At 40.4% G+C, this 72,089-nt stretch overlaps 3 pseudogenes; 1 reads left to right on the top strand and 2 right to left on the bottom strand.

The window, feature by feature from the left end:
- Positions 1–41,676: 41,676 nt before the first annotated feature.
- On the bottom strand, positions 41,677–43,017 carry LOC118708110 (annotated as a pseudogene).
- An 11,355-nt stretch (positions 43,018–54,372) lies between these two features.
- Positions 54,373–56,917, top strand: LOC118708441 (annotated as a pseudogene).
- A 3,358-nt stretch (positions 56,918–60,275) lies between these two features.
- Positions 60,276–60,798, bottom strand: LOC118707941 (annotated as a pseudogene).
- Between the last annotated feature and the right edge of the window lie 11,291 nt (positions 60,799–72,089).

Genomic DNA, 72,089 nt, shown 5'->3' with positions numbered 1-72,089 from the left:
TACAAAGACCTACTGATTAGTCTCTCTGCTTCCACTTTGTTCTTTAATAATTCATTCCTCACAAAGAAGTTACCATAGAATGATCTTCTAAATCTATATGTAAGTTTATTTTACTTCCCTGTGTAAACTCACCAATGGCTTTCCTTGAAATTTATAGTGAAATTAAAATTTCTTAGAACACCTTACTGTGACTCTGAAAGTTCCAGCCTGTGTCTACCTTCCAACTTTATCTTCTGGGCTCATAGTCTTATCATCAGTATCCCTGTTTTCTGCGCTTTCAGCACAATGGCCTTTTCTGTGCTCTGAATTGCTAACTTTCTTCTTGCCTTAGGACAGTGATCAGCAAACTCATTAGTCAAGAGAGCCAAATATCAACAGTTCAACAATTGAAATTTCTTTAGAGAGCCAAATTTTTTAAACTTAAACTTCTTCTAACACCACTTCTTCAAAATAGACTCGCTCAGGCCGTGGTATTTTGTGAAAGGCCACACTCAAGGAGCTCGAGAGCTGCAGTTTGCCAACCAGGGCCTTAGGACATTTGCATTAGCTGATTTCTCTGCCTGAAACAGTCTTCTCCTGTAACTCTGAATGGTCAATTCATTCTTGACCTTCAAGCTAATGGCATTTTAGAGAGGACTTTTCCTACTACTGAATTATTTAAATATATATTTTATTGATTTCAAAAAGGAAGGGGAAGTGAAAGAAACATAGAAACATCTATGATAAGAGAGAACCATCGATTATCTGCCTCTTGCACTCCTTAAACCCTACTGGGGATTGAGCCTGCAACCCAGGCATGTGCCTGACCAGTAATCAAACCTTAACCTCCTGGTTCATAGGTCGATGCTCAGCCTCTGAGCAACATGGGCCAAGCCCTACTAACCAATTTAATGTAGCCCTTCAGTCATTTTGGATTTCATCTCCTAACATATATCCTTAGAGTTCTTATCATAGATAATATTTGCTAGTTTCTTTGCTTATTGTCAGTTTCTCTATAGTAGAAAGTTAGTCAAAGTAGACTAGAGCAAGGATCTTGTCTGATTTCCAACTATATTCCCAACACTTAGACCTGTGACTAGCACACAGTAGGTGCTAAATAAATATTTTTGAGGGAAAAGTGAACAACCCACCCCAAATATTTTCTTCTACTATAAGGGAATGGACAGGAAATAGCTGATTCCTTTGAGAAAATATTCTTCACTGCAACCAGAGAGGTGAAGGAAGAGACGCATTAACTGATTTAGTGCTTACTTTGTGCCTGGCACTGTGTTTAAGCCTCTGAATGCATCATATCATTTAATACTTATAATACCAGCTTTGAATTGGCACTAATATAGAACACTTCATTTTTCATGTTTTTTTTTTCATCACCATTTATCCCCCCTATATACTCTTCCACCTCCACCCACCCCTTTCTCCAACACAATCACTGTACTGTAGTCCGTGTCCACCTGTTCTTTCTTTTTTGTTCTTAATTGCTCAATCTCTCCACCCCCAAGACCCCACCCCCTAAGAGCTGTCAGCCTACTCTCTATTTTGCTTGTTAGTTCCGTTTGTTTATTAGATTCCACTTATGAGTGAAATAATATGGTACTTGCCTTTCTCTGACTGACTTACTTCACTTCACATAATGTTCTCCAGGTCCATCCATGCTGTCACAAAGAATAAAATGTTCTTCTTTTTTACAGCCAAGTAGTATTTCATTGTATAAATGTATTATGGCTGCCTTTACCCACTCATCTATTGATGGACACTCAAGCTGCTTCCAAATCTTGGCTATTGTAAATAATGCTGCAATGAACATAGAAGTACATACATTCTTTCAAATTAGTGTTTCAGATTTCTTCAGAAAAAGCCTCAGAAATTAAATTACTGCGTCAATAAAGAAGTTGCACTTTTAATTTTTTTTTGATGTATCTACATATTGCTTTTCACAGTGGCTGCACCAATCTGCATTCCCACCAAGAATGCATGAGGGTTCATTTTCTCCATATCCTCTCCCACTCTTGTTATTTGTTGATTTATTGGTAATAACCATTCTAACAGTTGTGAGATGATACCTCATTGTGGTTTTAATTTGCACTTGCTCAGTGACGCTGAGCAAGTTTACATATGTCTATTGGCCATCTTTATGTCCTCTTTGGAGAAATGTCTATTCAGGTCCTTTGCCCATTTTTTTAATTGGATTGTTTGTCTTCCTGATATTGAGTTTTGTAAGTTATTTATAAAATTTGAATATTAATCTCTTATTGAATGTATTATTGGTGAATAAGTTTTCCCATTCAGTGTGTTATGTTTTCATTTTGTTGATGGTTTCCTTTGCTATGCAACAGCTTTTTAGTTTGATGTAATCCCATTTGTTAATTTTTTCCTTTGTTCCCTTTGCCAAAGGTGATATGTCAGAAAAAAAGTGTTGCTACAAGAAATGTCTGAGAATTTACTGCCTGTGTTTTCTTCTAGGATCTTTTATGGTTTAATCTAACATTTAAGTTTTTAATCCATTTTGAGTTTATGCTTATGTGTGGTATACGAAGGTGGTCTACTTTCATTTTTTTACACATGTCTGTCCATTTATTGAATAGACTATCTTTAGCCCATTGTATGTTTTTGCCTCTTTTGTTAAATATTAATTGACTATAAAGGTGTGGTTTTTATTGCTGGCTCTCTTTTCTGTTCCTTTGATCTATATGTCTGTTTTTATGACAGTACCATGCTGTTTTGATTGCTATGCCCTTGTAGTATAGTTTAGGTAGTATGATTCCTCCAGCTTTGTTCTGCTTTTGCTATTGCTATTCAGGGTTTTTGTGGTTTCATACAAGTTTTTGAAATATTTATTTTGGTATTTTGATAGGGATTGAATTGAATCTGTAGATTTCTTTGAGTAGCATGGGTATTTTAATTATGTAAATTCTTCATATCCAATGAATAGGTTATATGCTTCCATTTATTTGTACTTAGTCCATTTCTTTCTTCTGTGTCTTATAATTTTCTGAGTACAGGTTTGTTTGTTTTTTACATCTTGGTTAAATTTATTCACAGGTATTTTATTCCTTTGAAAGCAATTGTGAAGGGAATTGTTTTCTTAATTCCACTTTCTGATAATTCATTATTGGTGTATAAAAATGCAACTGATTTCTGGATATTATTTTGTATCTAGCTACTTTACTGAATTCATTTATCAGTTCTAGTAGTTTTTTTGTGGAATCATTAGAGTTCTCTGTATACAATATCACATCATCTTGAAATAATGACAGTTTTACTTCTTCCTTTCCAATTTGGTTACCTTTTATTTCTTCTTATCTGATAACTGAGTCTAGAACTTAAATAATTTAACTTTACACTTAGAAGAACTTGAAAAAATAAAAATAAACAAAACCCAAAGTGAGTAGAAGGAAATAATAAAGATCAGAGCAGAAATAAACAGAATAGATTCTAAAACAGTATTACAAACAATCAATGAAACTAAGAGCTGCTTCTTTGAAAAGATAAACAAGATTGACAAACTTTTAACCATACTCATCCAATAATGGAAGATAAATAAATAGAATCAGTAATGGAAGAGGATAAGTAACAACTGACACCACAGAAATACAAAGGATTGTAAGAAGATATTATGAACAACTATATGCCAACAAATTTGACAATCTGGAAAAAATGGATAAATTTCTTGAAACATAGAATCTTCCAAAACTAAAGCAGGAACAATCAGAGAATCTGAATTTTAAAAAGTTACAACTAGTGAAATTGAAGCAGTAATCAAAAAAAAAAAAAAATCCCATCAAAGAAAAGCCCTGGACCAGATGGCTCCATAAATGAGTTTTACCAAATATTGAGAGAACTAACATCTATCCTTCTCAAACTAAAATTTAAAAGGAGGGAAAACTCCCATGCTCTTTTTATGAGGCCAGCATTATCCTAATTCTAAACCCAGATAAAAATACTACAAAGAAAGAAAAGTATAGACTAATATCTCTGATGAACATAGATGCTAAAATTCTCAACAAATTTTGAGCAAACTTAACCCAGCGATGAATTAACAAGATGATACATTATGATCGAGTGGACTGTATCCCAAGGATACATTTTCTATGTTTAAAAAAGCTGAGAGTGTTTATACCAGTAGTAGGAGCTGTGCTCTCCTACCCAAATCCCGTTGAGACCTAACTACTGTGAATAATGGCAGCTAATGCTCAGAGCTGGCCCTCCTCCTGAGAATTGTCCTCTCATGACAGAAACACATCACAGGAAGATTGTATCCCTCCATGGAAGCCCCCAGACAAAAACTAACTGGAAGAGTGGTCTAAAAACTGACTCCCTTGTGACCAACTCTATGGTACAATTCACACTCCAGAGTTCCCTGTGGGATCAGGCTGAACGAGATTCTACATTCTTGCTCAGCATCTTCCCCTTCCCTCTCCTGCTTCCCACTCATTCTATTTCAGATTTTTCCTCTCCCAGATGATGACAGCACTCCTTTAATAAAACATTTGTCAAAAAAAAACCCATCTCGGGTGCTGCCTCTGAGGAATTTGACCTAAGACCCTTGGAATAAATCATATACTCAAGGTCAGAGAGTTAATGAGTTGGAGAGCAAGAATTCGACCACAGGTCTGTGAGACCCATGCTTTTACCATTGCACTGAACTAACTTTTTGGAAGTTCATCTTCATGCCTTCAGAGAAGCCTACCATAGACCATTCTAGTATAAGTCTTTCTGAAATATGTCTATGTAAGGGGGAAGGGGATGGGAAGCCTACAAGAAGGTTTAGTGGCCCTTCTATTCCTATATCAGTGACAGGCCTGAGGCATAAATGAAAATAATGCATAAAGGAAAATAAGATAATGGTAGTTAAAGGAATGGCTCTGTGTCTTTCTTGAATCCAAGAAGCTAACCATCTATTCTGTGACCTTGAACATAGTACTTGAGCTCTCCATTCACCTATAAAATAGAGATAACACCTGGTAGGTAGTATGTGCTCAATAAGTGAAGCTAACATTTTTCCAAAACCACAAGTGTTGCTATCCAACTCTGAAGCTTTCCTGAGATTCAAATCCTTGGTCTCCAAACATATTTTTCTAATTTTTCACTATTTATTATCTTCTTTTCATGTAAGCTTGTTTGGAGTACATGTCTAATAAGTTGGTTCAATCAGTTAAGCAAAGCCTGAGAGCTACCAAGGAGTTGAGCATCGGAGGGTAAATCATTTTTCTGACCTTAGTGTGAGGCATTTTATGCTATACAAGCATGTTGCTAAGAAACAGTGCTGGTATTCACCTCTCCCAGATGATGCAATGAAAATTGAGATTATTATACATGGTCCACCGTACATAAAGCTATGGATATTATTCTTGGTATATGCCCCTTTGAAAAAGAATTGCGGACACCGCAAACTCATTTAATGCCTTTTAAATGCTTAATTGAGTCTAGAAAATACCTCTTCTGTGCTATTACATTATAATCAGTATTCTGTATAATTGTAAGTATAGACCTGTCTGTATTTTTTTCATACACCTGACCATTTCTAGAGAAAGCAGAGGCTTGGAGCTATGTTCTCAAATTTCAGCATGCACCAGAATCACCTGGAGGGCTTTTTAAAATCTAAAGTGCTATGGCCCATCCCGAGTTTCTGATTCAGTACCTTTGGGTTAGAGCCCCACAATTTGCATGGACCACACTTTGAGAGCCACTGACTTAGAACTACATAACATTTCTAACACTCCGCCCTTCAAAGAGTCATTTATACTCTAAAGTAGGAGTGGGGAATGTCCAGCCCTCGGGCCATATAAAGCCCACTAAATCATTTGGTCTGGCCCTGCCAAGGCTACCACAGGCTGGATCTCGAAATTCAATAAATCTAGGAGCTTTTTTCATAGCAACATAAATTTATATTAAGTGAATGATGTTATAAATATACAAATAACCCTTGGCAGAAAAAAAGGTTCCCCACCCTTGCTAAAGCCTTAACTGCTCAACTACAGAAGGGAAATTCTTTCTTATTCATATCAGTGATGTGCTGGACCTGGCTTTTATTGGGTCACAAGAGCCAACTGTTATCATCTCTTCCTAACTTCACACTCAGAGATTCCACATTGGTAGCCTGAAATCAACTATGGTTGGGAGTATTTACACCATGGAAATTGGCAAATACTACAAGTCAGGGTTTGTTTGTTTCCAAGAATCAAGTTATTAAACTTTTAGCAGTAAGGCACTGATCAAGACCATGTCTACAGATTCCTCTGTTCACTCTCCATCATCTCAGAAGGAATTTATCAGTGACCAATGACCACTGACCACAACTTAGACTAAACTCTTTCAATATAGTCACACCAGTTTTTATAGCATATTCTCAAGTAAGTCCATTTCTTTTCTTCAATTTTTCTTTAAGAAGGCAAGTGATCAATTTCAATGTAAAATTACTCCCCTGGAAATCATAGTATGTACAAACTAGCCCCACTGTGGGTTCTTGGGGGCTGCAAACCTCTGTGTAGTTATCTTAAACATATTAAGCCTTTATTTAGATTTACAACAAGAATATTTGAGCCACTACTCTATGCTAGGAACTAGATTAGGCAAAGGGGAGAAGAAAGAGATAGGCTCTGACCTTGGGAAGCAAATAGTCTCACAGGTAGGCTTGAAGAAGAACAATTCCAAATTTCCAAATGGAAGAAAATCTAAAAGAAACTTTTATCTGAGAATTCAGATTAGGGCTCAGATTTTTTATGAGTAATACAATGATAGGCATGGTATAAAAATCTAAAGATACAAAAGGATACACAATAAAATATGTCTCTCTCACACCTCTGACTTCTAACCCCCTCTGGAAGAAAATGGTGTTTCCACTTTATTGTATATCCAAAGACATTTTATGCACATACAAACAAATGCATTTTTTTTCTTTTTTTATACAAATGGTAGCTCGCAAAAGAAATTATTCTTCACCCTGCATTTTTTCCATAAAAAAATATTGGATGTTATTACATAGCTGTACATAATGAAAGATCTGCCTCATTCCTTTTAACCACTGCATAATATAATACATTGCAGCATAATATGTTATCCAAACCCATATTTACGGGCATTTTGAATTGTTTCCATCTTTTTGTATTTACAAATAGTGCCACAATGAATAACTTTATGCATTCATTATTTCACCCATGTGTGGGTATTTCCTTAGGACAAATTCCTAAAAGTAGATTTTTAAGTCAAAGGACACTTGCCATTTTTGTAGCTGGTACCAGATGATCCTCCAAATTGTTTGTATCAATTTAAATGGTCACTAATAATGTATGAGAGTTTCAGTTTCTTCACATCTCTTAAATCAGATATATTATTAAACATTTAGGTGCTTGCTAATCTGGACAATAAAAACTATCTTATTATAGTTTGAATATGTGTATTTATTATTATAGATGAGGTTGAAAAGGTTTTTTTTAATATTAGTTTCATTAATTTGTTTTATGTTGTTGTTAATCCTCACTGGAGGATATTTTTTCCATTGATATTTCAGAGAAACTGGGAGGGATGTAGGGAGGTGAGAGAGAGAGAAAAAGAGAGAAAGAGAGAGAGAGAGAGAGAGAGAGAGAGAGAGAGAGATTGATGTCAGAGCACATCAACTAGTTGCCTCCCATAAGAGCCCCAACAGGGGGTGGGGAGCAAACCCACAACCCATCCTGTCTATGACCCTCTCATATATGGGCCAAAGCTCTAAAGAACTGAACCACAGCATCCAGGGCTCATTAATTTTCTTTTCAGAGAACTACCTAATCATACCTTTTATCTATTTTTTCTATTGAGTTATTGTCTATTCTTATTGATATGTAGATACTCTTTATATATTATAGAAATGTCCTCTTTGTTTCATATAAATTGTAATTTTTTTCTATATGGTTATTAGAAACTGATTTTAAAAAACAGTCACGGGGACTTTCTCCTTTAGCCCATGACTACTCCCTATACTTAAATACATTTGAAATGAGTTAAGAGGGCCCAGAAGCCACAAATAATATTAAAAGTATGTATCTCCATTTAAACAATATTTCTCTGAAACTGTGGCAAAAGGCAAAAGCTCTGACCGGAGCACTTGACAGTAACGTGTAGAACCTCACTCCTGAACTAACAAGGAAAATAATCTCAGAGTGCTAGACCAGAGAAGTGATGGACAGGAACCAGCTTTGGCCCATCATCTCAGCAAGTGTCAGAGTAGATTACTAGGATGGTCTTGGGAAACTTTCTCACTTGTTTATTTTGAAATGCCTTTGAGAGCCCATGAGAGAAGCCTAGATAAGACCAGACAGGGTAGGAGATGGCAACTCCACTAGCCATAGGGGACTCTTGTGAGCCTTCAAAAAGAGTCCCTGCCCCCACCCAGTCATTCCAAACACATTTGTGAACTCAAAAGAGGGACAGCATGAATTAACTCCACACATGTCCCTGGATGTCTGGTTTTAGTTTTGCTGCCAGCATTCTTTTATTATTCAACAAATATGTTTCTCACAAATAAGCAATTTTCTGCTTCAGAATAGGTTTGTCAGCTCTTAGCTAATTCCAGAACTCTGTGCAGACCCTCACTCTAAATTAAGGTTTTCTGAAGCACTGTTTGCAGAAGCTGGGAGGTTCTCTTGTTTATTTCTGATAAGTTTTACAAAGACTTCTGGCTAAGAAAATACCATATAAGCTTCTAAACCCCAAGGAGGTTCAGTAAAAACCTTCAAGAGGGAAGATAAAGCTCTCAACAGATGCCAATGTCCCAGGACTCCAAACTTCACTCAGCATGAAATCCACTCTTCAGGGGGCTGAGAAATGGAACTCCTTAATCTCTAAAAAATGGTCAAGAGACAGCCTCTTCTGAAAAACTGGCAACCAAACCCCCTGCTATTATGGAAACATCTGAATGTATACTCATTGATCTATAATTTCATAGCTCCCCTGCACCTTCTACAAAGCAACATCCCCAAAAATACAAATGGAAAGGAATGATAGCTGAGCTTATATCATGCAAAAGCCATGATTCAACCTGAAAGGAGCTTGTCCTCCCAAGGTAAGCATAACCCTCAATTTCATGAAGACAAATTAATGTTCCCTACTTCTTTTTCTTGTCCCATAGTTCCTTCGACGGGGCTTATCACACATTAGGGGTTCAGTGGGCAGGAATGACCATGTAGATCCTTAATGTCTTCCATTAAGAAGGTTCCTCTGAGACTCCATATTTATTTCCACTACTGTATGGTGAATGCTGCCATATCTATTGAACTAACTCTGTGTCAGAGAGCAATGGCTGCACACAAATACTCCCCAAAACTTAGTGGTTTCAAACATGAGTCAATGGACTATGCCTAGCCATAATTGCTCATGCATCTGTGGTTATCTGTGTGGATCCTCCTGGTCTAGCATCATTAACTGAACTGATTTGGCTGTGGTCCATGTATGTCTGGTGAATAGGGAGGGACAGAGTCACTTTTACCACATTTTATTGGTCAAATCAAGCCACAGGGCTAGCCAGATTTAAAAGTGAGGAAATGGACCCCTCTTGATAAGAGCTACTGCAAAGTGATATAACAGGGTGTGATACTGAGAGGGATGAAGAAGTGGGGCCATATTTACATTCAAACTTTAATAGTCTCCCTCCCCTTGATTATAAATTCCTTCGAATAAGTACAATTATTCTGTTCACTGTTATATGTCCAGTCACTGAATTCAAGAAATTAAGGGATGGCTGAGACTCGGGAGGAGGGGAGGGGGGAGAGGGGAGGGGGAACAAAGAAATGAAAGATCACCAATAGCAAAAGTATGTCACTAGAGACTAAGGCTAAGACCATCCATTCCTTTGTATTCTCAATTACTATTGGGATGTGGAAGTTGGACAGTGAAGAAGGCCCATAGGAAAGAATATTGATTTGTTTGAAATATTATATTGAAGGAGAGGCTCTACAAATATCCTGGCCCACCAGAAAGACTAACAAGTGGGTCGTGAAATATCACTGGATGCAAAAATGATAAATGATAAAATTGAAGCTGTCCTACTTTGGGCACATCATGAGAAGGAAGGGTTCTTTGCAAATGACTATGATGCTTGGAAAAATAGAAAACAACAGGAATAGAAGACCAGATATGAGGTAGATTGACCCCATAAAAGAAGTCATACACATGGGTGTATAAAAGCTGAGCAGGGCAGTTAAGGATAGGACATTATGGACAGACTCATTCACTCATTCATTCACAGAGTTGCCAGATTTGACTCAATGGCAAGTAATAACAATAGGACAACACCAGAATAGATCAGTCTTATGTGTTAGATGAATATATGAATTAATTAATAGTATGAAAAAGAAAGGAGAGAAGTGAAAGCTCTCATGATTGAGCACCTATGAATAGTTAAGTGTTTTCTTCAATCCTCCTAATTTATTTCATTAGTTTCTGGAGTGGAGTCTCAGGACTCTTGTCATTGGTATTGTCAACTTATAAATCTGGCTTTCTATATGCTAGGCACTATTCTATGTGTTTTCTTTGATTTAGCCAATAAATTGTTACACAAATACATGAGGCAGGTATTGTTATGTTTTATCTCCCAATAAATATAGAAATTAACCACCACAACTTCATATTTCAATAAAGCAGAGGTGGGATTTTTAACCCATCCAGTCTGGCTTCAGTTGCCTTTCTCAACCACTGTATTATATTGTAATATCAAAATATGTGGTTCATAGCATCTTTCTCCATCCTGGCTACTAGAAAAATTCCCTGCTCTACTAGAATTGTTCAGCATGAGGATACTTAGATTTTAATTAAATTTAACAGATTTAAGGATTTGGTCCTTCAGTCACTCTACCCACATTTCAAGGGCTCAATAGTCCCAGGTGACTAATGTCTATTGAACAGGTTAATACAGAAAATATCTCCTTCATCACAGAAAATTCTGCTGGATGACACTGCTCTAGCATATTCTACTCTCAGAGAATTTTCTATTTTCTGTAGAATCTCATAAAGCTACCTTGGGTGTATGCTCATGAGGAACCTCAACCCCAAGATTCAAGTGATGAAAGAGAAAAAGACAGATACTGATCATAGAGATTAAGTAATAACCAACAATGCTTTCACATCAAAGAATTTTTATAGTTACTCCAGTAGAAACACCATAACACATTTGCCCTCTATTCATCCCCATTTTGCCTGCAGCACAGGTTTTCTTACATGTAGATACTCAATAAAGACCCATAAAATTGACTTGAATGTGGAAAAAAAGGAGAAAGAAAGAAAGAACCGTGAGAAACCTTCTCTAGATGAAGAGTGGGAGGAGAAAGATCAAAGAGACTTTTAGAACATCTGACTTGCAGATCTACATAGCTGGCCAAGCACTCTTGCTTCTCTGAATTTCACTGTGAATGTAATGTTTAAATAATGCCAAACAGCTGAGAAAATTTCAGCTATGCTATCTAAATATTGCTAGCTTTTATTCACTCATCTGCTTCATATCCCTTTATTTAAATCTTAGAGTCTGTTCTGCAAATTTGATTAGGGTTCTCCTGAAAGCCTACATGGTATTGAAAGTTGATAACAACAGCTGGTACTCAGAAGGCAGCCTTCCTTTTCACCTCTATTTGCAACTTACCATCAACATTCAGAGAGCAAGGGCCACCTTAGACAATAGATGACTCCTCTTTCTGCATCTGGGCATTTCCAAAATTCTTCATCTACTGAGGAATTACAGTGGAAGCCCTTGAGGTCACCCTTGAACAGGATCCTTTCAGTATCTCAAAAATCAATTTTTTATGTTATAGAAAAAAGAAAAACCAGTACAAAAGATTTCAATGTCACCCTTTCTTAATTATAAAGTCTACTCAAAAGTACTCTATGTTTTATGGTTTGAAAACAAGATGAGTTTCCAAAACCTAAATATACTAATGGCGGATAGTTTAATAACCTGATATGTTTCTTTAGTGCAATTCACCCTCTTGCCTTTCCTCTTCCCCTTAGGAGAATATAATTAGACCTGACCTCAGATGGCAAGAACGTAAAATAAAGAGTTGGAATCTGTGGAAGAAGATGTACTACTAATTTTAGAGCACTGATCAAATGCGCTTGAACAGGTTTACAAAGTCTTTGTGGTTAGATTTCCCCACCTTTCTCATCAGGATGGTCATTTAATGCCTGTCATATTTTCACCTAATACTATAAGCCCCATACACCCAGACACATCTACAACCTCAGCTTTATCAAAAAAGCTTGAGAGGAATATGATCAGTGACAAAGATTAAGGGGGATTTGCAAACAGAGGAAGGCATGTTCCATGTTAATTGCTAATCGGTTTCAGCCAATATGGTACCGTGACAAGGCAGCAGGCCTTATCTAACAAGAAGGGAATAGTCATGCTTTTCTTGGGTACAATATGTCTAAACAGAAGAATCACCCAACGACCCCAGGTGACTAATTTCTCTATAAATATATTATTGACATAATAGAGGCCTTTTTAATGGGATTATAACTACCCAGACAGCTGCTCTGCTAGTAGAGGAGAACATGGTTGACAAAAGGATTTAAAGGAAAGAATAGAGAAAAATAGCAAGCCTCCAGCCAGGCACACGTAAATGACCTCATTGTTTCAAAATAATAGGATCACGTTGCAGATGTGAAAGGAAAGGCCAATATGCTTAAAGCAATCGCTTTCTGCACGCTCTTCACCATTTCTCTCCCACTGCTCAACTGAGAAGCCTCCCTTGCCTGTGCCAGAAGCGGATCTTCCAAAGCAAAGGCCACACTGTCAGCTACTGTGTTCTTTAAAGGAATCATGTTTAGAATTAATAGGTCTCTAAAGTGGATATGTTCCTTGCTTTTAGACTAGGGTAACTTTTATAATTTATATGAAACATTTCAAGTTTTTTTTTAAAAAAAAAAGCGATTTTCTCAGATGTTCACTCTTCAGGAGAAAGAAAGAAAGAAAGAAAGAGAGAGAGAGAGAGAGAGAGAGAGAGAGAGAGAGAGAGAGAGAGAGACGGAGGGAGGAAGGGAGGGAGGGAGGAAGGAAGGAAGGAAGGAAGGAAGGAAGGAAGGAAGGAAGGAAGGAAGGAAGGAAGAAAAGCATACAAAAATACTAATCAAGGAAAAGAAAATTGTTGCTTTATTATTGTCCATTCTGGGGGAGGGGGGGGGCAAAAAAAAATGAAAAATAAAGGCATAATATTGTCTACATTCTTTTAAAGTTCATAAAAAATGAATATCTTTAGATAAGACTTGAGAAAAACAGAGTCAAACCCATGACTTATACTTTCTTATATTTATCCAAAGTGTCTGTTGACTTATACTTATAAGGCACTTACACATTTGTTCATTGAATAACTAGAAATTCAGTGGAGAATGAAATAAAGTACATTTCTGCCCTAACGAGCTCACATTCTAGTAGGGCAATGCCTTAGATTGGGATTCCAGAGTTAGGGATGAGGATTGTTGTGACTTGTAAGAGGGGGCTCTCAGATTAACCCTCTGTCTGAGAGAGACACAATACAGTGCAGGTGAAGGAGCTAAGGAATGTCAGAGTTTCAGCAGATCCCACAGAGAACTCCAGATATGAGAGGCATCACTCCACCAAACTACCAATCCTCTTTCTATTCCTCCAAAGTTAAAGTAATAATTCAAGCAAATTTTTTAAAATCTCAAAGGTGTGACACAATAGCATAGTTTGGGTATGTTTTCTCCATTTTTGTGTATTTTTTGTTTTCTTGCTCAGATAATTATTCAAGACAGGTTTTCTTGATCACGTAGTTCTTTTTCAAGCCCTCATCCAGGAAGCTAGGCTCCTTGTATCTTATTGCTTCACTGCCTTCAAATATATAGCTTCCATGGTGCAAAGAACAGACATGGAAACCCCACCAAGGAAACCCTGGGAGTTTTCCAGAGCCTGGAAGAGCACACCCACATTATATTGGCAAGAACTCTATTGGTATTCAAATGTAATTGCAAAGGAAGCTGGGAAATATAGTTTAGTTATATGCCAGGAAGAAGTGAAAGCATATTTGAGGAACACACTAGGCATCTCTACCATTTCTCTCTGATTCAGCTGAAAGAAGACTACAAGAACTCATGCAAGTGCCAACAGAATAGAGAAGACTTTGCCTGGGCTTTCATGACTGCTCAACTGCACCTGTGAAAGGGAATCTATTCATCTGGCATCTCCACTGGCCTACAAGGGAGTGAGAAGGCAGAAAAATTGGAGTGGAGAGAAGGAAAGATCAGTTATATCTTCACAGAACTGGTCCTCTAATTCCCATTTCTTTTAGCTGAAACCACACACCTCCCAACTCTTTGGATAATTTGCCAGTGTAGAGTATTAGCACCTATCTTTTCCACTCTATGCAAATGTTTCCATATCTCTCAAGAGGGGCAAAGACCCAGTGTTATCTACGCTACAAATTACACTGGAATTCTTTACAGAGTACAAGTAATGAAACAAAGTCTCAAAAAAGTTAAGAGCTATGGCCAAAGTCACAGTAACTGATTAGTGATCTAACTAAAATTCCAACTCAGATACTCAGATTTTTCAAGTTCTAATATGGGACCCTTCACTGTATTGCAATACCTTTCATATCAAACTTGAAAGCTTATGGAAAAGTATAATCACTACCTAAGTTTAAGGAAGAATTGTTCTTGTTGAACATCTATTGTGACAATGAACATCTCTTCCAAAAGGAATGTTTCCAGACTACAGCAATCAAATGACAAGAAGTAAGATCATAATAAAAATAGAATGAACTAGAAATCTTGCATAGAAGCCCTGAGATAGGTTGGCCCGGTGGTTCTCACCCTACCTGCAGAGGACCATCACATGGGGAATATTTTTAAAATACTGATGCCTAAGCCCCACTCCAGATGAGGTAACTCAGAATTTTTGGAGTAGGGCCCAGGCATATGTATTTTTTAATGTTTCCTAAGCAATTCTGTCATGCTATCAAATTTGAGAACCACTGGTTCTCACATTTGGATCTTTACAACAACTTGTTGGAGAGTGAGGGGCCCCTGAAAGGTGATGGAGCCTGAAACAGACAAATTGAAGGTTTAAAATAAGAGAAGAGCAGCTAGACAATGATGGGAGTAGACACATAAAACCCCACAAAAGCAGGACAAGGCTGTGCTTTCATGTGCTCTCTCCTGTTATGTCCCACCTGCTGAAGTCATTCCTAGAACCATCCTAGACCTGGGTCTCCTTAAGAGTGTGTTATGTACATTGTTTCTGAGCTGCCATCAACAGACTGAGTGGAGTTCTTCAGGACAGAAAGCTGGTGCTCAAGAATATTGTTAATTGCAATGAATAGAAGATCAGTTCACAAGGTAAGCTAAAAATCTCCCCTGTTAATATCTAGGAAGCATAAGATAAAGGGCTTCCCATATATTAGCTTGTTTAGCCCCAAGACAACACTGTGAAAGTAGGTACTATGACACCATTTTACAGAAGGGAAAACTGAGACTAAAAATAATTAGATAACCTGCCTCAAGCCATCCAACTAATAAGCAGTAGAGCTGGTTTCATTTCTAGACTGCCCAAAGTCCCTGTAATTAACAAAAAAAAAAAATGGTAGCTAGATGTAAGGACCTACTCAGTGTTTTCCATCTGATCCACCCTTCAGAGTTAGAATCCTGTAGAAGACAGAGAGGGAAAAAAAGAAAAGTGAGATTAAAAAACAAAACAAAATAAATAACTTCCAGGGATTACAAAGTTTAAATACTACAGAAATCTATAACATCAGAAAATCAAAGGTAAAGTTATGATAGAGTCTCTAAAAAGCCAATTACAATAATTCTTCTGCTTCACTTATATCCAAAGCAATGAGGCCTTTAAAATCTACATAAAATGTGGAAGAAGGACATATTATAGTGCCCTAAAAATTTTGTTGGTTGCTTTTTCTTTTTTTTTTCTTTCAAGTAGACATTGGAAATCATAGGCACTGAGCCGACCTTGACAAAAAAAGACATGCATAGTTTCCAGCTTAGGAAATTTAAGCTCCATAAAGAAAGGCAAGATATTCTCTAAGTCCAAGAGGCATTTTTCTCTTCTATAAAAAAAAGGACTCAAAATATTGGGTTCTTTCTATAGAGAAAAGGGAAAATCTTATGTGTATGGAGAAAAGTTGACTTGACCAAGACTCAGTATGAAGAGCTTTGTTATTCAAAGATCTATAGTCTACATTCCAATAAAACAAACCAATTATATGTATATTTATTTTAATGAATTATATGTAAATCAACCAAGGATGGTAGACATGTTGTAAAAATGGCCTCAATTCTTCGCCTTCCCTAGATCTCTGCCCTTGGCTTTATAGTGGTGTAGTGCCCGTCTCTTGTCTCTGGACTCAGCCTTGTAGCTTGTTTTGGTCAATTAAAAACTAGCAGAGATGATATGAACAGAGGCTTGCATGTTTTCACTTAGTCTCTTGTGCTTCTGTTTTACATGAGAATGTGTTCATTAGATTGCTCAAAGCACAGATATGTGAAGCAGACCCCACTTTTCCCAGTCAAGATCTTGGACAAGTGAGGAGGTCCAGCCAAGATCAGCAAAGCTACCAAATGAACCAGAACTGATAACAGGTACAGGTGTAAGCTTTACTTAGCCCAGCTCAGATCAGCAGAACCTCTCAAGAAAACCACAGATGTGTGAACAAAAACTGTTCATTTTCATATGCATCTCAGGTTCTGAGGCTGCTTGGTGTGCTGCATTATTGTGGCAAGAGGTAACTGATTCATCAAGTAATAAAAAATTTCAGATACTCTACTAATATTACCATCATCATAAATTTTCAATAAAAGGTATCACTCCAGCAAAGACAATTTCCCTTAGGCCTAATTCTTTCCCACTTCTTGGATTGTTTTAAGAATCAAAAAAAAAAAATTGCTCCCTTAGTTCTGGCAATTCAGCTATAAATAGCCATACTTACCTGAAAGTAGTATATTCTGTATTACAGGGATTACAGAAGACTTGAGCTTTAATGTACATATCTTTCTTCTCCATACAACTGGAAGCCGAACTTTTTCAAAGTACCAGGCTCAGAGAAGGCACTCAATAAATGTTACTTGAATTAATAAATTGACTAGAAATGAAGTTGAAAAGTAAGATTGACTTTAAATGGGGGTAAATTCAAAGCTATGTTGGGTTGTAAAAGACAGAAACCCCTGGGCTGACACCTGAAATATAGAAGGCATCACTTGTATCAGAGCTGGGAGACATATCTATCTTCCTGGAAAGTAGAGATAATGTCATCTCATGACACTACCATTACCCTTCCAGAATACCAAGAGTGGCCATAAAATAAGTAGGAATGGTATCTACATTCTCATTGCCTAACTCACAAAGCAAACTAAAACACTACTCTTTCAAAAAGTATGGAAAATGTAAATAATCAAACATCAAGACATATTTAATATCTGTAGTAAATATAACACAGATCAATATTTATTAAAGCACAGAGGCAGATCCAAGATGGTGGTGGACTAGGTGGATGTTATATTCACCTCCTCTGAGAACCAAACTGGAATTACAATGAAAATAAAGAACAAGCAGCCTGAATAACCAAATGAATACTGGCTGAAGAGAAGTATTATAACCAAGGATTTACAAAAGAAGCTATATCAAGACTGGTAAGAAGGACTGAGATGCGAAAAGGTCTGGTCCACTCCCATGGGCAGTAGCTAAGATTCTGGAGGAAAATCTCAACTGCAGGCTCTCCCAAACCCAGAACACCAGAACTGGGAAGAGGCACTCACATAACATCTGGCTGTAAAAATCAGTGTGGATCTCTCTGCCAAGGAGAAACAGGAATCTGCTAAGAGATACAAGCAAACTCTTAAAGAGCCAACACACAATCTTGTTCGCAGCCACTCATCATGGGTTCTGGTGGAGGGAGGGTGGAGCAGTCTATGAGGAGAGTCTGGGGTTTGTGGCTCTGAGGGGAGAGCTGAAGAGATAGTCACCAGGATCCCCAGGCTGAGTCACTCTCCCACACCGCAGACACCATCTTTCTTGGATGGAGCACTCTCCTATATACATCATCAGCCTGGGGGATAGCGAGAGCCCCATCCTCTGGACTCCCTTCCATCCCATCCTACTCCATGTAAAGAAGTCAGCTGCCTAGGCCAGGGTGTAGTGGGCAGAGCTGATTCAGGAAGTGTCAATGAGTTGTGCAGCTTTTGTAGGACCATTCCCCCCACTTTCCTGTGAACTTGACTGGTGCTTCCCCTCCTGGAAGAGCCACTAGCCCCATTCTCCTGGCTCCTGGCAGCTACACAAACTTTGGTGGCTCTGCCCTGCCAAGGTCTGGGCAGAAGCTGGGACAGACTGAGTTGTGTGGCTCTGGGGCAGGGTCCACTTCCCTGATCTTTCACTAAGCCTTACCAGTACTTCCTGCTCATAGGAAATCACTAGCTACATTCTTCAGAGTTTGGGTGCCCTTGCCTTGCTGAGTTCAGGCTCCTGTCAGCAGAATCTGGCAGAGAATAAGTTGTGAGTTAAAGATGATGTCCATCTTTCCCCCACATACCAATGTAGAGTCCTCCCTTCACATGGCTGAATCTTAGTCTGTTTGGGTCTGATTAACTCTTTTGGCCTCACCCTGATGTCTCCTTGAGGCCCTGCTCCTCCACAAAAGTGTGCAGGCACAAAAGTGGTGGCAGCTAGACATTTTCTGATTAACCTCATACCCAACACTGGCACTGAGTTTGAACCTGTATCAATCTGGTGGCCACCACTCTTCCAGATCTGATGGCTTGCTGAGAGCCTACTTCATGTAAGTTGAGTACTGCCAGAGGCTCTTTCAGTGACTGAGTCTAACAGACACCTAGCAGGTAGAGGTGGAGGTGGGTCATGGAGTACCTTGGGACTTTTGCTGACCTTCCCCTGAGGCTGGTGCTGGTAAAAGCTAGCCCTGGTGCACAGCTGTGTCCCTGTCACACACTCAAGCCTAGCAGAGGCAGCCCCAAACTATGGACTCAATGCTGTGTAGTTTCAAAGAGGTTGCCCATGGCCAATAAGAGGCAGTGTCTGACATTGGTCTGCACCAGAGTCCCTCCCAAGAGGCCCCAGAATCAATGCATCCAGTATCCAGCTTCAGACATCAGAGCAGGATCCAATAAGCTTCACAAGTTTCATAAACAAAGGGATAACTTGGCAGGCACCATACCATACTGAGGCAAATTCTGCTCCATGTGGTCTGCACCTAAATAGCAGTTTGCACACTGTGGTCCAGTTTGATCCTGAAAGTCAGCCAGCCTGGAGGTTGATCCCATGAATGAATGAGCCAATACCAATCAAGACTCATTTACAATAGGAGAGTCCACATAATCCACAAGGGGACATTCCCAGAGTATCCAGCTCAGGTGGTCAAGGATCCCATATGACACCTACTATGTAAGGCCACCCTATGAAGACTAGAATACATAGAAGATCTACTTGATACATAGTAACAAATACAAAGAAGCAGGATAAATTGGAAGATAAAGAAACAGGCCCATATAAAAGCACTGGAGAAATCTCCAGAAAAATATCTAAATAAAATAGAGACAAGCAATTTATCAAATATAGAGTTCTAAAAAATGGTATAAGGATGCTCAAGGAACTTAGTGAGAACTACAATAGCATGAAAAAGTACATAGAAACAATTTAAAAAAACAGTTGGAAATGAAAAATACAATATCTAAAATGAAGAAAACACTGAAATGAATAAACAATAGGTTAGATGAAGCAAAGGACTGAATCAGAAATTTGGAAGACAAGGTAGAAAAAAATTACCAACCAGAGAGCAAAAAGGAAAAATAATTTCTTTTAATAATTAATAAAGGCCCTGGTCAATATTGCTCAGCAATTAAAGTGTTGGTTCATGCACTTAAGAGTCATGTATCCAACTCCCAGTCAAAGACACATACCTGGGTTGCATGTTCAACCCCTGACCCCCATTAGGGCTCATGTGGGAGGCAACCAATTGATATGTCTCTCATGTTGATGTTTCTCTATCTCTCTTTCTCTTCTCCCTCTCTCTTTCTCTAAAAATCAGTGGGAAGCCGGGACTGGTTTGGCTCAATGGATAGAGCGTCCGCTTGGGGACTAAAGGGCCCCGGGTTCGATTCCGGTCAAGGGCATGTACCTTGGTTGCGGGCATATCCCCAGTAGGGGGTGTGCAAGAGGCAGCTGATCGATGACTCTCTCTCATTGATGTTTCTAACTCTCTTATCTCTCTCCCTTCCTCTCTGTACAAAAATCAATAAAATATTTTTTTAAATAATAATAATAATAAAAATCAGTGGGGAAAAAATATCCTTTCATTAAAAATAAATACATATATGAATTTATTAATTTAAATTAAAAATTAAGATAGTTTAAGAGACATTTGAGATAACATGAAGCATAGCAACATCATAGAGCTACCAGAGGAGAAGAGAGAGCTCAGGGAATCAAGAACCTATTTGAAGAAATAATGACAGAAAACTTCTCCAACTTGTTGAAGAAAAATGACACGCAAATACAGGTAGTAAGGGAGTCCCAAACAAGATGAATCAAAAAAGGTCCACATCAGAAAATAGCATAATTAAAATGCAAATGGTTAAAGACAAAATGAGAATCCTAAACGCAGCAAGAGAAAGACAGTTACCTACAAGGCAGTTCTCATAAGACTGTCAACTGATTTCTCAACAGAAACATTTCAGGACACAGGGATCATCATGAAATATTCACAATGATAAGAAGCATGGATTTCCATGCTTGTGTGACTCAGTTGGAGTGTCATCCTGTACACCAAAAGGTGGCAGTTCGATTCCCAGGAAGAGCAATACCCAGGATGTAGATTCAATTCCCAGACAGGGCATATATGGGAAAGCACTGATCAATATCTCTCTTTCTCTCTCTCCTTCCTCAAAAAATTAATTAAATAAATTTAAAAAAAAAAAACAGCATGGACCTACAACCAAGACTAATTTACCAAGAAAAGCTATCATTTAAAATAGGATGAAAAATAGAGCTTCCCAGACAAGAAAAAGGAGTCAATCACCACCAAAACAGTATTACAACAAATGTTAAAGGGTCTTCTTTAGTCTTTAGGCAGAAGAAGGGGAGAGAGGAAAAAAACAAGACAGAAAAACATAGTTAAATGAATAAAATGGCAATTAATACATACCTATCAATAACACTGTAAATTAAGTGACTTAAGTGCTCCAATCAAAAGACAATGGATACCTTAATGGATAAGAAAATATGAACCATATATATGCTGTCTATAAGAGATCCATGTCAGAATAAAAGATATACACAGACTAAAAGTAAAAGGATGGAAAAAGAGCTTTCATAAAAATGGAAATTTTTTAAAGCTGGGTTAGCAATACTTACACCTGACAAAATAGATATTATACAAATATTATAGTAAGAGACTAATAACACTACATAATGATAAAAGAAGTAATCTAATAAGAGGATATAAACCTTGGGGGGAGAGAGAGAGAGAGAGAAAGACAGAGAGAGAGAGAGAGAGAGAGAGAGAGAGAGAGAGGAGTTAAGTATGTTGGGTTGATCTGGATATGGCTGGCTGCTCTCTCTGCCATGTAGAGATGTAGAGATGGGCCCTAAGGCAAGAAGCAAACCATGGCCCTGGAAATCATAAACGGTAAGTGCTCAGGAATGTAAAATCAAGCAGTTCTTCTCCCCAAGTCTGAATTAAGGTTGGTTCAGGCAATTGGAAACTTCATTCCTGATCACTCTCCAAAACTTTTAAAGCATAGGCTTTTTCACTATCAGAAACTATTAGTCCACTGACAGGACCCTCAAGAAGCCAAACCCAGAGAGAAAGGTCCCAACACATATAAACACATTCCTGTGCATAAACACATGCATTCTCAGATAATAGGGTCAAATGGGTTTGGCCGCAGCCAGGACATGACCATCTTAGAAAGTGTTGGCTTTCTACCTTTGGATCCAGCTGAACAGTAAGTAGTAGCTACTTTCAATTTCTGGGTAGTGAAGGGGACCGAAGTCTTGCCAACCTAAAGCTGTCTTTGATTTCTAGCCAGTGATTTAGAAACAGAAGCTTCAGAAAGAACTTTTGACTCCTTCTTTCCTGCCTGAGATTCAGATGGGGGAAAAACCTTTCCAGGAAGGAAACCTTAACAGAATCACCTTAGCATTGGACAGGAAAACCCCAAACAGGGGCATGCTTACTAGATCCCCACTGAGGCCCTCTATTCTAAGTCCCCTAGCAAGAATCTGCCTGCCTGGGTTCTGCTCTTCCTCAATACCTGCACATTGTTTGTTCTCACTTATTTAATATAAGACCCCACTTCCACCACCACCACCGCTTTTTCTCCTTTGTCCAAAGTGTCATATATACCTAGTGTTGCCTCACTGTTTTCAGATTGTTCATGCTTATGAAATTCCCCATGCACAAGTACCGTATTTTCCGGCGTATAAGACAACCCCCCTAATTTTACAGTTAAACCATAGGTTTAGGCCTATATTCGCTGTATAAGACTACCCCCCACTTCTGAGGCAACACCGGTTCTTTGTTTAATAGACTGCCTCTCTGACTCTGGCCAGTCTGAGCAGGCTTTTTTTCATTTCAAAATTCATCTTATATGCCAGAAAATACGGTATTAAAACTTTGATTTTTCTCCTGGTAATCTATTTCTGCTCATTTGATTATTGGCCCCGCTGAAGAATTGAAAAGATGGGAGGAAAAGCATTATATTTTTTAGCCCCCACAATAACAGACAAAGTTCAAGCACCAGACTCCAAAGTGAAAGGCTTGGGGGAAAGAAGGAGTTGGGTTAAGCCAAACTGCCGTTCAATTTACTGAAAGCTTCAAAATATTACCAACTCTCTGTTTGAAATGCGTCAGCAACGGTTCATTTTTTTTTCTTTTTATCAAAACACATTTAGACTGTGGTGAATGACAGCATAAATCTTAAATAGAAAAGATACAGGGGGGAAAAAAGACCACCCGGGTAGAACATAACTGTAAATGTGTCCATATATTTGAATTCTGATCTTATACACAGAAATGCATTTAACCTTCCCAGCAAGACGCTTTCACCAACTTCCAAAGAAAGTGTTACCAATTAAGCTAAAGAAACTTTAAGAGTCAATTTTAATTACACCAAGAGATGCTCCAATCACTTCCCAGCTCCAGTTGAAGTTTTTACTAGAGATGGCTGGAACCAATTTACATGCTTTTATGTTGCGTCTAGACTTTAATAAGCGGTTTAAGCATGAAGCAAGCCAATGCCAGCATCCAGCAGGCTGCAGAGTACCCTGCATGAGAAATACAATAGCCTTCAGGTTCCTTCCCAAGCCCTTTTTGCTGCTATCAGAGAATCTCTCTCTGCTATGTGGTTTCAAAAGCTACAGGACCCAAGCTTTGTGATAAGATTCAAGGCTCTTTGGCCTACTTCAGGTTGTCCTCTGCCTCTCAGTACCAAGTGCCTCATAAGATCCTTCACTCTAGGCTTTCTCTTATTCTTGAGAAGAATTCAGGAAACAGAGATAAATGATTTGGAGGCAGGTGTACCTCCCAGGATGGAGCAACTGGAGGCAGGAGTCCAGGAGCTGTTACCTACTAGCTGAGTGAACTTTGGGAAGTCAGGTGATCCTCCTGAGACTCCATTCCCACATCTGTATAATGGGATCCCTACCTCAAAGACTTTGTGTGGACGAAACACAATACTCGCCTAAGTCAGTCAACTTCTGTGAGGACACTTGAGGTGAGGATTTATACACCAGTGATCTACTCAGGGGAAAACTGTCAGGAAACACCAGGTTAGTGGGCAAAAAAAGGGGAAGGAGCTGAACAAGAGTTGAAATTTCCTGCAAATATTCAGCTTCCACCTGATCCCATGGGGAGCTGCAGAGCAAAATTATACCTCAAGTGACTTCCTGAACTGAGGCAAAGACACGGGGCTTTCACAGTCTCATTCCTGACCATCTTTGGCTACAGATATCAGGTTGGGGCTGGCTGGGAATTTTGAGTCCCAGGCCCTCATGGCTCTCGCTATGGGTGAGGAAGCTTCATGTGCTCAGAAGTGACCTTCTGAAGGTCACAAGTTAAGCTGTTGGCAGAAGCTAGCATAGGTAAATCTGACAAGTAAAAATGATCTGGACTGAGTATCATGCGCACCCTACTTTGCGAACTGGATTGGTAGAACTATCATACCAATAACAACTAGAGCAGGTGCTCCATTAATGTCATTTTGTTTGATGTCCTTTCATTATACCTACATTAAAGTTGCAGAACCTATCTACAATGTTGTGGAGACTCACTGTACTAAAGTTTTTTAGTATTACATATCTCTCACAAGACACGTTACAGGCATTGGCTAATAACTTGATAAGTATATTCCATTGTTATCACTATTGTACAGTTGGTAAAACTCAAACTAAGACAAAGTAAATTGCTTATACATAACCCGAGGAATGAAGCTGGGTCAAAAACCTTGTTCCTGTTAACTCCAGAGGCCCAAGTTCCTAACTACAGTATCATTGCTATCTCTGAAATCCATACATTTAGAGTCAAATGGCAACCACCTTCACAGGTCTAAGCACATACTGGAATGCACACAACTGACACCTGGGTGAAACAAAACTCCAAACAAACCCCTTTGGCAAGGCTCATGTAGCCACAGGTAGAGTTTGAGACTTGAATCCTCCTCATATCTGTCTTATTTTTCTTGTTAATATCAGAAGCTCCATAAAGGATCTTGCCAACATCAATGTAAGTTAACTGTTTAAGTCTGTGGGGCCCACATTTCCAATATTTATTTAGAGGTTAATAACTTATAAGAGGAAGAAGATTATCTCCTGGTTCAATGACCATCACACACATTAACTGGAATGTGAAAAGTGACCCCTGGAGTTGTCCAGCATATCTGTTCTGCATGGGTCTTATGACCTATGAGCAGCATGAGCAGACTGCTGGGCTTGGTGGGTTGCCCTCTCTTGATCTGGCACCGAACTAATGACAACCGATATCTTTGGTCATTACTGTACGTCACATAATTGCTCTCAGACAAAAGCAATCTTGCTAACTACTGAATTACCATTTGTGGACTTGTGTTTTCATGGATTTTTTATACAAGAGTACAAAGGTGTGAAGGATAAGTTTTTCAAGGTATCATATGAAACTGCCATTTTTTATAGTTTAAAAAACAGTTAAATATGAGGAAGTTTACATGGTCCAACCTCATAGATCTCTAAATGGAAAATAAATTTTTTAAAAACACTTCTTTAGCCCTAGCTGGTTTGGCTCACTGGATAGAGTAGGGGTGTCGAACTCAATCAGAGAAGAGGCCAAAATCTAAAATCCAGCCTAAATCGCGGGCCGAATGGTTTACTGAACAGTCATAAACTGTCATTGTGATGGAAACGCAGCGGAGTGCAGTGATGACAGCGCAGTGCGGGCCACATTGCAAGGCCTGGCGGGACGGATTTGGCCCGCGGGCCTTGTGTTTGACACATGTGGGATAGAGCGTTGGTCTGAAGACTGAAGGGTCCCAGGTTTGATTCTGGTCAAGGGCATGTATCTTGGTTGCGGGCATATCCCCAGTGTGGAGTGTGCAGGAGGCAACTGATCGATATTTCTCTCTCATCAATGTTTCTAGTTCTCTATCCCTCTCCCTTCCTCTCTGTAAAAAATCAATAAAAATATTAAAAATAATAAATAAATAAATAAATAAATAAATAATAACACCTCTTTAGTTTTACTTATAAATCTTTATGGTTTTTTTTTTTTTTTTTTTAATGGTTGAAAGATTTGCAACATGAGTAAATGGACACAGTTGTTTGTTAAAACCAATGCTGTCTTTCACCAGAGTGGTGGATAAATGACAATGAATAAAACTAGAAGCAAATAGTCTAGAAACTTGAGGTCACTCAAACATTTTAGCTAAACAAGGGACAAGAGGAGATTGATTTGAGTTCCCTCAAATTGGCCTTATGGAGGTGGTCTTAATGGTGGGTAAATAGATCAAAGGAAGGTGGCAAAAGAAGAAAAAGAAAGAAACCATAAGCCTGGGTAACTTTCAAACTAGATGACAAATGTTGAATGTATTTGTAAGTACCCAACCCCCTTTCCTCTCATGTCTGCTACTGCAGCTAACAATGGATTACATGTATCATTAACAAGCTATACTTCAGATAATCTGTGTAATTATGAAACTTAAAAACCTGAGAATTCAAAGGCAAAATCCCAACTGTTCTGCTCTTTCACTAACAAGAGTTATAATCTCTAAACCTTAAGGCTCAGAGTAACATGTGGAGGAATCTGAAGTCTTCTTTGGCCAACATATGAACTAGCACCATGACTGATTGTTTATGTCAATCAAGAACATGGGAGAACAATTAGTGGTCATACATGTTCCACACATTTGTTATCCATTACCTGGGCATTGAGCCTTCTAGACCTCAGTTTACTTATCTGTACAAGCAGACACTTGTAATATGCTACATATGAGAATCACTCCATATCTAACATTTTGTGTTTTTTTTCCAATTATCTATACATGTGATATTTGTTTTAATATTCTGTCACAGACTCTTGGTTACTCCAAACTTTTTATTGCAAAAGAAAAGCAGCAGCAACCCAATATAGGTTTCTCACTTCTTATTTCTTCACAATTTGAGTTACCAACTTTATTATGTTGCTTTAATTATGTAATAGCAACAGGTTCCCCATATCATGACCTTCAATAATATCCCAGAGACCCTTGTCACATTTCTATTTCTCTGAAGCTGCTACCAAAAAAAATTAACATTATGCCACCAGTGAGTCTAATATCATCATTCCTGTTATCTGGGAAGTGATCACTTCTAGGTTATTGAAGAAACTAAATGGGACAAGTGAGGAGACTTCATAGCCACACGATGTTGATTAGCTTCTTCACCACAAACATAACAAAAATAATAATGATAGGAGCTTCAAGTTATTGGGTCTCAGGAAGCAGTAGGCCCTTAGGGAAATAAACTCATTAAGTCAATGGTTTGTCCGAGGACAGCATGTGATATATTTGGATCCATCATACCTATAAGCCCTGTATCAGTCAAGGTTCCAACAAATAAGACTTGGCCCACTCAAAGAGTTTATTGATGGGAGTTGAAAAAAGGGATTATTTACCAACCTAGGATCAGAGCTCAGGGAATCGATTATGGAAGGTGAAGCCCACAGGGATGGTAATGACAAAAGTGCCATTGCCTTGCAGGCTGAAGAAGAGCATTGTTACTAAAATGCTAGAGAAAGTTGTAGCTATAGTAGAGGGGTAAAGAGGCTGAGCACTGTCAAAACAATCACCAGGTGATGAGAAGTAAGGGAGAGATGATGAATAAATCTCCCAGTTTCCCTCTCTTCTATCATCTTATCTCCTTTCAATGCTTACTACCGTGTTTCCCCGAAAATAAGATCTACTTACAGGTTTCCTTCTGAGTGAAATATAAGACATCCCCCGAAAATAAGCTCCCCCCCCCCCAGGCTAAACATGAGAGATTTGGTCCACTGATTCTGAAAGAAATGGAGTCACAAGAAATTCGCCAGGAAATTCAGGAATTGTTTTGTTATGATGATGTCCCAGAAGATGATGACATTATTGTCATTGAATAAATGAGTAAATTCTTGATACTGTAGGATTCACAGTTTGTCTGGTTTGTGTTGATAAAGGTAATAAATTTCCTTTATTTTCATTTAACAATAAATGTGTACCATATTCTTCTTCATGGAAAAATAAGACATCCCCTGAAAATAAGACCTAGTGCATCTTTGGGAGCAAAAATTAATATAAAACACTGTCTTAATTTCGGGGAAACAGGGTATTAGCTAAACCCAACAGGTAATAAAACAGCAATGGAACACAGGCAATATAGTTTATAGAAGTCAGTCCCCAGGACACAAAGCAGAGCAAAGAATAATGGAGAATTAAGCCAGAAAGTGTTGTTTAGTGCTTGAGCATTGACCTATGAAACAGGAGGTCTTCATTCAATTCCCAGTCAGAGTACATGCCAGGGTTGTGGGCTCTATCCCCAGTAGAAGGCGTGCAGGAAGGGGATGGTCAATGATTCTCATCATTGATGTTTCTATCTCCCTCCCCCTTCCTCTCTAAAATCAATCAAAATATATTTTAAAAAATAAAAAAGAATGGATCTGGAGGGACAAATGTAGCTTATCAAGCACAGTCCCCTATTGAACAAAGTAACCATGGTGTGATGTCATGAGACCCTGTTGGCCTGGCTACTAAAGATTGTTTCAGGAATTGGATGCTGGATTGGAGCCAGCTCTGAGGAAGCCTGACATGGGAACTCTAACCAACAGGGGGCTCTCTGTTGTATGGTATCCTTGTGAATCAATGGAAACCTCTCTGTTGGTGAGGTTTGAATGCAAGACAAGGACAGGAAGAGAGATAAAAGGGTAGAAGAGGAGAAAAAGCCATGAAGGCAGAGTGGAGATGGCACATAGAGAGATGAGGAGACAAAAAGAAACCGTGCAGCAAATATGGCAGTTGTCTTATGAACGTGCTGCTGTACTCTGCATCGTGATTATTTGCCACACTTCCTTAAGTGCCTGTGTCTCTCATACTAATCCCTGATCACCAGTGTAACCTGAGTTTGCCTTTGATCCTTACAACCTGAATAGCTCCAGCCAGCAAAATGCAATTACCCTGATTTTACAATTGAGCTAATTGAGCAAAAAGAATTAAGAATATACCTGAAGTGGCATAGAAAATAAATATCTGCAAAAGAATGCAAATCTGATTCCACCTGTCACAGGCCCATGGCTTTCCATGGAGCCACATTGCCAGTTGCAACTCAAGACAGAGCTGTCTCAATATCAGAATTAAAAGATGGCAGTTTTCTAATTTTCCCAAGAAAATCCCTAGATGATTGGAGATTTTTGCCACTTCCAGTTAATAAATGTCCATGGTTGTTTGTTTTGTTGTTGTTGTTGTTTTGTTTTGTTTTTTGGGGGGGGCAGGGGTTGTGGGGTTTTGTTTTGTTTTTTGAGGTGGGGGGGAATCATCTGGAGCTCACTGCCTTTTAAGAGCCATTCATAATGGTCTGCAAAACTCAAGGATGTTAAGAGCACCATATGTTCTTGGCTAAAAAGGCTTTCTGGAATATAAAAAAATATATATTTCACCAGTTTCCATTTTCTCCTCTAGATCCCTCGAGATCTGAATGTGATCATTAGTCAGAACAGTGTGGTACTTCTTCCAAACAAGCAACATTTCAACTTAGGAAGGACAGGAACTGTTCCCATGCTACACATAATAAAAGCAAGGTGCACCTTTCATTGCTTCAGCTGGTAGAAATAATGCAACCATAACAAAGCCATCAGAAGACTGATAGGCAGCCAGCCGGTGTTGCTCAGTGGTTGATCATCGACCTATGAACCAGAAGGTCATGGTTCAATTCCTGGTCAAGGCACTTGCCTGGGCTATGGGCTCGATCTTCAGTGTGGGGCTTGAAGGAGGCAGCTGATTAACGATTCTCTCTTATCATTAATATTTCTCTCTCTCTCTCCCTCTCCCTTTCTCTCTGAAATCAATTAAAATGTGTTTTGTTTTGTTTTGTTTGTTTTTAAAGAAGAGTTGTGGGCAGCTAAGGAGTGAAATATCTATGGAGAAGATATCAAGATCTGCAGGTTTCTAAGACAGCCTTGCCTCATGGGGACTTACATTCTAAGACAGTATAAGCATGTGTTCTGTAAAATGGTCCCTTCACAGTCTTTTTATTACTTTGAAGGGAAAGTTCATTTCCACAAGTCAAACTTCGTAATGAATGTTGAGAACCCAGTTCAACAGTGGAAAAACCTCTAGAATGTTTTTCCACATTCAAACCAGGGGCTTCCTTATCAAGTTCATCAAAGCATTTTTTTAAATATAAATGTTTCACCAATTTGCCCAGGAAGAATAAATCTTCACAGCCACCTCAAAGGCTTGACAACTTTCTTTTCATTGTGTGGAGCTGGGTGGGTCCCCCTGAACTGGGCTTCCTAAAGAGACCCAGCCCTTCTCCGAACAGTCTCCAGGCCTGCCACTCCAGCAAATGTGATCAAAGGGGGAATAACGCTAAAATAACAGATTTGTTTCTTGGCTTCTCTCTTAAATGCGTTCTGCGTGTTTAAAGCCCTGTAAGGAAATGCTCTGGGGCCCTGATGTGAGAGAGGCACATCTAAACTCTCTCCCAGGAGGAAATCTCTCACCTCGGTGGGGTAAATTAGCTCATTAAGAACATCCAGAAGCAGGCAGGAAACCTGGGAAGTAGGAGCTTTAATTCAAAGCTCAGAAAATTATAGATTTCTTTACACATTAAGAAAGTATTTATCTTGGCTAAAAATGAAACGACTTTTCAATGATCAACACATGGTTTAAATCTGCTTTGCTAATTTATATCTATCCACCAGTCTGTCTACTTACTCAGCTACTAGGAAACTCAATTATATTCAATAAATCTTTGTTGAAACCCTACTATGTGCCTATGGCACATTTGTGAACCGCATAAACACAACAAAAATAGAAGGCAGGAGTCTGTCTACCTTCTTGTTTAGAACATTTGCACTTCACTTCTCAACAACAGTTGAGAGTCCTTTTTATATAGCAGGCATTGGGTTCAAATGGGAATAATGCAAAATGGAATGTTAGAAACTGCTGCATTTGGTGGAATCAAATGCTAAGGTGTATAGAGGGAGTCATGGTTCAAGGGGAGGCTGGGGTTGAAAAAAAGAGGACAACGTTTCTCTGGAGGGTTTTCTGAAAGAGGACCTGAACTAACTCCAAAAAAAGGTCAACATGTAACAGTAACAAGAGTGGCCCCTAGAAGATCTAGTGTCGGTCTCTGCTCCTAGGACCGCAGACTACCCCATGTTTCTGCACCTTAATTCCCCCCTTTAAAATAGGTGCATTGGACTCAAATTATTCACCTGTTCACTCATTCATTCACTATTTATTCAGACCCAACTATCCACCCAGGTGATGTTGACTTTTTAGGAGGGAGCCTCGGGGCTTGCTTTGACCCAAGCATGAAAGGAGCCTCTGCTCTCCAGGAAATACTCAGACATGCACAATGCCCTGACAACCCCTGCTGTTATCTCCTGTTCACTTATCAAGCCATAAGGCTGGCTCTGGGGAAACAGGACACAGGCTGGGTAAACCTTGTTAGGAGAAGGGGCCAAGAAAAGTGTAAAATATGGCAATGGGTTGGCATCTACTGGGGTTACGGGTGGTGACAGGATGAGGTGGGGTGGAAATAAGCCTAAATGGTTGGTGACAAGATTCAAAGGCAGAGGAGAGCTGCAATATGCAAAAAGGCTCTCACCATTCCCTTGAGGCTGGCTCAGTGCCCTCAATACTGCAGCCAATTGACCAAAGGCCAGCAACAGGAACCGGAGCTTAGGATCAGTCGCGTTCTATTACTGGGTGAGTTTACCTATACTGCATGAATCTCTTGAACTTCAGATTCTACATTAGTAAAATACAGTTGATCAGATGTATGTACATCTTTCCCCCTCACATCTCAAGAAGAATTTAGAGAAATGAATAATAATACTAATAGCCAGCATACCCAGTATGCTAATTTTCTATTAGTTTTCATTTATTAACTCTGGGCAGAGTCTGTGCCACTAATTTTATTTCAACATAATACAATCCTCTTTGAAAATGGTGCCATATACAATTAGGTGTTCAAAATTATTTTGCTTGAGGAAATTCAAGAAAATTTCTCTATTTGAGCAATTTCACAACACCCCTTGGGTGCAAAACTAGTACATCTAATGCTACTTATAAGAATACAATAGTATGGGTACATTTGCATAGAACATGTTTTGCTGGAGTGATTTAAACCATAATTAAACATCTCAAATCATCTGCCATGGTTTTGATTAAACAAAATAAGGGGTGTGAACATCTGATGAGTTTTTGGCACACGCCCGTCCTGTTTGACACTTCTATCCAGTGTGTTGACATCATTCTTGGATATAAAAGGAATTCTAATCAAATACATGCCCATTCCAATTGGAGACCAAAAAAAAAAAATCATGGTGGTTTATAGAATACTTCCTTTCTGTGCTGACCCACAACCTAAACAAAAGTTCAAAATCATTTAAGTTGCTTCAAAACAGCCCACTGTGACATAAGCCAGCAATGCCGTATGGATGGAGCCCAGGCAACCCCTTTGTAAGTTGCAGAGCTAAGCAAACACTACAAAAGCCTGCTATTGTTTACTCTGATATCATAGTCAACACTTTGGAATCATTAGCCTCGGGCCCTTGGGTAAAGCTGCTTTTTTAAACTCTGTAGTTTACAGTCAAGGTCGACTTCTATAGCCCACAGATCCATATCCTCCCCTCAGGTCCACATGTTCAGCTCTCACAGGCATCAACAGGAGGGTCTCCTGGGACCCTGAATCAGGATGAGGGTTACCTCCCTCTCTCCTCTTTTACCTGAAGATTAAATGCTGAGAAGTCAGAGTTTGAGGTTATCAAATACTGAAGGCCACAAGCAGGAAATGATCCATGCAAACTGAGCTACAGGTGATTTCTAAATTTCTTGATCATAGAAATTTTATTGATGCCAAATAATATAACTAAATTGTGTGTATATGTATATATATATATATATATATATATATATATATGCATATATGCTTATATATAATTGTTTTGACATTTTATATTACCTTCTCTCCAAGTCACCCAACTGAAATACAAAATCCTCTGCTTTAAACATCATCCATTTCTAAAGAATGTAGTGGCCACCTATTATTAGTGGAACTTATACCAATTACTGTAATACATGGCTCTCCTGGCTTTCATTTTACACAGAGATTATTATATATAAATTCTTATATATAAATGTTGCTATAGCAAACAGAAAGCTTCTACCTCAGCCATCCAGCCAGTGATGCTAAATAGTGGGGTGAGTTCCATGTGTCAGTGAAATTCTCTGACATACCTTCTCATTTCTTTTTTACTTTAAAAAGTGATCCCAACAAGGACTCAATGCTCTAAAATTCAGTGATGTCTAAGAACCAAATGAGAGAATCTAACTGCACAAGTCAATAAGCATTGCTAAAGGACAGAAGTAACTTAAAATAAAACGTCTGGGGCAGCATGATTATCTTCAATTTTGAAGGACAGGACATTAATCATTAACAGTGCGCCACTGGGAAAGATAAATTAAGTAAGTACTATGGTGACTTCTGGCCTGTGCCTAAGGTGCAGCCTCGAGCAGCTAGACTGGTACAACGCCCCCTCTATAAATTAACTGAATATGTGACCAAGGCCAGTCAAACCTAAGCTGCCTGGGATTAGTGATGGGAGAGAGCATACAGACACAGCGTGTCTAGAAAATTCTCCAAGGCCAGGACCTGCACACCAGGCACTGTGATAAGACCACAGTTAAGGCATCTCTTCATGCTCAACAGACTGGGTTCATTTGCAAGTCATACAGGAGGTATATTCTGCACAAAGGATTGGAATCTTTGCCAGCCCACAGAAGTCTCCTCAACAAAGAACAACCCCCTGAAGTAAAATAGTTATAAAATTCTTTTAATGAGCCTGCAGGGTAAATATAAAAATGCTTCCAAGGAAAAGTACCTTCCAAGTATTAGAAAGAAAACATGGCACCCCACTGCCACATACACCTAGTTAGGTAGTTTCTTTTATTCTCAGACATATTTTTTAAATGGGCACTAATTGTTTAGCTATCTCAGCTATCGAAGATGGACCCTAGTGGCAATGACCCTTTCCCTGGGAGTAAAATTTCTGTGGATTGGTCAAGGTCATCTGCCCAACCACGGTAGTCATCAATCAATGGATCAATCTCAAAATATGGAGTAAAGAAAGTCAGACACAAAAGAATACATATTGCATAATTCCAATTGTATGAAGTTCTGAAACCGGCTAGATGAATCTACAGTGATGGAAATCAAAGTAGTTGGTTTTGGCAAAGGGAAGAGGACTATCTGATAAGGAGCCCAAAGGAACTTTTTGGAGTAATGGAAATGTTCTGTGGGTTACATATGTGTATGAATTTGTCAAAAATGATTAAACTCACCCTAAATATTTGTGCATTTTACTGTAAGTAATTTATACATCAATAGAAATATACGGGAAAAAGTAAATGCATAAGCCCGGGGAGGGAGATGATGGCATAAAGATGAAAATGACAATACTCTAATCCTCAAGGACCTTGCAATGATGGGGAGAAACTATCTGGGAGGGTCAAAGAGCATGGGGAAGGCAAGACAGAGTTGCTGAACACATTTTATACCCTGATGACTAAAATATATTTTTCTAAAACCCATTTGAATGGGTAATTTTCAATCTAAATGAACTGTCGGGGTGTTCACCAAACAATGAACACCAAGATAACAAACTTCAACATCACTACTTTGGTATAGACTACTTCACACATCATGTCACAAGGGCTTCCAGTTTTAAGATTATCCATTGCACTGAGGTCACAAAGCCCCATTAATCTTTTCCGTGAGGCACAATCAGAATGGGGCCTGAGAACCATGAAAATACCTCCCTCACTGCCCTGGTCCTATACCCAATATGCTCACATCACAAATTCCTTTTGTGTTAAAGCAGAATTGAGACAATAGGACTCAACACTCCACATCTTACCCACATTCTGTCTCTGACCCATCCTATTTGAAAACATGGTCTTCACTTTGAAGAGACTCTTTCTCAAAAGACACTCTTCCTAACCTTCCCCGAGCTTTTCAGCTTTATGTCCTACATCCTTAAAAACATACCTCAGCTGATAAATTCATCCCTCTTCTCAGAGACTGAATGTAGACTGTGAGAGGACCTAAACTCCCAGAGCTTAAGGCAGGAGACTGGAGCACACTTCCAGCTGGAGATTGGGCAGGAGAAATCAACAGGCTGACCAGAGGCCTAAATGAACTCCAGTTCCTAAACATTTAGATTACTCTTCTGCAGCCATTGTCTGCTGACCATAAACACATTATGGCGGTGCCCTGTTTGAACTGTTCAGAGTCACTGAGCACCCAGTCAAACCACCCCCTTCATTATCCCTGCAGGTCACCCTGTCTGGATGCATACATAGCAACAAACCAGCCTGACTCGTACAAACAAAGGCACAACAGCCCAACAGAAGATCTACAACTTTTTAAAAATCAGAAATCACAAGCACGAAGAGGCAGAGTAGTATATTTACCCTTTTCATGAAAAAAAAAAAATCAAACCTGAGAATAAATCCACCTGTGAGTTCCTATCTCTGTTGAGGTCACCAGAAAGCCCTCCTCTTTATTTGCAAATAGTTCAGAAGCTACTGAAGGAAGTCAGCCAATAAATGTTTTTCAAACCAAGATTAATGGCTGATTTGTCATCTGGGAAGGGAAAGGTGAGCCTGCAGCCTCCGAGAGGAAGCCAGCCTGGAGGAGTGGGGGCAGCTGATTTATGGGGTTGTGAGGAGGCTAATTAGAGCCTCATGGAGGGAGATAAGAGGGACCAAAGGCATTTGGGAACAGCAAAGTGAAAGGTGAGGGCACAGCAGAGGACAGAGAGCAAACAATGAGCTGGAGAGGAGATGGGGGAGGCAGAAATAAGCTCCAAAAGCAAAGCAGAGAGACTGTAGGCAGGGAAGGGACCCAAAGTCTGCCACCCTGAAGCTGCCCTGGGGGACATTGATTTTAAGCTGTTTATTAAGAAACAAAAGTCTCAGAAAGAACCTTGGACCCTCCCCCTCTCCTGCCCAACAGATTCAGAGAAACCTGCTTCAGGAAGGAGATCTTAGGATGCTGCCTTAGCCTACCGTAATTTGAATTCCATATGGTAAACTAGGGGGCTTCAGGCAGGTGCCTGTTAACTAGATGTCCCCGGGTCACATTGCTCCTGAGTCACCTAGTAAGGATGTTTCTGCCTTGTGTGTTCCTCAACTACCTGTAAATCACTTATTCTCTCTTCTGAAATCTAACGTCCCATTCCTCCTTCTCACTTTTGTCCAAATGTCTTATACACCCAATGTTACCTCACTGTCTTTGGGATTGTCATGGATTTATCATTTCTATGCAAAATCCCCCTGATATTAGTAAATATTTTCTCCTGATAATCTGTCAATGTTCATCTGCTGATTAGCCCAGCCAGAAGAACTTAGAAGATGGGGGGGGAAAGTATTAATAGTTTTTTAGCCCCGTAATGGGTTCCAAGAAAATTGCATATCTAGGAACTTCCTAGAAGCCACAAAGAAAAGGCCCCTGTTCCTGAACCTCAAACAAGATCTAAAAACAAAGTCCTTGTGGCTGGATTTTGAGCAGCTCCCCAACCCCCCATGGTTACCTACAAGTGGCCAGCATGCCCAGGGGTGTCCAGCGCACACCCCCCTTTCCTTCCTATCTCAGTGAGCCTGTGAAACAGCTTGTTCAGTGGTCCAGGAGGTTAGTTTGTGGTCACTCAAGATATGCTGTCATTTGGGAGGTTTGCTCTCACACCAGCCATGTTTGTGTCAGAGACTCAATGGGGCTGAATCCAGGCCCGAGAAGAACCACAACAAGGAGGGGAAACTCTCCAGGCTTCAAGTTCTTAAGAGAAGCCCAGGCCGGAAGGTGGCCTCTGCCGAAGACAGGCACTGTGTCAGGGCAGGTCTCAGGAGGTTGGGGCCACTGGAAGGGAGGGGTGGTGATGCTAAGGAGAGGACAACGGACAACCTGCCCTACTTTCCCCATAAGGTTTCCTCTTTCCAGGACAACTGAGCACCAAGTGTGTGTGTGTGTGTGTGTGTGTGTGTGTGTGTGTGTGTGTGTATACATGTATGCCTCTGCCTCCAAGCATTCAATCTCCTCTCATAGCCTTCAAATGATAAACCTAGAGACCTCTCCTTTTATTAGGGTGTTGCATTTAGGTGTAAAGTGTTGCCTAAAATATTGCATTCTTTTTCCCTCAGTTTAACAATAAGAACAAAGAAGACAGAGAAAGAAAAAGGGAAAGGCAAGGAGGAAGGAGGAAAGGATAGGCAGAGAGGAAGAGAGAGAAAGAAGAAAGAGAGGAAGGAAGAAAGCGGAGGCAGGAAACAAGAAAGAGAGGAAGCAGAGACAGAGAGCGGGGGATAGACAGAGAATGAAAGAAAGAGAGCAGGCAGCTGGTGCAAGAAATAAGTAAGGGTCTTTTCTCCCATTTCCCTGTCTTTTAATAAATCACTGTAGCAGCCTGTGACAGCTCTCTGTTATCCCTAAATGCTCGAGCAAACAGCTTTTCTTTGAGACTATTCAAGTGGCTGCCAGGGCGGCTGGAGCTGGGCAAGCTGTGCGGGCCTCAGACTGCCCGCCTGTAATTCAGTTAGAAAAGCAAGCACGAAGTCAATATTCATTGCACAGGGGAAGAATTACCACACCACAATGAAATAGTAATGAGCTGGCTCACAAAGCAGACAAGCCAGATAATCAGTTTTTAAGGAGTTGCTGGGCTCACCAGGCTGCCTGCGACTGAGCGGACAGCCCAGGCATATGGGCCCCCACCGGAGCGGCCTGCCCTCAGCCCCCACCATCTGGGGGCATTGGCAAGAGGTCGGCTCAGAACCAAGGGAATCTCCCCGGGCCCCCTTTCTCCAGCCACCGCCTTCCATTTTGCCATTTTAGGACCCGAAGTACCTAAAATGTGATGAGAACAAAAAGCCATTTCACAGCCACAGCCCCTGTGCCAGCTTTCAGATCCTGGAGATGAAGGCCGGCAAATGGGAAAACTGAAGATCCTGAAGCTGTGACAGACATATGTGCTCAGTGCACTCAGGGACTAGATCAGGATACCTGAGCAGGAAGTCACCAAAGTAACAAGAATTGAGGGATAGACTTAGACACTGGGTATTTATATATGTCAATAGCTACAATATAAATATATAAGAAATTTGTTTGTTTTATAAGATTTTATTAAATACACCTTTCTTAGTAGGCCGACTTTTTAAATCCCCTCAATAAAGCCAGAATCCAAGAAAGGTCCAACAAAATGAAGCCATCAGATGTATGGCTACGTGTGAACTGAATTTAAACGCCGAGGGCTATGGAATTGTTCTAAGCGATTGGGGTACCTGAATTTGAAGATAAATTTGTCTTCAGGGCTTCCAATTGATTTCACCTTTTGTGTTCTACCTATGTCTGTTTTGAGATTATTGCAAAATTATTTTAGGTGACCTACAAAAATGCATGCCAAAATGGAGGTGATGTACAATGTACAATAAGGAATGAAGGGAAAATCAGAATAAGAGACAAAATAAAGCCCAAGGCCCTACCTCCTTGCAGAGCTGAGCTAGGACTTGGTTCTTGGCTTTCTAGTAACTAGCTCAAAGAGAGAAACATAATATTTTCAATCAGCAAATCTCAACCCAACCCCAAACATTCTGATGAATGTGGCCTAGGGGAGGGGGCTCAGGCGGCTGTATATTTAAGGCTCCCCTGTGAGATAAAAACAGAGCAGTTGCTCAGGAGATAATCATTCATGAGGCTCATAGGAAGGGCATTGTGTTGTAGGGGTGGGGAAGTCACGCTCAGCAATCCCTTTAGAGTAAAAGCAGTGAGAGTAATATATGAAAACATGAATGAAGCCCAAGGAACACACAGGAGACTGAGGAGGAAGGGAGAGTGCTACAGGGAAAAGAAGCAGTATGAGGAGAGAAAAAGAAACAGCAAGTCATGAAATGTTTAGAGGTTGGCAAGAACATAGACACATGTGGAGGAAATTCAGCATGTGAGGGAATCCTGAAAGCCCTGCTCAAGACATGAGGTTAAGAGTCTAGGTTTGAATCCCAGCTTCACTATTTATAACATGTGAGGACTCAGGCAGGTTCCTTACCTTCTTTGGCCTCAACTTCCCCACTTGTAAAGTGGGAGCAAGAAGAGTACCTACCTTATAGGAATAAATGAGACATTCTACATAAAGTGTTGAACATAGCAACATAGCATCTGATATAGTAGCTATTATTATTATTGTCATTATTATTGCTGGTAATACTTTCTATATAATGAGAACAAGGGAATAAATTTTTCAAGAAATACCCTCTAGAGCACATGTGTCAAACACAAGGCCAGCGGGCCAAATCCGTCCCGCCAGGCCTTGCAATGTGGCCCGCACCGCGCTGTCATCACTGCACTCCACTGCGTTTCCATCACAATGACAGTTTATGACTGTTCAGTAAACCATTTGGCCCGCGATTTAGGCTGGATTTTAGATTTTGGCCCCTTCTCTGATTGAGTTCGACACCCCTACTCTAGAGTCTAGATGTATTGGGCTTTTCATATATTATCTTTTTTTAAGTATAGTTGGCATACAATCTTATATTGGTTACATTCGTTTTATGTGTACAAAACAGTGATTCGAAATTTGTACACCTTACAATATGATCACCCCACTAACTTTATATCATCTGCCAATGCGCAAACTTATCACAATATTATTGACTATATTTCCCCTTCCCCTAACACCCCCCTTTCTGGTAAACATTACTTTTTATCTCTTTTTCTATGAGCCTGTTTCTGACTCTTTGTTTATTTTTATATTTCACATATAAGTGAAACCATACAGTATTTGTCTTTCTCTGCCTGACTTATTTCACTTAGTATAATACCATCTATATCCATCCATATTGTCAAAAATGGCAGGATTTCATTTTTTTTTTACTGCTGCATAATATTCCACTTTATACATATTACAACTTTTTTATCCATTCATCTATCAATGGACACATTTAATTTTTTAACAACTCAGTTTAATAATAATTAAAAGATAATCATTATATTTATCTTTAATAACCAATTGACTCTCAGCATAGTTAAGTACCCTGTTTGTACAGCAAAAAAAGTGACCAAACTGAAATTCCAACCCTGAAACTGGAAAACATTCTAAAATAAACTGAGGCCAATTTACACTAAAGGGAATAAAACTTAAACTTCAGACACTCCCTCCCTCATTTACTCAGACCCCTCCAAAGTTCTGAATGTATTTTGCATTTACACTTTATTACTATTTTTTCTTAAGGAGAGTCCCTAAATCTGTGTAAGTTTAGGATCCACCTCAGTGATAATATATGCATGGCAAGATATGATCAGAACTATGTTCTAAAACATGAACAAGGGTGGCCAAGGATAAATTGATAGGAGGAAGGCCAGGAGAAAATGTGTTTTGTGGGTAAAGATAAAGAGTTAAACATTAACCGCATTGATCTGAGGGGACCACAGAGCAGCCAGGTGGACATGTCGTAGATATTTATAAATGTGGGTCAGGAGAGCAGGCAGGGCAGGATGCAGACCAGGAGCAATGAGGTAGATGGTGGCACTAAGGAGGAAACTGACCAAAGAGGAACTATGCTCTCGAACTATGCTATCTGTCCTTAGGGCAGCCACCGCCACATGTGGCTAATGAACTTAATTAAATGTAAAAATTCAGTTCCTTGGGCACGTGTGTGCAGTATTGTCTAGCTCAGACATGGAACATTTTTACCATTGAAGAAAATTCTATTGGATGGTGCTGGTCCAGGAAGGCAGCAGATAATGAAGGACAGACTCTCAGGGAAACATCAGAGGGACAAATGGAGGAAGAGGACAGTGAATAAGATGGGGAAAGTAGAACAAGGAGGAGAACCATGAGATAGAAGTCCCAGCAAAGGGAATGTCAAAGGAAGAGTTTATTCACCAGGTCAGAAGTTAGCAAAAGTAACAACAACAAATTCCCAACACAGAAGTAATATGTGCAACTAAACCAGCTGCCTCTAAACTCTCTGGAGTGGTCAGATGAGGGCCCTCTTAGGGGTCACATATTTCTTCTGTCCTCATATGGTAGAAGGGGCTAGAGAGTTCTTCTATAAGAAGGATCTCTCCTATAAGAGCACTGATCCCATATCATGAGGGCTTTACTATTATGCCCTAAGCACCTCCCACCTAATACCATCACATTGGGCCTTAGGAACCCAACACTGTGAATTTTGGGGAATGCAAACTTTCAGAGAAGAGCCCCCTGCATCTATGCTTCCAAGAAGACCTTCAAAGGGCATTTTCTTACAGACACAAGCAGCACACTCTGAACTCGGCTCTGCCCAGAAAGGAAACCTTGAGAAGGACAAACGACAGCTGCAGTTAGAGAAGCAGACGCCCAGAGGCCTGCTTTCCCTCCCTGCCCTCTGCAGAAACCTTTAAAAGCATACTCAAAGGGCAAGGCACACGCCGGCCCATGCCAGCACACACCTCTCCAACAGGTGGCTGCCTGCATACCTACGCAACTTCCTGCTTGCTTGTGCAATTACCTACAGTTCACATAAGAATGCATGTTCTGAGCACAGCCTTTTCTGGCCCACACATGTATGTGCATATTTTGAAGGTGCAAATGAGACACAGAGCAGTGTTTTTTAATGTAGCCCTAAGGGGTACATTATTCTGATCAGCACTAACATAGGCCTCCTACATTAAGGCGTCAACTTTAGGCCCCACTGGAGACAACAATGTTAAACAAGCAAACAAATCCAGGTTCCCCTGCGGCTCAAAGCTTTCCCTTTGCCCTTCACTCCCCTCTCCTCCTATTAAAGTTCCACTGCCTCCAAAGTAGCCACTGCATCCGAAAACTCCTCGAAAACCTCCCCAGACTCCACTTTCATCCCAGGTATTTACTTAGGTAATTGGCTCTGTCTTGCCTTCCTAATTATGAACTTGCATTTCAAATCTTTGTCTACCCCAGGGTTTCATGCAACATTTTTTTTTTCATGTTCAATGACCTCTCAACTTTTTATTGGCCAGGTGCCCAGCCAGGGGTGCGCCACTGCTGCTGCCTTAATGCCTCATAACTTTACTGCCATTGACCTCAGATACCACTTTGCTGCAGGTGGTGGTTTTTTGGATGGATTGCATGGAGTTGCTGTTATCCAGGGCATCGCCAAGATCAAAATTCTCCCCTTTTTCCAGCAGGTGGCGGTAGGTGGCGATTTCAATCTCCAGCTTGACCTTGATGTTCACCATACTCCTGGGCCTGGTGCTATCCCTCTCTCTGGGTCTGGTTGGCTCTGACACCACCTGCAGCAGGATCCCATTGAGGTGTTCCATCTGTATGGCTTAATGCATTTACACCTCTCTCAGGACGTTCTCCAAAATACCCTTCTAATTTCTCACGAAATCCAGGTCAATTTCCAAAGACTGGATTGTACATCTCAGCTCCAAGAGTGACATCTCAACTGCTCCTATCTCATCAGTCTACAAGATGACCACTGGGGTGCTCTGCTGGGACCAGTACTTATCTAGCTCCTCTCAGTTCTTCTGAGCCAGCTCACCATACTGTGCCTGGATGTCTGACATGATCTTATTAAAGTCCTGAGATTTGGAAGCATTCAACTCCATCGTCAACCCAGAGTTGGCAATCTGGTTTTATATACCATTTACTTCCTTCTCGTGGCTCTTCTTAATGGAGAGCATCTCCTCCTTGCGAGCCTTGATCTCTGTCTCCAGCTGCAGCCGAGTGACATTGGTGTCATCAGTGACCATTCAGAGCCCATTGATGTCACCCTCCACAGACCAGTGCATGGCCAACTCCATCTCATACTTGACTCTGAAGTCATCAGCAGCAAAACAGGCATTGTCAATCTGCAGAACCATGTGGGCATTGTCTATAAAACTTACAAAGATCTGAGGCCTCAGATCCTCAATGATCTTGAGATAGTGCCCCAAATATCTTGCTTGGGGTCCCTTCTTCTTCAGGTTTTCCAGATTTTGTTGTCCAATCTCTAATTATCAGCCTCCAGGCTTCTCACCCTCTCTAGGTAGGAGGTCAGGTGGTCATTCAGGCATTGCATAGTCTCCTTTTCACTTTGGATGCCCCCAAGGCCCTTCAAAACCCCAGCCATCACTGCAGCCAGGCCCCCAGACACCCAGACCCCCTACCTGCTTGTGGAGTGGGACATGGAGATCTGGGAGCCAGAGCTCCTGCCACCTGCATAGATGCTGGTCATGCTACTAACTAGCCAGGCCAGTGGCTGGGTGACTGCACGGAGCCTGGGATCTGGTAGTTTGTGGACAAATGAGTGGGTGCTAAAGCTCATGTTGTTTAAGGAGGAGAGTGAGAGGTCAAGATTCAGGTCATTAACATTTTATGAGCCTCAGTCATTAACATTTTAAAATACCTCAGGTGCACTTTTTCCTGGAATAACTATAACTAGAGCCCAAGTAGGTATTCAGCACACCATTTTCCCTTTCTGCTCCTAACACAACTAGACCAGGCTTCCCAACTTCCCTTGTTGTTCAATTGGGCCATGTCCCATGTAAACCCTACTATCAGAAAGAAGGCAGGAGCGGGGGGGGGGGGGGGGGGGGGGGGGGGGGGGTAGAGGTAAGGATAGAAGGTGGAAGGGAGCCGGGAAGAAGGGAGCTATGGGGTGGGGGAGGAAAAACAATTGTAATAATCTGAGCAGTAAAGATTTATTTAAAAAAAAAAAAAAAGGAGAAGAAGAAAGAAAGAAAAAGAAAGAAAGAAAGAAAGAAAGAAAGAAAGAAAGAAAGAAAGAAAGAAAGAAAGAAAGAAAGCAGGAAAGCAAGAAAGCAAGAAAGAAAGCAAGAAAGAAAACAAGAAAGCAAGCAAGCAAGAAAGAAAGCAAGAAAGAAAACAAGAAAGCAAGCAAGAAAGAAAGCAAGAAAGAAAACAAGAAAGCAAGCAAGCAAGCAAGCAAGCAAGCAAGAAAACAAGAAAGCAAGAAAGCAAGAAAGCAAGAAAGCAAGAAAGCAAGAAAGAAAGAAAGAAAGAAAGAAAAGAAAAGAAAAGAAAGGGCAATAAGTATGATACCTCCAGGTGGGGACAATTAGGAGTAGATACTCCTGCTACATATTGCTCTTTTCTCATCTACTGGCTGGGAACAGAGGACATGATAGACTTCATGGCCTTGGAGGGCACAGTAACTAGAAGGAAGGAGCCTAGCATTCCTGAATGACTGGGTGCAGCAAAGCCCCTATCCACTCCCCTGACCACCTTTATTGGACTGTAATAAAGTCAAGAAATAAAACATTATTATGTTAAAATCTTGATATTTTGTTTTACTATAGCAATCAGCCTATTCTGACATGGTAAGTGGATTACAAAATTTCTCCCAATGATTTACCTCCCCTGCAATGTGATTTAGTAGCTTTTCCCATCAAATGTTGTAGTCTATTTCATCTCTTGAATCCAGGATTGGCCATGGGATTTTCCTTGGCAAATGAAACGGGAGAAATGCCATTTCCAAGCCTAGCTCTCAAGAAACATGCATTGTATGAATATTAAAAAGTGGTTTGTAATTATTCTGTTGAACCCTATCAGTGAAAATATATTTCTCAAACCTTTAGTTCTCTTTAACATTTTAAACACTTCTCACAACAAAATGTATTTAGTTAAGCTGTGTCTTGTAAATGATCTTTTCAATGGTCTTTAAAAAAGAAAAAGCCAACTTTAACTCCCATATTTTTCAAATATCTTATATTCTTTGGAATAAATGCTGATGATATTATAAACTAAGACTGAGAATTATCTGTGTGGACTTGAAGACAAGGAAGGAATTGGGTGGTTTTGAGATCTATTTCATGTACAGTCTGAAGACACTGATTGGAAATTACAACAGCTCTTGAACAGTGTCTGGTGTTTTTCTCTGCAACCATAGCTGTTATGCCTAGTAGACACATATCTTTATCCTTTGTGGAAAGAACTAAGGTATAACTATAAATAACTTCTTTTCATATGTACACACCTGAAAAAAATAACTGAAGCAGGTTTTTCTTAAGTTATGTGTTTGATTTAACAGTGTTTCAATATTAGCTCACAACAGTACTAAGCGTGACATCATTGTGTTAATTATTTGAATTACATTCAGTTTTTCCACTTGTTTGCAAGGTCTCCTTGAGCAGCCTATTTTTGGCTGAGAGTTTTTTCAGTGATTCCACTCAAGGAAGTACCCACTTCTTTTGAGTAGCACTTGCCAGCAACAGTGCTTCTTAAACTTTAACATGCATACATATCCCTAGGCGATCTTGTTTAAGCACAGATTCTAATGCAGTAGGTCTGGGGTCAGGATTGATATTCTGCATTTCTAACAAGCTCTCAAGTGACATTGATGGTGCTGGTCCATGGACCACACAAGACTCTAAAGCAGACTTTTACTTTGCAGGATTTCCAAACACTTAAAATTTTACTCAGATGGAACATGATACAGCACATGAAGATCAGCCAGATAATAGGCAGTGGTTTGCATAATTCCTATAATTCACCCTGTGATCACCTGCCTGAACTCAATCCTGTGTAATGCCAAACATATCATCACCTAACTGGTCATTTATTTAATGAAATCAACACACTTATTTATGTTGACACAGGAAGAGCCGTTCTGGGACATCTTCACATTCTCAATTCACATCTAAATTACTTTCACATTCTAAAGAGGCTGGACTCCCCCACTTTTTTCTGCAGTTCTGTTTCCTTTTTTGCCTATTCCTGTCACCAACCTGCCATTTTGAATCTATTTCAACCAAGGCTAAATAAATAACACAGGTGGTAACTACTGACGCAAGCACTCATGGTAAGGTCTAAAAAGAAATTGGGTGTTTTTTATTCAGTTGTTTGGTTCACCTTTTCCACTTGAATCCAATCCCTATGTATGGATTGGGGATTCTAATGGGAAAAACATAAAACCAATTTAGCAAGAGAATGTTTTTAATGAACTATATAGCCTCTGAGATTTGGTTTAAGCCAATGTGAATGCGTTTCAATTTCATGATTTCTCTGGATCAAGTGGGTCCTTTAGCCTTTAGTCTACCATCTCAAAAGCCCTCGTTCTTATAGCTTGTTACAAAAAGCGTGATTCATGGATTAATAGAAAGATCCATCAATTAAGCAATAGAAAACTAGGCTCTGGCTCCAATTCTTCCCCCTAATTAGCTGGGTGAGCTCGCACAAGACATGTTGCTTCCCTAAGCCCTGTTGCTCTTAATTATAAAAATATGTTTTCAGTTCTAACTTCTCCCAGCTTGGACATCACTTGACCTGAAATGCCTCCAGACCAGAGGCTGCTCCCAGCAAGTGACCCACACAACACACACAGCCCTGTCCCACACCCACTTCAGCACAAGGAGTCTTGGCCACCGCATTTCAGGCAGGAAGGTCCCCCGAGTATCATACGCCAGCTCCTTCATTTAGCACGAGAGTAAATCAAGGTCCTGGGAGGCAAGATAACGTGGTCACATGGCTAGTTAAGGGCAGAGCCAAAACCAGAACATAAGTCTTCTAACTCTCAGACCAATGGTCTGCATGAAACCACGTACTCAGAAAACCAGGCTTGGAGAGTCACATTAGGATTCACAGCTGTCTCTCCATGCTGGAGCTCTGACAAGAGGGAAGTGTCCACACAAAAGCAACACAAACACAATCTTTTCCATCTTTTTCTGCAGCACTGGAACATAGGAAGGGCTTTATATACTGCTTCGAATGAGAGAACCATTCCTTTGCATTTCCCCTTATTTCAGAGTCATATTTGTAGGTTTTTAGTCTCACCCAGCATGTATAGCAGGGGCCTTTTTGATGCCCTCCCAAATTTCCTCAGCACTTACTAGTATCTCTGTCTCCAAAGGCTGCTCACTGCAAATTGGGATGCTCCTTCAGAGGACTTCTTTTCTGGCCACATGGTCATGGTCAGCCTGAGCACAGTTATCTCAGAAGTGCTGAGAAGTATCCCCACAGCATCCCTCAGTCCATGCCAGATGTAGAATTGCTGGTTCAATACTCAGGCTGCCTCGCCCCTTGGGCAGGACACCTCTGAGGCCTGTTCTACAATGTTCCAGATGCCTCCTCAGGATTGGGCTCTAGCTGCCCACAGTAGTAACTGGTTTGATAATATGTCCTTCATTTCTTCCAGCTCTTCCCTGCTCCCTTCCCTACTCTAACAGCATTTTCTGGAATTACTTCCCAAATAAACAATTTGCAGTGAAATCCTTGTGTTAGGATTTACTTCTGGGGAATCCAAACCAAGGCATGGGGGTACCAACTTGTGGAAAACAGAGCTTTTGAGGGGGTCGTTTAAATTCTTTTTTATAATACATCTGCATTGTTGTCTGTCCCTTGTGGTAGTTTGGGTTTCTCCCAAAGCAGGCCCTGACAAAAGGACTTGGGTGCCAGGCATATATTTGAGAAATGTCCCAGGAAGTAAAAGGGAGAGACTGGAACAGGGAGAAAGTACAAGAAAGAATAAAGTGTATCCATGAGTTAGTTGTTGTGGGAGCCTGTGGGCCCAACCCCGCTGAGACCACCCTGAGAGGCTGTATGGAACACATCTCAGAACTGTGCACTGAGGAGCAAGAAGGGGTATTAATCCAACTAACACCCCTCTGGGGGCATTAGCTCCAGAGTTTCCCGGCATGCCCTGCAAGCAGGCCAAGCACACCTCGGGGTAACAGAACACTCTCAGATAATTACACTAGAAGTTCTCAGTGTCTGGCAGAATTGCCAGCAAGGGACCTCCATGAAACAAACAGTGTCTGCCATGAACAATCTGCAGGACATCGAAATGCTGCTCTGCTCAACAGATGACCATCCTGCCATCCTCTGAAACTACATTGTGCCTCCCTAGCTCTGAGCTGGCCTTGTTTTGGCTTCCTCAAAAGGCATCTTTGAATTCCAGAAGTGCCCAGTGCAAAGCGTCTCGGTAAACTGCAACACAGGTGGGATGAGAAATGGAACCAGTTGAAGAAAAAGGAGCCAGAAATCTGCCTCCCCCTGTCATGCTACAAGCCAAACTAAAATGCTGTGTCCACATCAGTTCCATGCCTGTCCTGTCTTCAACACCCTCTCCCGGGGGCTGGGCAGCTGTCAGGCTCACAGGACCGCACAGGCCTTTGCTTTGATGCCTCCCTGCTCAGTGTCACCCAGACAGCCTGATCAGGGGGCCCTGAGGTCAAGGCACTATCAGGAGTAAGGTTTCTTAAGTGCCATGTGTGAGACACCATCTGACACTGTTTATAGATCGATTTAGCCCCTTATTGACCATGGGACAGAAGTTAAAAGCATTGCTTTTGGAACGCAAATGTGTTAACTTCTGAAGTGATGTTTGAATTAAGGTTAAGAAGGGCCCAAAGTTTTGATCTGCTGATTGGAGAAGAAAAAAAAAAAGAAAGGAAATGGCCTAAGAATTTTTTTTTTTTTTCAGAAAAGAAATCAGATTATTTTGACTAAAATCAAGAGACAAATTTGCAATGAATCTACCAACTTTGGGGCTGATATAAAATGACCACAGAAGTGTCTGAATTCTGCAGCTGCTAAATGTAGATGATCTGTTTTAAATACAACCACTGGTTCTTGAAGTTGCTCACAGAAAGAAGTCACTTTCCTCTTCAGTAGATTAAGGCCAAAAAGGGGAGCATCCACTGGATTCAGGCCCAAAACAATCACATAAAAGTCAAATAAAACAGCATTCCATGCCTAAACCATACCATTCGTGATGGAATAATTGCACAGTAAAAAAATACAGGCACCCCACAACTCAAGTTGCTGAAATTCAGCAACTCATTCCCTGAAATGTCTTTGGATTCAGAACACAAAAGATCTAGTAAAGAAACCCCCCATTCTTTAGTAAACTAGATTATAAACACCTGTAATCTATGGTTAGATAGTGAGGTTGAAAATTTTTAATTGATGTATTTCTTATCTCCTGATGTGGCATAATAGGAAGCAGTGGCAATTAAGATAATTAGATAGGAATAGGAAACAGTTCTTCTGATTAGAACCAAAGACTGGGCATGCTGGATATTCAACAAGAGGAAACTGACGTGTGTGGTGTGTAATGAGCTGGCAAAGCCATATTTCTTCAATGCAGTAATAGTTATCATATTAATGATTATCATGAAGCGTGACAAGGTGCTGCGGTCCCCTCTGTACCATTCAGAAAAGAACAGATAATGTTCAATAGGGTTTGTAAATTTTAATAAACTCTATTATGTCCTAATTCTTTTAAAATTAACAAAGTGAATTAAATATGGGTTAATCCTCTATTAAGCTATAGGTTTTATAAAGAGTTTGCTGTGTAAATTATCAGCCCAATAATAAATAGTCCAGAATCCTAATAAAATTAATGAAATGATATCTGTAGCTAAAATATCCAGAAGGCAATAATACTGTGTTGATATGAAATGAGAGGTGTTTATAGGCAACTCAAAGGACATTTCAAAACCATTTTGGACTCTATTCAGAATATTAAGAAGCCATAAAGATCTAAGTCTTTTAACAGCCTCTAAGTTAAATATAATGTGGGCACATATATTTCATAGGATCAAGATGTTTGCCAAAGATGGCTTTGTTCAATCTCTTGTGTCTCTTATAAATCATGTCATATAAAACTTTTAGTTCATGTTGAGCTCTGAAAATAAAAATTGAAACTTTCATCATTCACTTAATTGTTCAATAAATATTTGTTGGCCATCAACACTGGTGTCCTACCAAAATACCCATCTGGAAAAGTCCAAATGGCTCTACTTTATCGAGTAGGCAGGGACCCTATCCTAATGATCAGATAAGGAGCATGCCCAGATGGTCTAAGCATGCCTAAGGGTGCATATAAGCTTGTGTGAGTGAGTGTGTGTGTGTGTGTATGTGTATGTGTGTGTGTGTGTGTGTGTGTGTAGGGTGAGGATGAGGTGTGACATGTATACATATCAAAATAGAAGAGGCTAGAACTGATAATCTTTCAGGCCCTAGAACAATATTTATGTTTCAGTAAAATGAAAATTGATAATGTAAACTTTGATTCAAAAGTCTACATTCTCTGATAGCCACCAAAAAAAACATTTTATTTTTAATTGTTTAGCCAAGAATTATTTATTGAGCATTTATTAAGTGCCAGAAACTATGCTAAATGCTAGGGTTACATTAGGGAACAAAGATGAAATTCCCACTACCTAGTGTTGCAATCAATGTAAGTCCAAAAAATTTTAGAAACAAGTAGATTTTCTGATCCCAGTGGATTTTCTGGTCCATGTTTTTCCCTTGTAACTTAATAATATACAAAAACTTTATATTGAATAAAATGCTTATCTGGCAATCCCATTTTAACTAGGCTGAATTCTATTTCTGGAATACAGAAGAAAGTGAATTATCTCACATGTAGTGAGAAAAAGTATCATATGAGTAAAGCTTTGGTAACTTCTGTGGTACCTTTAGCCTTAAGACTGAATTAAAATAAACCAGCATGAAGAGAAGAAAAAGTAGTTTGGACTGAGCCTCCACCTGCAAATTACTGCAATTCCAAAGGCCGCATAACTATTCTTCTGTCTTAGGTGCATGTCTTTTTCTTCTATCTTAGGAAACCTGGAGAATATCAGCAATGATGTCACAGCCTGGGTGACAGGAGCATTGGTAGTTCCCAGTTCCAGTTCCTTCAATTACATCTGAAATGCTTGTACAACACCTAGCTCTGGGGTGCTTTGAAGAGCTGCAAAGAGAGGCAAAACCAGAGCAGAGTCCACCTCAACATTTAGTTAGTATGTTTCTAATCAAGCTACAGCACCAAGTCCTATTTTTAAAAAATATACAGGGATGTGCAAAAATAGATTTATAGTTGTGAGTACACAAAACACAGAGTTTATTCTTATATTATTATTTATTAACTAGAGGCCTGGTGCATGACATTTGTGCACTAAGCCAGCAGTCAGACATCCCTTTTGCAGTACAGAGTTCTTGCAGCCCAGGACCCCTTGCTCCTTACCACCCACCTTTCTGCACTCCCTCATTGAACATCTACCCCCTGATTGTCAGTGCACATCATAGCAACCAATTATTAAGACAATTTGCATATTAGGGCTTCATTATATAGGATTATTGTATTTTCCACCCGAACAACTGCAAACCTACTTTTGCCAACCCCTGATGGTATTTTATGCCAAATTGCCTCTATGGAAGCCACCATCAATTTAGATTCATGCAATTTTAGCTGGCATTTGCCAAATTAAAAATGTCAGAAAAAAATCCTAAATTATCATTTTGCTGGCATCAGATGATGTAACTAAAGAGTTTTTCCATCTTGACCTATTTTGTGGTTGGCTACTAATGGTATTAATCCACTTTTCATTTACTTAACTAATCACTTCTAAGACAGCTGTTAGTAATTCTGATTACCTGCCTTCTCCAAAAGAGACCAAAGAAAGTAGCCAGAATGGGCATAAATTTATAACCATGCACAGAAAAAAGAGAAGGAGAAGAAGAAGGAGAAGGGGAATGGAAAAAAACTAGACTATACTTATATTGTTTTACTCTTTAGGGAAGAAGGAATGTCCATAGAGTGACTGGATATGTGATGAGTAAGGCATCAGTGGTGATAGCTGGAAAGTTTTAAAGGAAGGAATGTATTCAAACTACACATTTAGCCCAATCAGAATAACTCAGTTGGTTGAGTATCATCCCATGAACCAAAGAGTTGCTAGTTCCATTCCCACTCAGGGCACATCCAGGTTTGATCCCAATCAGGGAGCATACAGAAGGCAACAGATCTCTCCCTCTCTCTCTCTCTCTCTCTCTCCCTCTCAGTCTTTCTCTCTCTGTGTGTCTCCTTGGAAAGGATCTTTATTAAATAATAGAGGCCCAGTGCACAAATTCATGCACCATTGGGGGTCTCTCAGCCTGGCCTGCGGGATAAGGCTGAAACTGGCACTCCGACATCCCCTGAGAGATCCCAGATTATAAGAGGGTGCAGGCCAGGCCAAGGGACTCCACCAATGCATGATCAGGGCCAGGGAAAGACGCAGGAATTTGGCCAGCCAGGGAGGGACTGCAGGAGGGCTCAGGGTGTGTCCAGCCCATCTCACTCAATCCTGATCAGCTGTACCCCAGCAGCAAGCTAATCATACCAGTCGGAGTGTCTGCCCCATGGTGATCAATGCACATCATAGTGAGTGATCCACCGGTCCACTGTCTAATCCCTGGTGGTCAGTGCATGTCATAGTGAGTGGTTCAGTGGTCGTAGGATATTGTTAACATATTATGTTTGATTGGTTGAACAGGTGACCAGTCGACCAGATACTTAGCATATTAGGCTTTTACTATATAGGATGCATTTATACTGCATAGTTTGATATAAGCAAAAAGCTACAAGCCCTTTAACTTAACAAGAAAAAAATAGAGGCCTCCAGAGTCCAGTTCTCCCATTCACACCTCACTCCCCCATCTTTCTACAAATACATACAACTTCACAGTAAGGAAGGCGAGGCTTTCCAATTCATTGCTCATGCATAGTACCATATAGCTGTCATTGTTCGACTCTCAATTTACAAATAAGACACAGAACATTTTACAAGCACAGGGCAAGCCATTTTATTGATAGGAATGTTGGATTACTTTCCTTTGTTTACTTCCAAGCATAGAATGTCTCCATAAACAAAACTGGCTGGGAACACATGTGTATTTCCAGTCAACACCTGCCTTTGAAAATTCACAGGGTCTCTTGTCAACAATCCAACTTGCAGGAGTATCAGGTTTCCACTCACCTTTTTGAACATCTAGTAATTAACCAGAAAGACAATCCATCAGGACTCTCACCCTGTGTAGTAAAGGAAGCACCAAGTGCAGGTAGCTCTTAACCTTGCTCTTAAAGACCATTGAGAATACTCCTGTTACACCCTCCAAAACATCTCTGGGGTAATGATGGTTCTACTGTAAAACAAAGCCCCCCAAAATTTTTTTTCTTGCCTCATTCTGCTTTTGAACTTCAATGGAAGGTAAGTTTTCCTGGTGTCATGACTTTGCCAAAGAAAAATGATGGTTTTTATGTAATATAATAACACCTTGTAAATCTCTGCCTTCTTAAAGCTCAAAGCACGTTCATAAAGCACTCGTTCCATCTCTTTCATTTTCACTGAAGGAGATTGAGGCATGTGTACAAGTCGTGTGTCCAGGCCAGGAAAACAGAGACACTCAGAGGTTAAGCCAATCCTCTGAGATTGCACAATCTGGTTAGTGATGAGGCCGGAACTCTCTGCATTCATTTACTGAGCTGCTTTCTCTTCTCTAAGATTCCAAAACAACATAAATAAATTAATCTGACATTTCTCTGAAATGAAGAAGAATAATGGTTACTTAAGACAGAAGAATATTTCACTCTCTTGCCATCTCATAACCACACATAATGTGCAAGGGCCTTTAAAAACATGTCCAGACCCCTCACTTCTAAATCAGTAACAATTACAACTGGACACTGACCATCAGTAGATATGTAGAACAGAGAAGAGGCAGAGACGTGAGTTTTAGGAATATTACCTCAAAAAAAAAAAAAAAAAGAATAGTACTTCCAGCCTCACTGAAATAGAACACTAATGTATCTGATACCAGTTAGAAGTAAGGCACCACACCAGACACTGTAGGCAGCTTTCTCATTTAATCCCATATCAACCTATAAGGAGGGTGACAGCATCCCCATTTTACAGAAAAGGGAAGTAAGACTTGGAGGTTAACTTACTTTTACAAAAACCCTGCAGTAAGTGGCAAGCTCTCGGTGGTCTCATAAAGGAGATTATCTGCTGGGCCTAGAAGTCCTTAAAAGCAATCTGCCTTCAGTTAAGAGGAAGGCAGAATGGTGGGTCCCAGTAAATGACCCGAGTGCATATATTAAGTTGAATCATATGACATTACTGATACTTACCTGCTTTCCACCTACAAACATGGATATTTCATATGATTCAAACTATTACTCATAGAGAGGCTGTAATGACTTGGGGGAGAGGGGGAATCTCAAAAGTATTAATACTAAGGGTAAATAAAGTCAGATGCTGCCTTTGAAAGCATAACCCACGGCTTTAGATAAAAGAGGCCAGCTGGATGGAGAATTCTAATTCAAAAAATGCACCAATTCATAATAAGCTTGGTAAGAAAGGGTGTGTTCCCACCACTGGAAAAGAAATTTCCTTTCCCAAGCCCTTCTAGGATTTTGTCCTTCCCATTCATCTTTTCTGATCAAATTGATCCTTTAGGTAAACACAGGAGGGATTAGAGACCTTTAATTGGCTTTAAGGAAGAAATGGTAATCTGAGTTGCCTGGGCAGGAACTATCTTGTGTCTTGTGGGAGAGAAGCAGGGAGAGACAGAAGAAAGGAGATATCTGCAGCTTGACAAGTTGTTCTCAGCCAAAGAGGAGACTGTTCAAAAAAAGGCAAGACTGTTAAATCGCTCACCCAAATTAGTCTATGAGCTATGAGCATGACCTCTTGAGTTTTGTTTTTGTTTTTTTTCTTCTTCACTGCACCTCTTCCTGTGTAAACTAGGAGACTTCAATGCATCCCAGAGTCAAGATCAGTGTTTTTCACATGTTAGCATGCATCCATATCACTTGGAGCTTTGAGGTGTAGGGAGGCAGCCATACAGTCATAACACAGAGATTTTGATTGAGCTTTGCAGCAATAAGTTGCTAATGGTTCAAGGAGACACTTTAAAAACCATTAGCCTATCGTCCAGTTATGTACAACTGCATTGCTTACTCCTACCATCCAATGCTATTATCTGCACCGTGTCTGTACATATGGAAGCCATACATGATCCAAGGAGGATAAGCCAAAGTAATGATGCTCTCCAAGGAACTGTGACAATAAGGGATTGGCTTTGGTGCAAGCCAAGTTGCAACACAGCTGACTCTGTAGGATTCCTATTAAGGAGAATAGCCGACAGTTATTGACTAGTTTGTATGTGCCAGGCAGTATGTTGTCTCTACCCACATTATCTTTGAGATAAGTGTACTGTTATTACCCCTGTTTTATAAATGTAGACTTTGAGCCTCATTGGGCTAAGTCCCTGGTCACTGGGAGAATGAGGGAAATGAGTATAGAATCCATGACTCTGACTTAACTGCTGTGCACTGTACTTCCTGAACTCTAGAAACACTATGTCAGAAAAGGAGAGGTCCACCTTCTGTCTTATTTGATAAAGGAATAAACATAGATGAGTGGGAGGCCATAGCTCTTTCTTTACTCTAATGTCTTGTGTCTACTTTGGATAATGCAAACATTCCCCTCCAGCCTCATTTCCTCCTCGACCTTTCCCATGCTAACACATGAGAAAATGCTTCATGTGTTAAAAGTACAGAAGATTAGAAAAGGGGTGCTCAACTACCAAAGTTTGTATCTTAGATTTATGGATCTTCCCTGTTGAAACAAACATCTCGTTCCTTTTGGGAACATCGCCTGGTGTTTGAGAACTCTGCCCTAGAAATATTATGGTTTGAGGCTCCAAAGGAAGTTGATTGCAAGGGGTGGGACAGCTTCAACAGAAAGACTTCTTAATTTTATGATGCCCAATTCTTGCATTGTCCATCCCAACTCTTTGATGTCGTGGGGCAGGAGGTGAGAGAATGGAGCTCCAGAGATACCAGGCCCTTATCTGAATGGAGAGTTGCTTTCAGTGTTACTGCTTTGGCTTTGATTTACTATTTAGCTAGTCTCATAGATTGCTCCTTCACCATCAAGTTCCTGCTTTATAGCTTAATCCAGGACCTGGATTCCAGAGACTACTTACCTTGGAACTACAAGCTTCTGGGGTAAAAGCTGATGAAGCTTCCTTTCTCAATGGGAAGATGCTGAGCTTTTCCCAGGAGTCTGATATCCGTCATACAAAGTTCAGGTACAACTTATGGACCGTATCAGTGGCTAGCGACAGATCTTCAGAAACACTGACCACACATTTACCAATCACCTTGGAGTCACTAGCTCCAAAAGAGTGATGTTGTAATGTACTTCTGTCCTAACTCACCCCTGTGCTGTACTGAACTAAAGCACACAGATGTGTGGCCACATGTCTGCTTTTAGTGAAATATGTCCTGTTTTCCCAAGTGATGCATTTGGCCCAAAACAATTGCCCTTTATACTGACCATTTTCAAACCTATTTAAATATTTCCACATTCAAATTGCATATATCCTTTGACCTAGCAATAACATTTCTAGATATTTATGCTACAGATATACTTGTACATGTGCAGAAAGAGGTATAACAGAATTGACTGTAACAGTAAAATATTGGAAATAATCTAATTCATCAGTAAGAAACCAATTAAATAATGTACAGAGAATCCTTACAGTAGAATAATATGCAATTGTTAAGAAGAATGAGGCAACAGACACTGGGACCAAGACAGCCACAGATGCTACCACAAATGATAAACAACTGAACTGTGCCTTGGACTTAATGAGGCAAATGGAGATAAACCTCAGCAACCTGAACGACCTGGTCCCCAGTCTATACAAAGATCTCCTATCTTCTGTTGACCAGCCACTGAAAATTTCCAGAAACAAGCTGGTGGGAAAGGGTTAACTTTTGTGTGACACAATAGAAATGGGCATTCCTACAGGTCACCATGGAGTTACAGATATGGCCCTCTGTTGGAAGATGAGGCCATGCCTTCTGCTAGGCTGAGAAAGCAGGAGGTGGCAGCCTACCATGTGTTTGACCCGTATCGAGACCTATATTTTAAAGGTGGCGACTCATCTGTCTACCTCTGGGATCTGGAACATGGCTTTACTGGAGTGATCCTCATAAAGAAGGATGGAAATGGATCAGAAAATATCAAAGGCTGCTGGGAATCCACCTACCTGGCAGCAGTGCAGGGGAAATCCAGTGGTCCCATCGCCCACTGCAAGTTAACCTCATGGTGATGCTGTGGCTGCAAACAAGCAAATCCAACTCTGGCACCATGAGCCCTGGAGGCAGCCTGATCAGACAGATGGAGAAAGAAGAAACTGCCAGCAACTGCTCCCATTCACAGTCAATATCAGGAACCTAGTAGAGGACATGGAAAACAAAATCAAAAGTATGCTAAATGAGATCTACTTTGAAAAACGAGGACATTGTCAATGGGTTGAGGTCTGTGTTGACTCTTATAGACAAATCAAAACAAGAAGCTCTTAAGAGAGACCTGGTATAGGCTTTGAAGAGAAAGCAGCAATGCTTAACTCCTGCTTCACGCTAACAGGACAAGCCTACACTCATTAGATTCCTTCCTTAGAAAACTTGATTTCTTTTTTTTTTTTTTTTAATACTTATTGATGATGATGATGATGATTACTAGAGGCCAGGTGCATGACTTAGTACATGAATGGGGTCCCACGGTCTGGCCTGGGATCAGGGCCTGCCAGCGTAGGTGGGGAGAGATGGGAGAGGGATCACAGGAGTTTAGCTGGCTGGGGGGAGGGAAGGGGCATGAAAGGTTGGCCCCCAGCCCCAAGGAGGGTGCCACCCCCTGACCCCCCTGGGAAAGGGGCCACATATGCAGTCACCCACCCCCAATTCCCCATCCCAGCCTAGGGCCCAATGGTTCCAGGGGGTCAGGAGAGGAGGCCACGGTCGCCAGGCCAGACATGGAAAAAACTGACACCAGATGCCGGCACCCTGCCACCACATGGCTCCTCACCTCCCCTCCTCCTTTTTTCCTCGCCACTGCACCACCAAGCATTTGCTCCCTGGTGGTCAATGCATGTCATAAAGACTGGTCGACTGGTTGTTCCGGTTATTCAGTCATAATGGTCACTTAGGCATATATATATGGTTTTTTAGAGAATGAGGAAGGGAGAAAGAGAAACATTGATGTAAGAGCAGAACATGGATCAACTGCCTCCTGCATGCCTCCCACTGAGTATTGAACCTACAACCCTAGGTTCACAGGACAATGCCCAACCAACTGAGCCACACCAGCCAGGGAAGAAAACTGAATTTCTGTTCCTTTCCCTTGTTCCTCCCCTCCCTGAATGTGTGTTTTGTTTGCCCCAATCCCCTATCTCCCCAACACCCATTAGCAGGTATAAAATACAGTCTGCCTCTCCTTCCCTCCCACCTTTTTATAACATTGGCGTAAAAAAAATGCCAAAAAAAAAAAAAAAAAACACTATGAAATAACAATGGTGTCTGAAAGATAGAGAAAAAACTGGAGATCTGGTTCCACATGTCTTTAGGAGGGGCTTGGGTTTGAGGGATGGCCAGGGGACAGCTCTGGGAGAAAGGAGAAGTGGCCCTCAGCATTGTTCTGTGCAGACTGCCCTCTCCCTCTGGAGACCACATTGTGAGGGTGTGGGGGCTGTTGACCATTCTGCTGTTCTGGCCAAGTGCTTTTCTATCAATTTTTATGGAATGTATAAAGAATTTTTGTTTTATTTTTGTTTCTTTTATTAAAAAAAAAAAAAAGCTTTTAAAAAATAAATAAAAAACCTCCATCTTATACTTGAGCTCCCATCCTATAAAATAAATAAATAAATAAATAAATAAATAAATAAATAAATAAAAATAATCTGGACACACACACACACACACACAACACAAAAGAAGAATGAAGAAACCTACCAGTACTGATATGGATCAGATCACAGAAATGTCCCATTAGAAGTAAAAGAGGAAATAATAGAATTTTATATATGTGTGTGGCACCATTAGGGTGGAATAAAAATACATATGTGTATGTATATGTATATGTATATGTATATGTATATGTATATGTATATGTATATGTATATATGATGGATATAGAATGTTTCCAGAATGTCTCTGGAAGGAATTATAAGAAACTAGTAATATTTCCAGCTTTTTCAGCATAGATTTTAGAGGAACCCACCTAAAAGTTACTCATTCTTCCTGAGAGGCTTTGAAATTGATTTGGGACATTATTTCATGCAGCATGAAGTAGAATCAAAACTGGCAAATAATGACATGGAAGAAATCTTAGGCCTCCTCTCTGCCACAATGGAAGACCCTATCTGCCAGGGTTCATGCTGGACACTATTGACAAACACCCCATCCACTCTAGTTTTACCAAGCCTCCTCCTTCTTTCATAATCTGTAGCAGAATTTTCCTATGGAAACTGCTGGCTTTTATAAAGAGAAGTAAGGAGATGCAGACTCAGTAAGGCAAAAATTCAAAGTCCCAGAGGACTTTGGGATGGGCCTACAAAAGAAGTCAGTGCCCTCAGGTGAAATCAGGTGGATAGAATGAAGATTCAAGGGTTATGTTTCCTAAAATACAGAATTCATGGAGACCTTGAACTTTTGGGAACAAAATCCTCAGAAAAATATAGCAAACTATGATATTTTCTGTAGAGTAATATTTTCAAAATCTGCTCCTTTTTTTTTAATCTTTATTGTTGGAAGTATTACACATGTCCTCTTTTCCCCCCACTGACCTTTCTAACCAGCCTCACCCCGCTACCTCAGGCCTTCACCACCTTTTGTGTCCATGGGTTATGTATATATGCATACAAGTTCTTTGGTTGGTCTCTTCCTACCCACCCAGCATCCTCCCCTCCCCCACACTTCCCTCTGAGAGTCCACAAACTGTTTCATGCTTCTATGTCTCTGGATCTATTTTATTCATTAGATTCCACATATGAGTGAGATCATGTGATACATGTCTTTCTCTGACTGGCTACTTTGTTTAAATCACATGTACTGTCCATGAATTCTCTATGCTCATGGACTCAATTCCAGCCCTCGGTATGTTCCTTCATTTTTTTCACTGTCAGATGCATGTTTGCTGGCATACTTCTCTGAATTTGATGGGCACCAGAATCACAACTCTTTTAGAACCAGAGGGAAATCAGAGATTTCAACTCAGGAAGCAAATGGATTTGCTTAGCATCCTTTCATAGCATTGTTAGATGCTAAGTACTGATTTTCCCACAATCCTTGCAGGAGGAGAAACCATGTTTGAGGAGGAGAGGGAGGAAATCCCCAAGCCAGGGCAAAGGGGAGTTTGCATGAGCTTTAGACTGCTGGGCTGGAGAAGCTGTTTCCTGCAGCCAGTCTATCCCAGCTGGGCATTTGTGCTTCAGGAGGAGGCACATAAAACTGAAAGGAAATTCCACAGCATCAGACAGACACAAATTGAGGGACATTCCACAAGATAACTGGCCTGCATTCATCAAAAATATCATAAAAGACAAAGAAAGACTGAGGAATTCTTCCATATTCAAAAAGATGAAAGATATGTTAAATGAATGCAACACGTGATCCAGAATTTTCTTTTGCTATAAAGATTATCAGGACAGTTGAGAAAGTGAATAAAGTCTATAAACGAGGTAATGTCAGTGTTGATCCTTGATATTTTTTGTTTTGTTATTTTTAAAGAGTTGACAATTTCATTTTCACGTTTCACAATACAAATGAAAATTGCTTTTTTTTTTTTTTTTTTTTTTTTTTGTCCCTCTACTCTCCTCAAAACCTATTCTCTCTTAGATAAGAAAAGGGAATGAGTCTTCCTTGTCATCCTGTTAGAAAACACCCATGGTCAAAGCACCTCGATCTCCTGAAGTAGAACCCTGTTATAAAGAGGTTCTCCTTCCTCTTTATCTGTACAGTCCAGTCATTCCGGGCCAAGTGGGCACCATCATGGAATGGGTGGGAGGTCTCATCATTGAAGACTCAGTCATCATTGGCATGTGCCCTCCCATAGGCAGACTCATTCCAAGAGCAGGTCCACTGGCATCATCCTAGGAGGAGGAGGAAGATCCATCATTGGGTTCATGGGAGGGCCCCCCACTTGAGGTGCTGGCTTCATACCAGGGTGAGGTGAACCCAGAAGAGTGGAGAGGTGGGATTATGGCCCCTACAGGAGGAGGAGTAGAGAATGTAGTAGGAGGTATCTTTCCTTGCTGAAATGCTGCAGTTGTTTTCTCAATCGGGCTCTGTGCCTGCTCTTCCATCCATTTCTGATAGCAGTCTTTCACAATCTCTTTGTGTTTCCTACCACTGAAGTGTGTCTTTCTCACAGATGGAGAGTCATGGGTGAGGTATGTATCACAGTAGTCACAATAAAACTTCGGCATGTTGTTCTGCAAGCCGTTGTCATTCCCTTGGCCACTCCATCACTGCACCATCGAACTCTTGATTTTTTATGATGGTACTATGAGTATGTAAGTGTTTCCTTGTTTTTATGAAATATACACTGAAATATTTAAGGGTAAAGAGAAATCATGTTTGCAATTTATCCTCATATAGTTCTGGGAATATATATATTCCCAAAAGAATGTATATGCCCTTTAACAGCTGATAGCTCAATTTTGAAAATGAAATACATTTTAATAAACACTGCCTTTATAATTATTCAAAAAAAAATATATATATATATATATGTGTGTGTGTGTGTGTGTGTGTGTGTGTGTGTGTGTGTGTAATTTAGGGAGGGTACCCTATATATGAAGAAAGGGAAGAAAGATGGAAGGAAGGAAAAAGAGAAGTATGGAGAGAAAGAGAAGGAGGATGAGGGAGGGGGAAGGGATAGAGAGATAGTTGATAGAACACTGACTGTGAATGTGGAGGGTATACAGTAATTTTTTTGTACAATTTTGCAACTCTTCAGTAAGTCTGAAATTATGTTAAAATAAAATAAAAAATGAGATTCCACCATGTCATTATGATTCTGTCCTGTGGTATAATTCTCAGTCATGGGTTTGGGAGCCTAACATGATCTTTAAAATCTTATCACTTGAGTAATAATAGAGAGATGCTACAAACAAGTCCTCCAAGGTGTGAGGCCACCCCTTTGAAAGGGTCTTTTTCTCTCATTTTTCTATGCTGAACTGGCCTGGTGGTAGGGTAGAGCCAGCTGATCAGCCCACAGCTGCCTCCAAAGGACCTGCTGTTGTGAGTATTCTGAAGAGAGCTTCCCATTCTGAAGGCATGAGCAACATTCAGTGATTTCACCCATAACTTCGATTGAGACTGTTTAATTTGGCTTTCCTTGGTTTTATTCTGCTTTGCTTGGACAACTGTACAGATCTATTTTCAGCTTTCCCTATTGTCTGAGAATGTGGCTTTGAGACAGTATCAGAAGCCATTTCCAATATGGACTCTAATGGTTTTTTTATGATTCTTTAATCCCCTCCCAAGTGCCCCCCCAACCCACACACACTTCTGCAGGGTCATCTGTGCCACAGGACTTGGGCTGGTCCTCTTCATTCCAATCAGCTCGCCTCTCTTGGCCCTTCCTTCCAGCAGCTATCATGGTGAAATGCTTGACAGGGCCCTGTTCAGACTTGTCTATGTGCCAAAATCAACATACAATATGTACTTCTGGGTTTTTTAGAGCTGACCCTAAAAGATCTATTTACCCAGACATTGACATTCTCATGAGTAATGGGTAAAAGCTCTGAGGACACACTGTTGGTGGCAGAATAGATTTCAGAATCCCACCCAGAATTTTAGATTTGAACAGGGACGTAGAGATTGTCAATTCCAACCATTTCATTTTAGGATAAGAAAAATGGGGCAGCAAGCAGTGGATAACTTGCCTAATGAAACCAGCATTGGAACCCAGGTACTCTGTCTCCTGGATCAGTCCCTTGGGACTCTATCTAAGGTATGAATGCACTTGGGTGAAACAACCTGGGAGCCTGAATTATTAAGTGGGTAATGGCGAAGGCAGCCTCCCAAATACATACTTTGGGATTAGAGACATTTCCAAATCCTTTTTTGGAGTCCTACATGAAGAAACCTCAAACCCAGGAGCCCAGCCAAAAACAATGATTCTCAAGTCCCCATGAAATCCTGGATGAATGTTTAACTGGGCAACATCCTAGTTGATTCCTGCAGCAGACGCGGGTCTCCGCGAGCTCCAGGACTGACGCTTCGAAAGGACTGGATGTGAGTATGCGTCTAAATCATATGCAGTAGGCCATTTGCTCTTATCAACAGGGTAAGTGAGTGTGAGAGCACGAGAGGACCTTCTGTACAGTCATGCAGAACAGCATGCAACTTTTAACTTGATTTATGCATTTCTCACAGATTACAGGAAAGCTTACTGAGAAATTTCAGAAGAAAAGTTCCAGAAACTTTTAGAAAATATACCTTGAAAACAGGATATTTCACTCTCTCTCAGATCCTAGTGCTAACATAGGACAAACAAACCTAGTAATTCATCCATTCCTTCATTCATCTTCTCAGTCAGTCATTCACTCATTCATTTATTCATTCGCATGGCAAATAATTAATGATCTCTGCCTAGAAGTAGGTGTCATGATGGATTGCAGGAAGGTATCTGCACACCCATTCTTGAAAGTCATTGGTGAGAGATGCTTCTAGGGACCATTAACTCCCAGGTACTTCAAGTCTTCCTCATGCCTGGGCAGAGTGAGCTCTGGTGGTCAGAGAGGCCCTTGGGCAAAGTATGTCAGGTGCTGGCAGTTGGAATTTGGGCCAGCATGCATAAAAATGTTAAATGTCAAGGGAATGTAAAAAGGGCACAGGGATTATTACTTTGAGAGTATTCTCCAAGGACTGATAAAGAGCTAAGGAACAGGTGGTGTTGGAAGAAACAAAGGAAGAGATCTCAACGGTCAGGATGGGAATAGGAAATTGGGTCAGTGAAAAGATCTTTTCCACCATATTAAGAACATCTTGACAATGGGAAGCTACCAGCATGAAAACAATTATGTGCAAAGACCCACTATTGTGTGTGTGTCACAAGTATCACTGATCCTTTCAACAAATCTCTATTGAGCACCTGCTATGGATATGTACTGTGCCCCAGGATGATGCTTTTAATACTTTTTTAAACACAGAGTTTGCAAGTGAATTTTTTTATTGAAATACTAGAGGTCTGGTGCACAGATTCATGCACATTGAAAGGAAATTAATTAGAAGGTGGCCAGCAGGGTGGGACTGGGCAAGATGGGCCGGACAAGCCCAGGAGCCAACCTTCTGTGGTCCCTCCCAAGCCAGCTGCACCAGGGCTCAAAGGGCATCTGCAGAGTGAGCAGGATCCCTCCAGTAGGTGGAGTCCCTCAACCTGGCCAATGGGAATCGAGCTGAAACTGGCAGCCCAATATCCCCTAAGAGGCCCCAGGGTGTGAGAGAATCTCTGCAAAATTGATGTTGCTTGGCAGTTCCTGCATTGAGCATCCGCCCCCTGGTGGTCAATGTGTGTCATAGTTATTGGTCAACCAATCAACCGGTCACTTAGGGTTTTAGATAGATAGATGATAGATAGATAGATAGATAGATAGATAGATAGATAGATAATGCCTTAACCATTATGTAATATCAGTGCTATATTCAGTCCCATGTGTACTCTTGAGGGGGAGCATAAAGGAAAGGAGCCATAGCTGCCAAGTATTATGCTAGCTGTGGGTACCCACCCCACCTCTAGGATGTATCTTACACCTGGGCATTATCTGTCAACATTAAAATTGCTTTAAAATGTTGGTTTTTAAAATAAAGTGAAATTTCAACCTGGGGAAAATTAGGACAATTGGGAACATAATGGTCTTGAACGGAGGCTCAATTCTTAAGTATTAACTGAGGAGCTGAATCTGAGCTGGTTATTCCCTCCTTGCTGATTATCTCATCAAGTCCCTTTTGCTCCAGTCTCTGACCTTTCTGTGCCCAGCAACCTGGCCCTATGGCCTATGGCACAGCTTCTGATGTTTGGTAGAAGGTTAGAGGGTGGGAGGGGAGAGCAGGGAGAGTGATTAATTCCCCTGCTCCTCTCCTGCCTCACTTCCTGCCTGCACTGCTCTGTTTCAGCTCCCATCTGGGTGGCTCTTATTCCTCAGTTCCAAGCTCACAGATAAGGTACTTTTGGGAATTCCACAACCACCCTTCCCTTATTTCCTAGAGTGTTTACAGCATCCCACAGTTGTCCCTGGGTCTTTCATTATTTTTTTCTTAGTTTCCTCATCCCTACTCTGTAAGGATGCTCTTTATTAAACTTTCTGCCATTTAGTCCATTGAATGTTTCCTGCAGGAAAGTTAATTTATACAGAGAATAACGATTGGTTAGATTTTATGATCAACTGGATGTGTGCATGAGAGGTTGGGGAGAAATAAAAACTGAAGTCTCCCTAGGCTCTGGCTGGGGCTGTGAGGCCAATAGTTGGTGATGTTAGGGCTAAGCCAAAGAATCTAATGGTAAGGAGCAGGTGGGAATGCAGCAGGAGAAGGGACTGGGTGGAGTCACTCACAGGCAGTTAGCAATGTGGGTGTGTTGTCTTAAGTCTCCAGGTAGATGTGTCATTGGAATGGATGTGTTGAAGTTAGAGCTAAGCAATGGAATTAAGGCTGAAGATAGATTTGGAAGAATTGAAAGCCATTAAAAAACTATTAAGCCAAATTTGCCACTTATGCTTTTATCATTTTTCTGCTTCTTCAGCCCCATGGCCCTCTTTTCCCTTCAACATCGGTTCCCCAACAGAGGTTACCTGTCCAGGATAATATTTTCCTTTTATCCATCTCTAAAGATTTCTAGTCCCTAATCCCTCGGTGACCTCAGTATTCTTTTCCAAAATGACAATGAACTCCTCTGACAAATAACTTCCTCCTAACATACAAATGAACTCACATGTCACTGTTCCAAGGGAGGATCTGTATATTTCAAAGGACAACGGCTGGATCACCACTTGGACCAGGACTTCAGTCCTAGTTCTCAGAGCAGGATTCTCCCCCTCCTGAAGAGACAGACAGAGCTCCGGGCTGCAGGACAAACATGTGCATCTGCCTGGAACATCAGTTTCACTCAAAGATTGGAGGATGGGTGAAATTTTTAAACTTTAAAAAAATGAATGTGTCATGAAAAGGATGCAACATGTCTAGCAATTTTTAAGATAAAACACAAGCCTCCAAAACATTCCCCGCCAAGAGGTTCACACTGAATTTGACCTGCTCATCTGGGTACGTAGTGGGAAAGTAGAGCTGTCAGTGCTCACTCAGAGCTGTTCCAAAGATGGGAATTTCTGGACATTGGAGGGCAAATATTTGAGAGCCAGCAAGACTTATGATACTCCATAAATCATGCCTTTTCAGCCCACCCAGACACCATATACCTCAACCTGGGCCTTAAATGAAAGTTTCTTGTTTAGCGGACTTCTCTAACTTTGAACTTGGTGCATAAAATGCCTTTCAGATGATGTAAATCCATCCTCTACAAGCCTTCTTTAGGTTTTTCTGACATTCACTATTTTGAGTGTAGCACATTTGCTTTCTTCCTGCAGAGAACATATCCTGGTTTCAGAAAACTCTTCCAGGGAACAGAGGAAAAACTGCATACACCAACTTCTTGAAACATTTGGCACCTGCCACAGCCACCAATAAATCTACGTGGGACAGCTTGACATTTCCTCAAACAAGACCCCACCTTCTCAAAGAACATTTGTCCTCCCATGAAAAACAATAAAAGCCCAGCTGATTGAATGCAAAACATTTTTCCTTGTCTAAGTGGAGAAGCAGAAACAGAATAATTCCTTGTTTAGGCAGTGATTTGAACAGTTTCACAGTACATGAATATTACAATTCTCTTCCAATGGGCATCAGCAATAGCCTTCAAGAATCTTCAAATTGAAAGGATTTATACACTGTCCCAACACTAATTTTTGTTTTAAACTACCTATCCAAAGAAAACTTCACTCTGATCTACTTAAGCATTGTATATGCCTGAATGGAGGCTGTGGAACTCATTGCATCCTTTTTTACTTTGTAAAAACATAGTTGTCAGTTCCGGCCTTAGAAACAATTCAACTTATAAACAACTTAATGGAGGTTTCCTGTCTCCTCCTTTCCCCTTTAACATGGAGCCTTCCTCCGCTGTTTCCAAAGGGGACCTTAGCTTCCCCACCACGGCCCCACTCCCACAGGCCCTCCTCCCTCTCACCACTCAAAGGCCGCCAAGTTCTCCCAAAAGGAGGAGGACAGGATATGGCAGAGCCTCTACCAGTTTCCCAATCCATCCAGCTGTCTCGCAAAGGATTGAAAGCTTGGGCCTCCGAGCACTTTCATTCCAGCTCAGCCACTTGGGGAATCCAATAGGCTTTTATGATGGCTTGGGAAGATAACCATCCCTTGGAACATTGTTCTGTAAGAAAAATGCATCCAAAGTTCCAAGGAACTTTTGGAACAGAACATTTTCACATGATAGGACTTCCGTGATCTACATAATACGTTAGAGACTTACACATGGTTTCCATGGACCCGCAAGATTTCATGGGAGTTCCCTAGCAATGTCACCAAAAATTAACCCAGAGGCTCTTAGGAAGGCCTGGGAAAATCGTCCACTTGCTCAAAGCACTCAACAAAGTAGGAGCAAAATGTTCATTCTTTGAATTTGACTTTTATTTTGTAAAGTACCAGAAATAGTCATAGTGGGGGAAATTAGAACTCTTTTGGACTTCCTCCGATCCTTTCATGGTTTTATAATGTTCTTTTGAATCCTATATTGGGGGGAGGGGGAACAAGTTTCTAGACTTTTAACAATCTTGAACAGGCCTTTATACTAGATAGAGGGAAAAATTAATATTTGTACAGATACCAGCCTTGTCTTTGGCACTAATTGGCTACCATCTGGGAGTCTATTTTCTCATGATTTGGGTTTGCCTAAAAATTCCTTCCAATTTAAAATGCTATGGTGTCAATCATCTTCTCCTGTCTTCATGCATGCCTCTCCAATGGGACCTTCCTGCCAGGGATGAATCTGTGCCAAGATTCCTCCTGATTTAGCTATAAACACAGCTGTGCCTCCTGGACCATGAGTTGACATCTCCAGAACCTAATAAAGCAGCAGATAACATGCAGGAGGACATCAGCAGATATTATCTACAAACCTCAGCAGACAGCATCTGCAAATCGCTCTGTGACCACTCATTAACCAATGTCAGCATTCACAATATTCCAGGTTAGACAACCATTGAAGTGCATCTACCAGAGGCCAACAGTTGGCAAATTCTCTTTGCACACAAAACAATAAATTCAAATGTTGACATTACTTTAATTTCCTTCCATTTTACAAGGCAACTAACAAGACATCCTAGGTTTTGAAAATGGAAAGGTCAATAATCTTTCAGTTGGTGTAAGAGGAAACTGAGTTAATGTGTTTTGTTTTGTTTTTTGTTATCTGTTAATTGTGCCTCCTCTCTGTGTTCTCTCTCTCTCTCTCTCTCTCTCTCTCTCTCTCTCTCTCTCTCTCTCTCTCACACACACACACACACACACACACACACACTCACATGCACACACTCACCACCCCTTCACTATGTGCCGCATGTTGAACATAAAGCCAAGTGTTGCTTGGCAAGGAGCTTTTGATTCCATGGAACTTTAGACAAAACAACCCACTAAGTCAAAATGGCTTGTTTGATCTTTGGAATCAGATAAAACAGAGGTCAGTTAACTGTGGCCAATGGGCCAAATCTGGCTCTTCACCTCTTTGTGTACACCTGCAAGCTAAAACTAGTCTTTACATTTTTAAATAGTTGGCAAATTTTTCAAAGAAGTCTAATAGTTTGAGACACATGAAAATTTTATGAAATTCTGATTTCAATGTCCGTAAGTAAAACTGTATTGGAATACACCTACAACATGCTTTTATATTGTCTAGGACTGCTTCACACTTACAACAGAAGTGTGCAAAATAATTACTATCTACTCTTTACGGAAAAGTTTGCGAACCCATGAGATAGACCCACACTTTGACTCTGCCACTTAATATCTGTGTCATTAAGCAAGTTGACCTCTATGATCTCCATTTTATCTTTCTTACCTAAGAGTGATGATATATACAACCTGCAGGTGTCTGGGATGATGCTTGGAACCACATAGAATGGTTTTTTGCCATCTCTTTCCCATGCCTTTTTCTGTGTAACTGTTGGAGGCATCAAGCCAAAAGATGTTGGCAAAGTCTTAATTTACAAAGAAGGCAGACCACATCATATCTCGGTTGCAAGGACCAGAGCTGGGCTTCTGGGCCTATTTTAGTAGAAGTTATTTTTGGCCAGTACCTGGACTTTTTATTATTTTTCTTCCAGCAGAGGTGAAAGTGGATATTAACACATTTGCATCTACCACTTTTTCTATTATACTCTTGGGAAACTCTTGACCAAAAGGAAAGTGTGTTTTAGTTGTTAAACTGATAAATCATATACAATAAGTCAATAAGTATTAAAATTTGGAGGGTCCAGACAGCCCACTGCAAGGAAATTGGAGTTATTTATTCAATATTCAATTACTGCAAAGCATAACAACTCCCAGAGTGAGAGTCCAAATCACATGGTCCTTTGAGACTTCCCTGCTGTTCTCCAGATCACTCTGCCCACTTCATTCAAAAATTATTTTACCGCTAAGTCAACTCAATAAGGAACATGGAACTCTGAAACCAGATGATCAGATTGAGCAGATAATTCCTACCTGAGAAGGAAACCGCTAGATTTAAAGAAATTAAGGTACAACTTGGGTAAGTTTTTACCTAATTGGGAGGCAGTGTGCTCTTGAGGGATGAACTTTGGAAATAATCAAATGTCAATGTGTCTCCTTCTGCTCTATGGCATTGCTTACTTGGCTCTCTGAGCCTCAGTCACCTTATCTGGACAATGGGATAAATCATTTTTACCTCTTGAATTGATATGGGATTAAATAAAGTGACTTACAGACCAGTTTATGAACTTACAGGAAATGCCTGGCACATAGCAGTTATTCAGCTGTTGTTTGTTCTTCCCTCCCTCCAAATTCCAACTTGAATCAGGGGTGCAGAGCTGCCACAGTTCTGAATGCTCACTGGTGCCAGCGGCTACATACGCAAGATCTCAGCTACCATTTGCAATAGCCCTTGTCATTGATATTTCTAGCTTCAGCTTTTAGATGAAAATATTGACTATGCCATCCTGAAATAATGATGTAAAGTGCTCGATTCTGTCCATGGGGAATGGTCTGTGGCTGGTGGGCTCAGTGGGCCAGCTTTGTTACACAAACATTACTAGTGGTGTCCAGGACTGTGAAGGTGGTAGAAATAATAAACTTAACTTTGACGGCCTTTAACAATGTTTTATGAAATGTACTGAAAATATGTTAACACATACAATTCCATGAATTTTCACAAACTAAACTCACCCCTGTAACCAGCACTCAGACTAAGAAACAGAACAGGACCTGCACCCTGAAAGCCCCTGGTGCGTTTCCTGTTGGTCACTAATTTTCCAAGGGTCACAACTCTCCTCACTTCTAAGCAGAGATGAGAGGTGTCCGTTTTTACATTTTATGTGACTAACATCATACAGTCTTTTCTCTTTGTGTTTGGCTTCTTTTGCACAACATTTATTTTTGTAAGATGTGCCTATATTAATTAATGCAATTAAGGTTAGATAATTCACTCTCAACACTGGGGATTGAGCCCACAACCTGGGCATGTGTCCTTGATCAGAATCAAACCCAGGACCTTTCATCCACAGGCCAACACTCTATCCACTGAGCCAAGCCAGCAGCTAGGTCTACAGCATCCCATTTTGTGAAGACATCATAATTTATTTATTCATTCTATGGCTGCTGGACATTTAGGTAATTCTATTTTGAGAGTATTTGAGCATTTTACTACATGTCTTTTAGTGACTACTTTATGCATAACTAAAAGTAGACTTGCTGAACCCTGGTATAATACTTTTAGTTATGCATAAAGTAGTCACCAAAAGATGCCTTTCCGGATACCACCAAGGTAGGAGAAGCACTTTCATCAGCTTTAGTAGGTATGACAAAGCCATTTTCCAAGGGGTTGTATCAATGTATACTCTCACTGGCAGTCTCATAGCCCTGCCAATAGTCATACTCCTCCAACTTTTACATTTTCTCCATTCTGGTGACTCCTCTGCATATCTTCAGTTCTTTCTCACATACAAAAGCTATTCAACTACAAGAGTGAAAGACCAGAAATGAAATAAGGGTGAGTTGGGAGGGGGTGGGCAATGGAAAGATATGTACATATGTAATACCTTAATCAATTTTTAAAATATTTAAAATGTTTAAAATGTTTAAAATGAGTTGAGGGAGCATCACAAAGATGCCATGAAAAACATGAAGGTCTCAGATGTACATAAACTTAGTTAATGGACAGCATCATCGAATGTACATGGAACACACTTCAGCACGCAATGACTCAGCCTCCTCCTCCATAGGGCATCTAAATTAAATTTCTGTAATAGGATTCTGTTTTTCCATCATCCCACATTTTTACTTCATAATTGTATTTTCTTCCCACCACTATTTGGGTTTCCCAGGATAGCCTTAATGAAATTTGGGTTATTGGCAAAGAACAAGTAGGAGAAATAGAAGACTGGGCTCCAGATCCAGTAACAGTCAGGAAGCTAAATGTGTGCTTCAAAATGGGAAGAATGGTGGACCACTTCACCACTGATACAAGGTGATAGTAATACCTTGCATTGGTACCGCCTTCTTCAATATATAAAACATCCTGGGGACCTCTGGAGCACCTTAAAAGGAGCAAGTCCTGTGAAAGCAACAAGCTGCTTAGCTGGCTTCAAGCCAGAACCCTCTGTAGTAGTCAAGTAGGGGCCACTCTAACTAAATGTTATTTTGTGACAATAATAGGGGCCATTACAAGTTCTCTCTCCTTTCTTCTCTTCTTCCTCTTCTCCTTCCTCTTCTCCTTCCTCTTCTCCTTCCTCTTCTCCTTCTCCTCCTCCTTCTTCTCCTTTTCCTTCTCCTCTTTCTCTTTCTCCTCCTCCTCCTCCTCCTCCTCCTCTTCCTCCTCTTCCTTCTTCTTCTTCTTCTTCTTCTTCTTCTTCTTCTTCTTCTTCTTCTTCTTCTTCTTCTCTCTCTCTCTCTCTCTCTCTCTCTCTCTCTCTCTCTCTCTCTCTCTCTCTCTCTCTCTCTCTCTCTCTCTCCTGGTCCCTGTATTCTGTGTCATGCCTTCTGACCTTGGGGACAAGCTGAAAATGGACTTCTCTCTCTGCTCCACCATGGCATTTCCTGTGTGCCTTACATCCCCACCCCATAGCAACCCAAGGCAGTTGTGGTTTTTCTGCTGTATGTCTGTCCTTTAACATATGGCCTGTACTCCAAAGCTCATAATAATCGCCAGTCCTTACTGAGTGTCATTAACTGCCAGGCTGTGTGCTAAACACATTACATGTATTATTTGTTTTGATTGGACTTAATCCCCACAAAATTCAGAGTCACACAGCCCATAATTCACAAAGTCTAGCAATAATCTTGATCTTCTTCCTCTCACATCCAGTGCTCCTTCCATTTAGGCCAGGTGATCTGCCAAGTGCCTTTCTTCTCTCCTATCCATAACACACCCATGCCTCCTGATGCTTAAAATCCCACAATTCTATGTCGAAAGGGTGTTCTGCTTGTTTGATGCCTAAATGTTTAATGAGCACATTATTGAG

Source organism: Pipistrellus kuhlii, unplaced genomic scaffold (assembly GCF_014108245.1).
Source record: "Pipistrellus kuhlii isolate mPipKuh1 unplaced genomic scaffold, mPipKuh1.p scaffold_m20_p_6, whole genome shotgun sequence".
In the NCBI taxonomy this organism is placed as follows: Eukaryota; Metazoa; Chordata; class Mammalia; order Chiroptera; family Vespertilionidae; genus Pipistrellus; species Pipistrellus kuhlii.
Note: the sequence above shows the minus strand (reverse complement) of the source record. Positions and strands in the feature narration are given on the sequence as shown.